Source organism: Tachyglossus aculeatus, chromosome 16 (genome assembly GCF_015852505.1).
Source record: "Tachyglossus aculeatus isolate mTacAcu1 chromosome 16, mTacAcu1.pri, whole genome shotgun sequence".
Lineage (NCBI taxonomy): Eukaryota > Metazoa > Chordata > Mammalia > Monotremata > Tachyglossidae > Tachyglossus > Tachyglossus aculeatus.
In genome coordinates, this window is record NC_052081.1 from 47,188,929 (window position 1) to 47,249,876 (window position 60,948).

The 60,948-nt window shown below is 46.7% G+C and overlaps 2 protein-coding genes across 3 annotated transcripts; both read left to right on the forward strand.

Annotated features, from left to right (window-relative positions):
- Nucleotides 1-22,312: 22,312 nt before the first annotated feature.
- SYF2 (SYF2 pre-mRNA splicing factor) lies at nt 22,313-36,854 on the forward strand. 2 transcript variants are annotated; one of them, XR_005454393.1, is made up of 8 exons: nt 22,313-22,363; nt 28,052-28,162; nt 29,417-29,542; nt 30,474-30,591; nt 31,810-31,900; nt 34,787-34,885; nt 36,389-36,726; nt 36,758-36,854. XR_005454393.1 is itself a non-coding variant. In XM_038758073.1 (7 exons), exons 1-7 carry the CDS (start codon nt 22,337-22,339, stop codon nt 36,552-36,554), a joined length of 738 nt encoding a protein of 245 aa, XP_038614001.1. In that variant the 5' UTR covers nt 22,313-22,336; the 3' UTR covers nt 36,555-36,747. The 2 variants fall into 2 exon arrangements, 1 of the variants encoding a protein (XP_038614001.1); XM_038758073.1 differs by lacking the exon at nt 36,758-36,854 and having other exon boundaries at nt 36,389-36,747.
- Nucleotides 36,855-42,959: 6,105 nt separating this feature from the next.
- TMEM50A (transmembrane protein 50A) lies at nt 42,960-60,711 on the forward strand. Its single transcript, XM_038758117.1, has 7 exons — nt 42,960-42,998; nt 46,044-46,157; nt 50,674-50,786; nt 52,134-52,201; nt 56,478-56,570; nt 59,325-59,385; nt 60,229-60,711. Exons 2-7 carry the CDS (start codon nt 46,065-46,067, stop codon nt 60,272-60,274), a joined length of 474 nt encoding a protein of 157 aa, XP_038614045.1. The 5' UTR covers nt 42,960-42,998; nt 46,044-46,064; the 3' UTR covers nt 60,275-60,711.
- The last annotated feature ends 237 nt before the right edge of the window (nt 60,712-60,948 follow it).

Genomic DNA, 60,948 nt, shown 5'->3' on the forward strand with positions numbered 1-60,948 from the left:
AAATGGGGATCGAGACTGTGAGCTCCCTGTGGGACAGGGACTGTGTCCAACCCCATTTGCTTGTATCTACCCCAGCGCTTAGTACAGTGCCTGGCACATAGTAAGCGCTTCACAAATACCACGATAAAGCACTGAGCACCACATAGTCCCTGCTCTTCCTCCTCCCTCCCCAGTCTTGTCATGACTGTTTCCCAACTGGATAAAATGGAAACGATTAAAAGGGGGGAAAACCCTTCGATTGCCAGAACGGTTTTCTCAATTTCCGTCTGTCCACCCGGAAGCATCGAGACACCCAGGGGCGTCCAGCGGAGTGTCAAAGCCGGGATCGGAACTCAGATCCTTCTGACTCTCAGCCCCGTGCTCCATCCACTACACAGTGATGCTTCTCATCAGGTGGTAGCCACAGGCTGTTGTACGTATGGAGTGCAGGCCGTGGTCATTCATTCGCTCGATTGTATTTATGGAGTGCTTACTGTGTGCAGAGCACTGTACTAAACACTGGAGTGCTTAGGACACAGATCCAAGGATATAGACGAGGCAGAAGGGAGAGGGAGCAGGGTTTCATTCTACCATGAAGCCCAGAACGACGTTGCTCTCTGGGCTCCAAGAACCGAGGGAGGCCAACGTGACACAATTTACAATGGCCAAGAAAGATGGTAGCCGTGTTGACAGTAGTGAGCGCCCAACAAGAGCTCTGACCCAGGCAAAGAAAGGGCAAACGAGACAAGCCAGAGAAATATCAGGGTGCCCTTAATAGAATTAATAATAATGATGGTATTTATCATCATCATCATCATCAATCGTATTTATTGAGCGCTTACTATGTGCAGAGCACTGTACTAAGTGCTTGGGAAGTACAAATTGGCAACACATAGAGACAGTCCCTACCCAACAGTGGGCTCACAGTCTAAAAGGGGGAGACAGAGAACAAAACCAAACATACCAACAAAATAAAATAAATAGGATAGATATGTACAAGTAAAATAAATAAATAAATAGAGTAATAAATATGTACAACCATATATACATATATACAGGTGCTGTGGGGAAGGGAAGGAGGTAAGATGGGGGGATGGAGAGGGGGACGAGGGGGAGAGGAAGGAAGGGGCTCAGTGTGGGAAGGCCCCCTGGAGGAGGTGAGCTCTCAGCAGGGCCTTGAAGGGAGGAAGGGAGCTAGCTTGGCGGAGGGGCAGAGGGAGGGCATTCCAGGCCCGGGAATGCTTACTATGTGCTTACTATGTGCCAGGCACCATTCTAAGCCCCGGGGTAGACACAAGTTAATCCTGTTGGACACTGTCCCCATCCCACACGGGGCTCCCAGTCTTAATCCCCATTTTACAGATGAGGTAACAGAGGCCCAGAGAAGTGAAGCGACTTTCCGAAGGTCACACAGCAGACATGTGGCGGAGCCGGAATTAGAACCCATGACCTCTGACTCCCAAGCCCGTGCTCTAGCCGCTTAGCCCACGCTGCTTCTCTAAAGGCCTTAAAGTCCTGAGACCTAAGAAGCCTTTGACACAGCAGAGGGGAAATAAGAAGCAGAAGCCCAGCCCTAGGGATGACCCAATTTGACTCTGCCTTGTCCGTTCCACCCCCCGCCTCAAATCCCGCTCCTGCCCCAATCTGATCCGTATTAGGGAGTTGGCTTTGCCGTTTCTCGGGCCCGAGCACAGTTTGTATAACACTGAAACCCGAGGACTATTTGATATTTTTGATCACTCGGCGTGCGTCAGGGTCTGGCAAGCAAAGAAAGAGAAGTTAAAAGAGAACAGAGATAGGTTCCGTTTGCCAGGGCCGGGCTCCCCGCCATCTCGGCACTTCCACAGACTCTCATCAGTTGCGCTGCATTTCCCTTCACTGGCAATTCATTATCTGGAGAGTTGAGGAAGAGCCGGCGAGGTCGGTAATAAAACCCGGTAGGTGACTGGATCGTTCTTACGCAAATGTGGTGTCGAGTGGAAGGAAAATCGAGGCCTCCATTTGGGGGGAATCAGAACGGCCCGGCTCCGATGCTATCGGCGGCCTCACCTGTGCATCCTCAGGTCACTGGATGATCGGATTTGCTGTACTTCCCAAGCACTTAGTACAGTGCTCTGCACATAGTAAGCTCTCAATAAATACGATTGATGATGATGATGATGGTGACGGGAAGTCCTCACCGTCCGCTTTAAAGCACTCCAACACCTAGCTGCCTCTTATCTCACCTTACCGCTGCTCTCCTGCTACAGCCCAGCCCGCACTCTTCGCTCCTCCAATGCCACCCTACTCAGCGTTCCTCCATCTCGTCTATCTTGCCGCCGATCTCTCACTCATGTCCCACTCCTGGCCAGGAATGTCCTCCCTCTTCCTATCTGAGAGATCTCACTCTCCCCACCTTCAAAGCTGTATTAAAAGCACATCTCCTCCCAGAGCGCAAAGGAGCACGCACAGGTGTAGAGATCCTCAGCACGGGTGTAGAGATGGATATTTAATTGTACGTACAATTACTTGCTCCGATTCCACTGTTGGTCAAGATAGAAGTAGCAGGGCCTAGTTCATTCATTCAATCGTATTTATTGAGCGCTTACTGTGTGCAGAGCACTGTACTAAGCGCTTGAGGAGAGGAGTAACATGTCCAGAGCGTTTCTGCACAAAGACGATCCGGGCAGCGGCGTGAAGTATGGATTCAAGTTGGGAGGGAAAGGAGGATGGGAGATTGGAGAGGCGGCCTAGTGAGTGATGCATGGGCCTGGAGCCCGATGACCTGGGTTCTAAACCCTGCTCCCCCACTTGCCTGCTGTGTGACCTTGGGCTAGTCATTTATCTTCTCTGTCCCTCAGTTCCTTCATCTGCAAAGAAAGAAATTAAATACCTGTTCTCTCTCCTCCTTAGACTCCAGTCTACAGTTAGACTTCAGTCAGTTCAGTTCAGTTCAGACTTCAGTTAGACTACAGTCTCTCCTACTTAGACTGTAGACTCTCTCCTACTTAGACTTCCCCGACTAAGTCCTCATTTCCTCTTCTCCCACTCCCTTCTGCATCACCTTTGCACTTGGATTTGTACCCTTTACCCACCCCTCCCTTATCTCCACAGCACATATATCCTTATCCGTAATTTATTTACATCCATTAATGTCTGTCCCCCACCTCTAGACTGTAAGGTCACTGTGGGCAGGGAACGTGTCTATCAGCTCTGGGATATTGTCCTCTCCCAAGCGCTTCGTACAGTGTTCTGCACCCAGTAAGTGCTCAATACATATGATTCACTGATTGACTGATTGCTAGGAAGGCCTCGCCACATCCACTTTACAAGATGGAGCACTAAACTGAAGTGATCTATCCAAGACTTCAAGTGTGATGATCACTGGGATTCAGCACTGTTGTGGAATGCCCCAGACTAGGCAATCAGTGGTATTTACTGTGTGCAGAGCACTGTACTAAGCGCTTGGGAGGCTAGAGGAAACGACAAGGCCTCGTGGATAGAGGGCCTGGGAGTCAGGGGACCTGAGTTCAAATCCCACCTTGACCGCTTACCTGCTGAGTGACCTTCAGCAAGTCACTTCACTTCTCTGGGACTCAGTTTCCTCAACTATAAAATGGGGATTAAATCCTTCTCCTACTTAGACTGTGAACCCCAAGTGGGACAGGGACTGTGTCCAATCAGATTATCTTGCATCTATCCCAGCACCTAGTACAGTGCTCGGCGGACAGTAAGCGCTTAACAAATATTATTATGATTGTTATTGGGAAAAGGACGAGGAGGACCCAAACCACTCTCTCCCAGCCTGCCGTCCTCCCGTGATGTTGCTAATTCTAGCCAGAGCTGGTCTCTCCTGGCAGGAATTCTTGGAAGCCATTACAGATTAGGACAGAGGCATTGTGTGAAAGACAGTGATTTTTATCTTGACAAGTAGCTCGTACACAATGGCTGGTTTCCCACCACTACCGGAGCGCTAGCCGGAAATGAGAAAAGAGAAAAAAGAGGGAAAAAGAAAGAAAGAAAGATCAACCTGATCTCCCCCTAAGACCGGATCACCCCTTGGAAATTACCACCCATTATCCTTTGTCTGCTTGAACAATGTGTGTGACAATAACCGGGAAAAGGAGAGGCGGTTTTCCTGCCTAAGCACCCGAGTAAGGCCCAGCTGCTACCCTCTCTAGGAGTGCGGAAGGGACGGCTCTTGAAATTTGGGGGACAGAGAGGTCAGAGGACAAGCCAGGGGAGAGAGGATGCAAAAAGAGGGGAGATTGTAAGCCTATGGAGGAGGAGGAGACTGGGGAACCTATCTCTCCTGAAATGTTTCCTTCTCCCTGCTGATCTGCACAGCCAGGATTCGTGACCCAGAAACCTTGGGTTTCTCAGAACCTCCGTGTGTGTCACAATTATAATTATTCATGATTTGCCCCAAATGAAGGCGCCTGCTCCATCCACGAAGCACCCCAGCTTTCGAGAATCAGAACCTATCCCCCTCTAGTTCGAAAGCTCGTTGTGGGCAGAGAACCTGTCTGCCAACTCTGTTGTGCTGTACTCCAAGCCCCTAGTAATAATAATAATAATAATAATAATAATAATAATAATTTTGGTATTTGTTAAGCGCTTACTATGTGCAAAGCACTGTTCTAAGCGCTGGGGAGGATACAAGGTGATCAGGTTGTCCCATGTGGGGCTCACAATCATAATCCCCATTTTACAGATGAGGTAACTGAGGCACAGAGAAGTGAAGTGACCTGCCCAAAGTCACACAGCTGACAAGTGGTGGAGGTGGGATACAGTGCCACACACGGAGTTAGCGCTCAATAAATACCACCGGTGACGATCCTAAGGTCTATCATCCTTAACGGCGGGAAATTCCTCTCAGACCCTAACTTAAACCTCTCTTGAGCAATTTTTATGCTGGCTCGTGACATGGGCCCTATCTCTAATCCCATCCATGGGAGAAGGTAATTGTATACCCCTTTTTAGATAGAATCCAACTAGTAGTGGTTTGTTTTGTCTTTCAGATGGGGCAGATCCAACAAAGCAGAGTTTGGGTAGTTGTTGCCGGGGGCGGTGGCTGGACCGGAGGAATAGAGGCCTGGGAGCATGATGGGAAGGGGGAAAGGGAAAGAAAGGACCGAATTTCTCACCATTTGGACTTTGAAGAAACCACACAGATGATGGGCAAAATTAAGCCTTCTAGAGTCCACTGTTGGATAGGGACTGTCTCTACATGTTGCCAACTTGGACTTCCCAAGCGCTTAGTACAGGGCTCTGCACACAGTAAGCGCTCAATAAATACGATTGATTGATTGATTAAGGGAAGCAACGTGGCCTAATGGAGAGAGCTCTGACCTGGGAGCCAGAGGACCTGCGTTCTAATCCTGACTCTGCCGCTTGAATGCTTCGTGACCCTGGGCAAGTCTTTGTCTCTGTTACCTCACTATAAAATGGGGACTAAGACCGTAAGCCCCACGTGGGGGACAGGTTCTGTGTCCGATCCGATTTCCTCAGATCTACCCCTGCTCTCAGTACAGTGCTCGGCACATAGTAAGCGCTTAACAAATATCATAAAAAAGGAAGCATCCGTCTTTTTTTAATCACTCGATCTGGCCCCTTCTTGACCTGCCCGGGCACTGCTGACGCTTTGAAGTTTCCACAGCTGATCTGTATTTCAGAATCAGAACACCACCAGCTCATCGCCTCCCTATAATGGGGACTCTAAACCTTCACCCAACACCTAGAGCGTTAGCAGACAAATGGGCAGATCCGCGGACGCTTCCAAGCTCCGACGTATGGATTCATTCATTCAATCGTATTTATTGAGCGCTTACTGTGTGCAGAGCACTGTACTATGGATGGATTCGCGAGGAGAGGATCCCACAGCCCAAAGGACCCCCGACGGTTACGGTAAAGAAACCCTGCCAATCATCAAAAGGCCGTGCTTCACAGCCTTTGGCAATGCCAACACGCGCTCACATTAATGGCTGCGGCGATAAAGGAGTCACTGTTCAAGAGGCCCTGACAGAGGCTTCGCCGCAAAGTCAAGAAGCTTTAAATCGGTCTCAGGAGATTAAATGGGGAGTCGCATCGTTTCATCTTTGGTTTTCTTTTTGGTTGGTTTTTGTTTTTTTTTTCCTTTTTGGCCTCCTCTTCCCCATTTTTTTTTCTTTTTACCTTGGCAGAAAAGATCAAACCCTCAGCCCCAAACCACACACACGCTGAATTCTAACTTGGGGGTTCCGAGGAGTGACAGCCACTATATTTCCCAACCTCCTTCATTGTCTTTGGAACAATAGCCTGCTGTGTTCCAGAGCACACATGCTCATCTTGGATGAGAGAAAAAAAAAAGGAAGAAAAGAAAAGAAAAATAATGGAACGAGGAGGTAAACGGCAGCAGGCGTGAAGCTGTCCGGGGGGCAGGGCAGGGACCAGGAACTTAAGACTTCTAGTTCTTGCTGTCAACTTATTGTGTGGCCTAGCGCTCACCATGAATTGGGCCTCAGTTTCCCACACCCACAGATTTTTCACCCACTCAGTAAAAATCGCCAAGCCCTCATCTCCAGATCTCTCTCACTGGGGTGCTGAGATTTACGGTGGGTTGGCTCCCCCAAGCCCTCAGATTTTTTTATTTCTGCCCCCTGATCTTATTCCTTTTATTTCCCGCTTGGGTCTGAGGTGATGCGGCTGAGAAATTAACCCAAGGGGGACATGAGCCAAAGAGAGAGTAGGTATTTTTGGTGATTTTAGAGGCCTAGGAGCCCTGAATTCAATAAACCTGGCTTAGACTCGGGGTTCCGGAGTTTACCCAGATTCGAAGCAGTGTGGTCTACTGGAAAGACCCTGGGGCCTTGGAAGGCAGAGGACCTGGGTTCTAATCCTTCCCCATTGGGGAACCTGGGGCAGGTGTGTGCACTTCTCTGCGCCTCAGTTTCCTCAACTGTAAAATGAGGATTCAATACCTGTTCTCACTCCTACTTACAGTGTGAGCCCCATGTAGGACAAGGACCATATCCATCCTGATTAACTTGTATCTACCCCGGGCTCAGAACATTGCTTGACACATAGCATCGTTGTATTGTACTCTCCCAAGAGCTTAGTACAGTGATCCACACACAGCAAGCACTCAATAAATACGCTTGAATGAAGGAGTGAATAGTAAATGCTTAACACCATTATTATCATCATCGTTGTGATTATTATCATCATTATCATCATTATTATTATTATCATCATCATCATTACCCAGCTAAGGAAGCACGGAGGATAACTGCACCCTCGCCAAAACTCTGGCCTGGTCACGTTGGGGTAGAGGCCTCATGGAAAAGTTTTCAGCTTCCCTCCACGTCTTCCCAATCTGGAGTGAGCTAGAGCCAGGCTGCCAGGCAGTAAAAAGCAATAATTCTATCAAAGGCCTCTGGTGACACTGTAAACCGCTAGAACACAGCCGGCGTGGTTTGTCACCAGAATCCCAGTGGAATTGACTCAGAAGGCATTGTTGCACATTTTTATAATGGGAGACCAAAGGGTCCGTATTCAAAATGTTTTCTTTTCTTTGTCTCCGCTTCAGGGTCTCAAGCCTCATGTTGCTATTATTGTGAGATCAGAGCGATATTGATTCTGCCTCTTGACTCCTTGTTGTTGAAGCAAGAGGAAGATGGGCTGGGATCCATTGCCTGTGTTTCCATGGGAATTTTTAGACATCCCTCCACCCCCAGAAGGAGGAGGGATGCTAGCAGCTGGAATAGCTAACCTTCTCACTGTACCTCCATCCCTCCTATCTCGCCACCAACCTCACGCCCACATCCTGCTTCTGGCGTGGAACACCCTCCCTCCTCATATCTGACAGACAATTACTCTCTCCCCCTTCAGAGCCTTATTGAAGGCCCATCTCCTCCAAGAGGCCTTCCCTGACTAAGCCCCCCTTTCCTCTTTTCCCACTCCCTTCTGCATCGCCCTGACTTGCTCCCTCTCTTTCAACCCCAAACCCAGCCCCACAGCACTGATGTACATATCTGTAATCTATTTATTTTAATGTCTGTCTCCCCTTATAGACCTTAAGCTCAGTGTGGGCAAGGAATGTGTCCATTTTCTGTTCTTTTAGCCTCTCCCAACCGCTTAGTATGGTGCTCAGCTCACAGTCAGGGCTCAATAAATATGACCAGATGGAAGTAAGAGAACTTGAATACGGGTCTTCCCTCCTGTGGACCTCCAGAACCAGGAAGGCAAGTGTGTGCAAATGCAAGTGTGTGGGTACCCCTCCCTCCTGGAGCCATTCTAGGCACCCCAAAAGCCAAGAGGAAGGGGACAGAGAAAATCCACGGGCCGCCACTTTGGGACAGGAGGGCCCGGATTCCTGGAGTCTGGCAGCTTCACCTCCAGGGCGAGGCCAAAAAAAAGCCTTCGTTGTACGGGGAGGGTGAGTAGTTCTGAGGATTGGCGAGAAAGAAAAATGGGCAGAAGTCTTGGGGAAATGGAGCTCAGAGATGGCAAGATCTCAGGCAGTTGATGCGAGATCTTGCGAGTTGATGCGAGTTGATGATTGATCCAGGAGCAGCATTGATGCCGGGGCAGCATCTAGGAGTCTGATCCCAAAACCCAAATTGAGAAGGAGTGCAGCCTAATGGATAGAGCCCAGGCCTAGAGTTCTGATCCCGGCTCCGCCACTCATCTGCTGTGTGACCTTGGGCAGGTCACCTCACTTCCCTGTGCCTCAGTTCCCTCATCTGTAAAATGGGGATTAAGACTGTGAGCACCCTGTGGGGCATGGACTGTATCCATCCTGATTAGCTTCTACCTGTCCAGCGCTTAGTATGATTACTTGGCACATAGTAAGTGCTTAACAAATACCCTAAGAAAAAGTAAATAAACATATCCGATTGCTGATTCTCTACAGGCTTTTTCCTCAACACGTCAAATTTTTTTCCCTTTGGGGCAATGAGCCCGCTCTTTCCTGCCCCAGCATACAAGGAATCCAGTCAGGCCTTACGAACAGTCCTCACCAGATAGCCTTGTGATGTGTCAAGAGTAATAAGCGAATCAGAAACAGGCCGGTTAGATTGTCCTCAAAATACGTGCGGCTTTAAAAAATCAGGGGGAAAAAAGCATTTAGCGAAAGGAATTTCGGGTTCGGCCAAACTCGAGACTTTTGGCAAATCACTCGAGACTCACCACCAAAGCCGGAGAACTTCTAGGCTGGGCCGGCCCTGATGGTTATGGATTATTTGCACCTTGTTTCTTTCAGACACAATTTGCTCACGATCGTGGGCTAAATGCTTCTGATTCACCCCGATGGTGACCCCGATTGTCTTCCAGATTCCTCCAGCTGTTCCCCGCCACCTTCCGCTCGACTTGACCGAGGATGTGGCAGGGAAGCTAGGTTAGCCTGGAAGCGGCAGGATTTGAACGGGATCAGGCTCCAAGGGTGGGATCCCCGACCCTCTTCCCGTTTGCTCCCGAAGAACCGATTTCCTCCACATCCATTTCCCCCTCCGCGATTCCAAGGCCGACGAGCAGGAGCCAGGAAGGGATGGAGAGAGGGGATCCGCTGGAGAGATACCACTCCTGGCAGTTCCCGACTGGCTAGACTGTAAGCTTGTTGTGGGCCAGGAATGTGTCTGTTTATTGTTATATTGTAATAAAAATAATAATTGCGGTATTTGTTAAGTGCTTGCTATGTGCCAGGTGTTGTATTAAGGACTGGGATGTTGTAATAACAGTGATGGCATTTATTAAGTGCTTACTATGTGCAAAACACTGTTCTAAGCGCTGGGAAGGTTACAAGGTGATCAGGTTGTCCCACAAGGGGCTCACAGTCTTAATCCCTATTTTACAGTTGAGGTAACTGAGGCCCAGAAAAGTGACTTGCCCAAAGTCACACAGCTGACAATTGGCAGAGCCGGGATTTGAACCCATGACCTCTGACTCCAAAGCCCGGGCTCTTTCCACTGAGTCGGGCTGCTGTTGTACTCTCCCAAGCCTTTAGTGCAGTGCTTTGCACACAGTAAGTGCTCAAAAAACGACTGAATTGGGTGGATACACGCAAACTGGGTTGGGCACAGTCCCTGTCCCACGTGGGGCTCACTGTCTCCATCCTCATTTTACAGATGAGGGAACTGAGGCCCAGAGAAGAGAAGTGAGTTGCCCGAGCTCACACAACACACAAGGGGCGGAGCAGGATTAGAACCCATGACTTTCTGCCTCTCAGGCCCCAAGTGCTCAGTGCAGCTGTGTGACTTTGGGCAAGTCACTTAACTTCTGTGGGCCTCAGTTTCCTCATCTGTAAAATGAGGATTAAGACTGTGAGCCCCCTGTGGGACAACCTGATCACTTTGTATCCTCCCCAGTGCTTAGAACAGTGCTTTGCACATAGTAAGCGCTTAATAAATGCCATCATTATTATTATTATTATTACAGTGCTCTGCATGCAGTACGCACTCAATAAATATGATTGAAAGAATGAATGAATGTTCTGGATTGGAGCCAGGGAGAAAGGCGGGCAACGCTTGGCCTGTGAGCTCATTGTGGGCAGGGATTGTCACTTTTTATTGTTATATTATACTTTCCCTAGCGCTTAATATAGTGCTCTGCACACGGTAGGTGCTTAATAAATACAACTGAACTGAAATTGAGAGCTTCGCCTGGGTTCAGCTGCCGCAATTTGTCTTTTGCCTGGCTTCCGCTCTCGGGGGCGGACAGAGTCTGGGCAGTGTGGAGCTCTGCCTCAAGGGCCAGTGACTTTAGCTGCTTTCCTCCTTCCCCTGCCCCCCACTAAAAATAATCATTATTATTTTAATAATTATGGTGTTCATTAAGCACTTACTATGTGCCAGACACTGTGGAGAAGCAGCGTGGCTCAGTGGAAAGAGTCAGAGGTCGTGGGTTCAAATCCCGGCTCCGCCAATTGTCAGCTGTGTGACTTTGGGCAAGTCACTTAACTTCTCTGCGCCTCAAGTGACCTCAATGCCATTATAATAATAATAGTTTAATTTGTAACCTCCCCAGTGCTTAGAACCGTGCTTGGCACATAGTAAGCGCTTGAGAAATGCCATCAGTATTATTAGAGGTCCTGATCCCCTGATCCCTCTCCCCCTCGTCCCCCTCTCCATCCCCCCATCTTACCTCCTTCCCTTCCCCACAGCACCTGTATATATGTATATATGTTTGTACAGATTTATTACTCTATTTATTTTACTTGTACATATCTATTCTATTTATTTTATTTTGTTAGTATGTCTGGTTTGGTTCTCTGTCTCCCCCCTTTTAGACTGTGAGCCCACTGTTGGGTAGGGACTGTCTCTATATGTTGCCGATTTGTACCTCCCAAGCGCTTAGAGCAGTGCTCTGCACATAGTAAGCGCTCAATAAATACGATTGATGATGATGATGATGATGATTTGATCCTCATGGGACTGCGGGTGCTTCTCCTCGGGCTTAAGACCCCCTTCCCACCCACCCATCCCCATCCATTCCTCTCACACTCGCACACATACATACACACAGCCCACAGTTTGGCTGGTTCGGTTGTTGTTGTTTTTTTAATTTCCCCCTCCCAAGTCCAACCCCGCAAGAAGGGCCCTTTTCGAGAACTGACGAACCTCTCTCCCACCCAAAGGCTCTGGGCCCAATTAGGGCCGCCTTCTGTTCTTTGTGCTGGGCCTAAAGCGGGCCAAAAAGGAACAAGTTCGCATTCAGCCACCTTGGCTGGGTTCGGTGTGGAGCAGGTACATTAGATTACCTGCCATTGACCCGCCTTCCCCAAACCCGCCGACTCTGTGGTCTGGGGGGGTTCCAGGGTTCTGACGCAGGGGCATCTGACTTCTAGGAGCTGGTCTGCGTCTGTCCCTTCTTATTTGGGTCCCTGGGGGGAAATACAATTTCTTGGGGGTGGTGTTTGTTGCTACTCCCCGGGCTTTGGAGTCAGAGGTCGTGGGTTCGAATCCCGGCTCCGCCACATGTCTGCTGTGTGACCTTGGGCAAGTTACTTCACTTCTCTGAGCCTCAGTTCCCTCATCTGTAAAGTGGGAATTAAGACTGGGAGCCCCATGTGGGACAACTTGATCACCTTGTATCCCCCCGGCGCTTAGAACAGTGCTCTGCATATAGTAAGCGCTTAACAAATGCCATCATCATCATCATCATCAATCGTATTTATTGAGCGCTTACTATGTGCAGAGCACTGTACCAAGCACTTGGGAAGTACAAATTGGAAACATCTAGAGACAGTCCCTACCCAACAGTGGGCTCACAGTCTAAAAGGGGGGAGACAGAGAACAAAACCAAACATACTAACAAAATAAAGTATATAGAATAGATATGTACGAATAAAATAAATAAATAAATAGAGTAAAAAATATGTACAAACATAGATACATATATAGAGGTGCTGTGGGGAAGGGAAGGAGGTAAGATGGGGGGATGGAGGGGGGGCGAGGGGGGGAGGAAGGAAGGGGCTCAGTCTGGGAAGGCCTCCTGGAGGAGGTGAGCTCTCAGCAGGGCCTTGAAGGGAGGAAGAGAGCTAGCTAACCATCATTATTATTATTATTACTATTATTATTATTATTATTATTATTATTATTATTATTACTCCATCCTTGGCTCTTATTCTAGGCCACCCACCCCCCCATACACCCTGGGATGCACCACTGGCCATGAAAACCCTGAAGATCTACTGCCACCTGATGGGCCAAATGAAAACTACCACGCGTCCTTGCCTCAGTTCCCCTGGCTGATTTACCCTCTCAAATAATAATAATAATAATAATAATAATAATAATAATAATAATAATAATAATAATAATAGCATTTATTAAGCGCTTACTCTGTGCTTATTATGTGCAAAGCACTGTTCTAAGCGCTGGGGAGGTTGCGAGGCGATCAGGTTGTCCCACGGGGGTGGGCTCACAGTCAATCCCCATTTTACAGATGAGGTAACTGAGGCCGAGAGAAGTTAAGTGACTTTTTCATTCATTCATTCATTCATTCGATCGTGTTTATTGAGCGCTTACTGTGCGCAGAGCACTGGACTAAGCGCTTGGGAAGTCCAAGTTGGCAACATCTAGAGAGGGTCCCTACCCAGCAGTGGGCTCACAGTCTAGAAGGGGGGGACAGAGAACAAAACAAAACATATTAACAAAAGAAAATAATTAGAATAAATATGTACAAATAAAATAAATAAATAAATAGAGTAATAAATATGTACAAACATATCCCGCTGTTGGGTAGGGACTGTCTCTATGTGTTGCCGACTTGTACTTCCCAAGCGCTTAGTGCAGTGCTCTGCACACAGTAAGCGCTCAATAAATACGATTGATTGATTGATATATACAGTATATATGGCCCAAAGTCACACAGCAGAGCCAGGATTTGAACCCATGACCACTGACTCCAAAGCCCAGGTTCTTTCCACTGAGTCACACTGCTTCTCTATGGTCAGTTATTCCCTCAATCGTATTTATTGAGCGCTTATTGTGTGCAGAGCACTGTACTAAGCACTTGAGAGAGTACAAAGGACTGTCTCTGTCTGTCTGTCTCTAGACTGTGAGCCCGCTGTTGGGTAGGGACCGTCTCTATATGTTGCCAACTTGTACTTCCCAAGCGCTTAGTACAGTGCTCTGCTCACAGTAATTGCTCAATAAATACGATTGAATGAATGAATGAATCCACTAGGCCAGGCTGCTTCTCAAATCAGGGGAGAAAAGTTTGCAAACTGCAAACTCTTGGATTGAAATTTAATAGAGCCCTCAGCCGGGGAGTTCCAGTGAGTACAAACAACTTTAACTCTTAAAGATGAATACTACTAAGCTGCAACAATATTGACATGCTATTATTTTCCATCTTTATTCATCCCCCGGTGAAGCGAGAACGACTCTGCACACAGTAAGCACTCAATAAATACGACTGAATGAATGAATGAATGAATAATGGCATTTGTAAAGCACTTACTATGTGTCAAGCACTGTTCTAAGTGCTGGAGTAGATACAAGGTGATCAGGTTGTGGGGGCACACAGTCTCAACCCATATTTTACAGGTGAGGCAACTGAGGCACAGAGAAGTGAAGTGACTTGCCCAAGTCTACACAAGCTGGCAAGTGCTTAGAACAGTGCTTTGCACATAGTAAGCTCTTAATAAATGCCATTAAAAAAAGTGGAGGAGGCAGAATTAGAACCCACGACCTCTGACTCCCAAGCCCGGGCTCTTGCCACTAGGCCATGTGCTGTGGGGATTTGTACTTCCCAAGCACTTAGTACAGTGCTCTGCACACAGTAAGCGCTCAATAAATACATATGAATGAATGGCCCTGCCCACTATGAGCTTACAGTCTAGAGAGGGGGGATCAGTTGTATTTATTGATAATAATAACAATAATCGTGGTATTTCTTAAGTGCTTACTGTACTAAGCGCCGGGGGAGTTACAAGATAATGGGGTTGGGCACAACCGCTATCCCATATAGGGTTCATGGTCTTAATCCCCATTTTACATTTTACTGGGAAGGAGCATGGTGGAGTGGATAGACCACATGCCTGGGAGTCTGAAGGTCATGGGTTCTAATCCCGACTCCGCCACTTGTCTACTGTGTGACCTTGGGGAAGTCACTTCACTTTTCTGGGCCTCAGTTCCCTCATAATAATAATAATGGCATTTATTAAGCACTTACTATGTGCAAAGCACTGTTCTAAGCGCTGGGGAGGTAACAAGGTGATCAGGCTGTCCCACGGAGGGGGGGGGGGGGCTCACAGTCTTAATCCCCATTTTACAGATGAGGTAACTGAGGCACAGAGAAGTGAAGTGACTTGCCCAAAGTCACACAGCTGACAACCAGGATTTGAACCCCTGATTTCTGACTCCAAAGCCCGTGCTCTTTCCACTGAGCCACAGTGCTTCTCCCTCCTCAGTAAAATGGGGGTTGAGACTGCAAACCCCACGTGGGACAGTCTTTTAGACTGTGAGCCCACTGTTGGGTAGGGACTGTCTCTATATGTTGCCAACTTGTACTTCCTAAGCGCTTAGTATAGTGCTCTGCACACAGTAAGCGCTCAATAAATACGATTGATTGATATGTTGCCAATTTGTACTTCCCAAGCGCTTAGTACAGTGCTCTGCACATAGTAAGCGCTCAATAAATACGATTGATGATGATGATGATGGATTGACTGTGTCCTGCCCAATCTGCCTGTATCCATCCCTGCTTTTGGTACAGTAATTAATTAATTTACAGTTGAAGAAACTGCAGTACAGAGAAGTGAAGTGTCCAAAGTCTCACAGTGTTATCGACAAGTAGGGGGAAAAATCAGTTAACAGGTGTAAATCGCAGGGTTGGAGAACTCAAGGTGATCATCATCATCATCATCATCAATCGTATTTATTGAGCGCTTACTATGTGCAGAGCACTGTACTAAGCGCTTGGGAAGTACAAATTGGCAACATATAGAGACAGTCCCTACCCAACAGTGGGCTCACAGTCTAAAAGGGGGAGACAGAGAACAAAACCAAACATACTAACAAAATAAAATAAATAGAATAGATATGTACAAATAAAATAAATAGAGTAAAAAAATATGTACAAACATATATAGATATATACAGGTGCTGTGGGGAAGGGAAGGAGGTAAGATGGGGGGGATGGAGAGGGGGACGAGGGGGAGAGGAAGGAAGGGGCTCAGTCTGGGAAGGCCTCCTGACGCAGGTAGGAAAAATGACTCGGAGACCTGAGTTCAGATAGAGCAGTAGAGGTAAGAAAAATGACTGCTCGCCCTCCCTTTCACCTCCCGAGAGGTAGAGGGAAGAACAGCCCCGATTCCAGCCTCTTCTTCCCATTTATTTGGTTCCCCATCGGCACTACACAAAGGATTCCCCGCGCTTGAAACTTTGGCACCCTGTTGTGAGGAGATGTTAGCAGGAGACATCGCCCACACAGGCTGGGGTCGTCTCAGACAGGGTGTAGCCGCTTTGATCAGTGTCTACCCTCCCTGATTACAGGATCTTCGATTACAGGCTTATTCCTCACACATCCTGTCGTTAAGCCCTGCATACAATGGAGTCGGTTATGCTAAGCCTTTCGGGAAAATGCAGTCAATGCCGCTTCTGCTGGAGTATGCGGCTGGGGTGGACAACAACAGAGACAAGTGGTGAAGGTGGAATTAAAACCCAGGTCCTCTGACTCGTATTCATTCAATCGTATTTACTGTGTGCACAGCACTGTACTAAGCGCTTGGGAAGTACAAGTTGGAGGTAGCCCTTGTCTCTTTCCGTTAGGCCACACTGCAGAATTAAAACCCAGGTCCTCTGACTCGTAGGTAGGCCCTGTCTCTTTCCACCAGACCACACTGCAGAATTAAAACCCAGGTCTTCTGACTCGTAGGTAGGCCTTGTCTCTTTCCACCAGGCCATGCTGCAGAATTAAAACCCAGGTCCTCTGACTCGTAGGTAGGCCCTGTCTCTTTCCACTAGACCACACTGCAGAATTAAAACCCAGGTCCTCTGACTCTTAGGTAGGCCCTGTCTCTTTCCACCAGACCACACTGCAGAATTAAAACCCAGGTCCTCTGACACGTAGGTAGGCCTTGTCTCTTTCCACTAGGCCACACTGCAGAATTAAAACCCAGGTCTTCTGACTCGTAGGTAGGCCTTCTCTCTTTCCACTAGGCCACACTGCAGAATTAAAACCCAGGTCCTCTGACTCGTAGGTAGGCCTTGTCTCTTTCCACCAGGCCACACTGCAGAATTAAAACCCAGGTCCTCTGACTCGTAGTGTCTCTTTCCACTAGGCCACGCTGCAGAATTAAAACCCAGGTCCTTTGACTCGTAGGTAGGCCTTGTCTCTTTCCACCAGGCCACACTGCAGAATTAAAACCCAGGTCCTCTGACTCGTAGGTAGGCCCTGTCTCTTTCCACCAGACCACACTGCAGAATTAAAACCCAGGTCCTCCGACGCGTAGGTAGGCCTTGTCTCTTTCCACCAGGCCACGCTGCAGAATTAAAACCCAGGTCCTCTGACTTGTAGGTAGGCCTTGTCTCTTTCCACTAGGCCACACTGCTTCTCTATTGCATGCTTACTGTGTGCAGAGCACTGTACTAAGCGCTTGGGAGAGGATAATAGAATAGAGTTGGCAGACATGTTCCCTGCCCACAGCGAGTTTACAGTACAGAAGGGGAGACAGACGTGACTAAAAATAAATAAAATTACGGTTACGGGCACAAGTGCCGTGGGGCTGAGGGAGGGGTAAATGAAGGGAACAAATTCAAATGCAAGGGGGGAACGCAGAAGGGAATGGGAGAAGAGAAAATGAAGGCTCAGTCAGGGAAGGCCTCTTGGAGGAGATGGGCCTTCAAAAAGGCTTTGAAGATGGGGAGAATAAATCCCTTTACTCTTGACTCTACCACCGGTTATTGACTACGGGATACACTTTAACTAGACGCTTCGGTCCCAGTAAAAGCAGGGGGGCATTATCCTGCAGCCTCTGAATGTCAGTTCCATGGATTTAAGAAAGCAATTTGGATCCATTATACCATCGAACTGTTTATAAGAAATTGGATCATAAAGGCTGAAGCATTTATAGAAAAAATGTGAACTTTCATTTACATGCACAGCCCCATGCCATTAACACATCATAAATATGCAACTTGCTCTTTCTTTTATAGACATTTGCTAGCGTGCACTTCCTCTAGAATATGCTCTCTTTTTATCAGCTGTAGAAATATAAGAGCTGTGGATGAGAAGCAGCGTGCACTTGTCTGCTGTGCAACCTTGGGCAAGTCACCTCACTTCTCTGGCCCTCTGTTCCCTCATCTGTATAATGGGGATTAAGAGTGTGAGCCCCATGAGAGACATGGACTATCTCCAACCTGATGAGCTCATATCTACCCAGCACTTAGTACAGTGCCTGGCACATAATAAGCGCTTGACAAATACCATAAAAAAAGTAAAGAAACACATAGAAACTCGTATTTTTTCCCCCGCAGTAAGCATATACAATAGAAGCTATGCCAAGTATTCCAACGATATCTTGGATTCATCCACTTCCTTTCTTCTAAAGGTGAGGCTGAGTTTTCCATTTAGCCTCCGAGTATTCCTGTGATAGCGTTATCTTTCCCACTTACAATTTGACATTAAGGGGAACTCATCTCCAGCCCTTGGGGCCCTTGTTTGGCTCTGCTAAGGAATGATCTTCATCAACAAAGACCAGATAACATTTGCCTTTAAATCCCAGGCGATGCTCACTGGGATATGGAAAGAAAGTGTAACTGCTAATCTGGTTTGAAGAGGGAAGGGGCTAACTCAATTCCTCCCAGTGATAATAATAATAATTGTGGTATTTGTTTAGTGCTTAATTTGTACCAGGCACTGTCCTAAATGCTGGGATGGATATAAGCAAATCCAGTTGGACAGAGTCCCTGTCCCACACGGGGGCTCCCAGTCTTAATCCCCATTTTTCAGATGAAGTAACTGAGGCCCAGAGAAGTGAAGTGACTTGCCCACCTTGGGCAAGCAGACAGCAGACAGGTGGCGGAGCCAGAATTAGAACTCATGACCTCCTTTCTAACTCCCAGGGCTAAACTCTCTCCGCTACACCATGCTGTTGCAAAGTGCCATTCCTGCGCGCATTTGGCTTGCTCTAAAAGACTCAAACCAGATTTTTCCATCACCAAATTTTCTTTAATACGTCTGTCCTGGAAGAAATAAACAGAGCATCAAACTGACTCTGTCACACGGCTTCCCTCTCCCACTGCTGAACCTCAAGTCCTTGATCTCCAGCGGTGGGCAAGACCAAAGGCTTATGGGACACGTTGGATTATCCTGTCTACGCAAAAACAAAATTTAGCCGGAAGCTAAAATCCTAGTATGAAGCAGGCTTATTTTTAAAACGGTTTGGATCTTAAAAATCATCAATCGGTAAATATTTGTTCTAATGGATTACCCTGGTCCTGTTTAGGTTTTTCCTTATCGACCCTAATCCATTGTTTCCTTTGCCTAGGTGAGGGTCATTTTCTCAGAAAGTGAATCCTGACTAACTCTCCAAATGTAGCAGAATCCCATAGAGGGGGCAGAATTAATCCCACATAAGTGATGAGTACTAACTATTCCCCCTGGGACAGGCCTATCATCTTGCAGTACATCATTTAGCTGCTAATACCTGGTAGAGTACTGTCAAGGGGAAGCTTGGCTGATGGATTCTCTAACGGGCTTAAAAGCTACACAACTTCAAATCTCCTCAGAATATCAGGATGACAGTTATAAAGACGGATGCCTTCCTAGCACAGCTAAAAACAGCAAACATTTTTATGGTGCAAAGTGCTTTCGAATCCTTTCTCTTAAGTCCTTTTTCATTATCCTGCTTACATCACATCAGGCCCGAGAAAGATGCTATCCTGGATTTTTCATCTGGCGTGTTTTACGCCTAAGCAGACGGAAAGGAAGGTCAAGAAGCTTTGCTGAACAAGAGCATAAAAAGTCGTACAGTGCTGCTAGACCAAAGGTCCAGATGAGCTTAGTATGCTCTAGACTATAAGCTCTCTTTTTCTATGGTATTTGTTAAGCGCTTACGATGTGCCAGGCACTGTACTAAACGCTGGGGCAGTTACACGCTAATCAGGTTGACCACAGTCTGTGTCCCACATGCGGTTTACGATCTTAACCCCCATTTTACAGAGGAGGTAACTGAGGCAAGATAAATTAAGTGACTTGCCCCTGATCCTTCTGACTCCTGGGCCTGTGCTCTTAATAATAATGATGACATTTTATTAAGTGCTTACTATGTGCAAAGCACTGTTCTAAGCGCTGGGGTGGATACAAGGTGATCAGGTTGTCCCACGGGGGCTTCACAGTCTTCATCCCCATTTTCCAGATGAGGTAACTGAGGCTCAGAGAAGTGAAGTGACTTGCCCAGGGTCACACAGCAAACATGTGGCGGAGCCGGGATTTGAACCCACGACCTCTGACTCCAAAGCCCGTGCTCTTTCCACTGAGCCACGCTGCTTCCCCATGCTTCCCCAAGCAGCCATGCTGCTTCTTGGTCTGGGCAGGGGAGGTGTCTACTAATTCTGTTGCTTAGTACAGTGCTCTGCACATAGTAAGCGCTCAATAAATACCATTGCTTGAATGATCGAATGTCTGTGACAGGAATGTAGAAGATCTCTAGGAGGAACGGTATGGTGGTTGATTCCCTTGATATCTAACAACCTGATTAGCGATGTTCCTTTTAGCATCCTTAATAATAATTTCATAATTATATTAAGTGCTTACTCCGTGTCAAGTACTGTTCTAAACTCTGGGGTAGATACAAGTTAATCAGGTTGGACACAGTCCCTGTCCCACATGGGGCTCACAGCATAAGTAATTAATCTCTCCCTCCAGTAATTAGTCAGTCTCGATTCAATCAATGTTACTGATGGCCGGAGGGATGGATAAGGTCTATCTCATCCACGAATCCACCTAAGCCTCCTTAAACCTACTAATATCTCTAATTCTTTCCTTTCCTTTCCTGTCGAGAAGCAGCGTGGCTCAGGGGAAAGAGCCCGGGCTTTGGAGTCAGAGGTCATGGGTTCAAATTCCAGCTCTGCCAATTGTCAGCTGTGTGACTTTGGGCAAGTCACTTCACGTCTCTGGGCCTCAGTTCCCTCATCTGGAAAATGGGGATTAAGAGTGTGAGCCCCCCGTGGGACAACCTGATCACCTTGTTACCTCCCCAGTGCTTAGAACAGTGCTTTGCACATAGTAAGTGCTTAATAAATGCCACTATAATTATTATTATTATTTAACAATCCGACTGGACATATTACTCATAAACTGTACTTTCGCCCAGCGGCTAGAGTACCGGTCTGGGAATCAGAAGGCCTGGATTCGAATTCCAGTTCTGCCTGCTAATGTGGGCAGAGATAGCACATTCATTTCACAATTATTGCAGCCATGCCCACTTCACGCCCAGTGGAAATGTGACAGGCAAGGACGAGAGCTTGTACAAATAGCGCTATACTCAATTCCTTCATGGATGGTTTCAGGATTAAGGTTCATCCATCATTCCCAGTAAGTGACTCCATCAATATCAGTGAATCAATCAATCAGTGTAATATTTATTGAACACCTGGGCCTGGTCATCTTTCTTCAAAGGAAGGGAATAGCGGTGTAGCTGAGTGAATAGAGCATGGGCTTGAGAGTCAGAAGGACCTGGGTTCTGACCGTGGCTCTGCCACTTGTTGCTGTGCCACCTTTGGCAAGTCACTAAACTTCTCTGTGCTTCAGTTACCTCATCTCTAAAATGGGGATTAAGGTTATGAGCCTCATGTTGGGGACAGAAACTTTGTCTAACCTTCTTAGTCTGTGTGGTCAGGGAATGTTTCTATCAACTCTGTTATAGTGTACTGTCCCAATCAATCAATCGTATTTATTGAGTGCTTACTGTGTGCAGAGCACTGTACTAAGCGCTTGGGAAGTACAAGTTGGCAACATATAGAGACGGTCCCTACCCAACAGTGGGCTCACAGTCTAGAAGTGGGAGACAGAGAACAAAACAGAACATATTAACAAAATAAAATAAATAGAATAGATATGTACAAGTAAAATAGAGTAATAAATATGTACAAACATATACACAGGTGCTGTGGGGAAGGAAATGATTGACAAACTCATTCATTCACTCAAGCGTATTTATTAAGGGCTTACTGTGTGCACAGCACTTTCATTGAGGAGACATAACTGACTGAAAAGCTGTTGGAGTTTACTACGGATTTATTTATTAAGGGCTTACTGTGTGCACAGCACTTTCATTGAGGAGACATAACTGATTGAGAAGCTGTTGGCGTTTACTACGGATTTGAGTGTGTGTGCTTCCGTTTGGGATTTCATTCACTCAATCGTATTTATTGAGGGCTTACTGTGTGCAGAGCACTGGACTAAGCGCTTGGGAAGTATTCTCATCCCCCTCATCTTACCTCCTTCCCTTCCCCACAGCAGCTGTACATATGTACATATGTTTGTATATATTTATTACTCTATTTATTTATTTATTTTACTTGTACATATCTATTCTATTTATTTTATTTTGTTAGTATGTTTGGTTTTGTTCTCCGTCTCCCCCTTTTAGACTGTGAGCCCACTGTTGGGGAGGGACTGTCTCTATATGTTGCCAACTTGGACTTCCCAAGCGCTTAGTACAGTGCTCTGCACACAGGAAGCGCTCAATAAATAGGATTGATCGATTGATGGATTCCCTCAGGCCTCGCCCTCTCCCTTCCCGCCCAAACCGTGGCCCTTCCCGCCCCCTTCCGGCCGTTCTGCGCCTGCGCGAAGCCGCCGCCTGGGGGACAGGAAGTGCGTCACTGAGGGCGGGTCACGTGACCGGGCGGCTCGCGGCGGAAACCGGAAGTGGGGGTGAGGCGCCGCGATGGCGACGGAGGCCAAGCGGCCTGAGGTAATAATAACGGTGGGGGGGTTTGCTAAGCGCTTACTATGTGCCAAGCACTGTTCTAAGCGCTGGGGAGGACACAAGGTGATGAGGTTGTCCCACGGGGGGCTCACAGTCTCCATCCCCATTTTACAGATGAGGGAACTGAGGCCCAGAGAATAATAATAATAATGATGGCATTTGTTAAGCGCTTACTATGTGCCAAGCACTGTTCTAAGCGCTGGGGAGGTTGCAAGGTGATCAGGTTGTCCCACGGGGGGGCTCACAGTCTCCATCCCCATTTTACAGATGAGGTAACTGAGGCCCAGAGAATAATAATAATAACGATGGCATTTGTTAAGCGCTTACTATGTGCAAAGCACTGTTCTAAGCGCTGGGGAGGATACAAGGTGATCAGGTTGTCCCACGGGGGGCTCACAGTCTCCATCCCCATTTTACAGATGAGGGAACTGAGGCCCAGAGAATAATAATAATAATGATGGCATTTGTTAAGCGCTTACTATGTGCCAAGCACTGTTCTAAGCGCTGGGGAGGTTACAAGGTGATCAGGTTGTCCCACGGGGGGGCTCACAGTCTCCATCCCCATTTTACAGATGAGGTAACTGAGGCCCAGAGAATAATAATAATAATGATGGCATTTGTTAAGCGCTTACTATGTGCCAAGCACTGTTCTAAGCACTGGGGAGGTTACAAGGTGATCAGGTTGTCCCACGGGGGGGCTCACAGTCTCCATCCCCATTTTACAGATGAGGTAACTGAGGCCCAGAGAATAATAATAATAATGATGATGGTATTTGTTAAGCGCTTACTATGTGCAAGGCACTGTTCTAAGCGCTGGGGAGGATACAAGGTGATCGGGTTGTCCCACAGGGGGCTCACAGTCTCAATCCCCATTTTACAGATGAGGTAACTGAGGCCCAGAGAATAATAATAATAATGATGGCATTTGTTAAGCGCTTACTATGTGCCAAGCACTGTTCTAAGCGCTGGGGAGGTTACAAGGTGATCAGGTTGTCCCACGGGGGGGCTCACAGTCTCCATCCCCATTTTACAGATGAGGTAACTGAGGCCCAGAGAATAATAATAATAATAATGATGGTATTTGTTAAGCGCTACTATGTGCAAGGCACTGTTCTAAGCGCTGGGGAGGATACAAGGTGATCGGGTTGTCCCACAGGGGGCTCACAGTCTCAATCCCCATTTTACAGATGAGGTAACTGAGGCCCAGAGAATAATAATAATAATGATGGCATTTGTTAAGCGCTTACTATGTGCCAAGCACTGTTCTAAGCGCTGGGGAGGTTACAAGGTGATCAGGTTGTCCCACGGGGGGGCTCACAGTCTCCATCCCCATTTTACAGATGAGGTAACTGAGGCCCAGAGAATAATAATAATAATGATGGCATTTGTTAAGCGCTTACTATGTGCCAAGCACTGTTCTAAGCACTGGGGAGGTTACAAGGTGATCAGGTTGTCCCACGGGGGGGCTCACAGTCTCCATCCCCATTTTACAGATGAGGTAACTGAGGCCCAGAGAATAATAATAATAATAATGATGGTATTTGTTAAGCGCTACTATGTGCAAGGCACTGTTCTAAGCGCTGGGGAGGATACAAGGTGATCGGGTTGTCCCACAGGGGGCTCACAGTCTCAATCCCCATTTTACAGATGAGGTAACTGAGGCCCAGAGAATAATAATAATAATGATGGCATTTGTTAAGCGCTTACTATGTGCAAAGCACTGTTCTAAGCGCTGGGGAGGTTACAAGGTGATCAGGTTGTCCCACGGGGGGCTCACAGTCTCCATCCCCATTTTACAGATGAGGTAACTGAGGCCCAGAGAATAATAATAATAATAATGTTGGTATTTGTTAAGCGCTTACTATGTGCAAAGCACTGTTCTAAGCGCTGGGGAGGATACAAGGTGATCGGGTTGTCCCACGTGGGGCTCACAGGCTTCACCCCCATTTTACAGGTGAGGGAACTGAGGCCCAGAGAAGTGAAGTGACTTGCCTAAAGTCACACAGCTGACAATTGGCAGAGCCGGGATTTGAACCCATGACCTCTGACTCCAAAGCCTGGGTTGTTTCCACTGAGCCACGCAGTAATAATAAGGATGGCATTTGTTAAGCGCTTACTACTACTAATAATAATGATAGCATTTATTAAGTGCTTACTATGTGCAAAGCACTGTTTTAAGCGCTGGAGAGGTTACAAGGTGATCAGGTTGCCCCACGGGGGCTCACAGGCTTCACCCCCATTTTGCAGATGAGGGAACTGAGGCCCAGAGAAGTGAAGTGACTTTCCCAAGGTCACACAGCTGACAAGTGGCGGAGCCGGGATTTGAACCCATGACCTCCGACTCCAAAGCCTGGGCTGTTTCCACTGAGCCACGCAGTAGTAATAAGGATGGCATTTATTAAGCGCTTACTAATAATAATAATGATGGTAGCATTTATTAAGCGCTTACTATGTGCAAAGCACTGTTTTAAGCGCTGGAGAGGTTACAAGGTAATCAGGTTGCCCCACGGGGGGCTCACAGGCTTCACCCCCATTTTGCAGATGAGGGAACTGAGGCCCAGAGAAGTGAAGTGACTTTCCCAAGATCACACAGCTGACAAGTGGTGGAGCCGGGATTTGAACCCATGACCTCTAACTCCAAAGCCTGGGCTGTTTACACTGAGCCACGCAGTAATAATAAGGATGGCATTTGTTAAGCGCTTACTACTACTACTAATAATGGTAGCATTTATTAAGCGCTTACTTGTGCAAAGTACTGTTGTAAGCGCTGGGGAGGCTACAAGGTGATCAGGTTGTCCCATGGGGGGCTCACAGTCTTCATCCCCATTTTACAGATGAGGTAACTGAGGCTTTTAGACTGTGTGCCCACTGTTGGGTAAGGACTGTCTGTACATGTTGCCAACTTGTACTTCCCAAGCGCTTAGTACAGTGCATTGCACACAGCAAGCGCTCAATAAATATGACTGATTGATTGAGGCCCAGAGAAATGAAGTGACTTGCCCAAAGTCACACAGCTGACAAGCGGCGGAGCTGGGATTTGAACCCATAACCTCTGACTCCAAAGCCCGGGCTCTTTCCACTGAGCCACACAGTAATAATAAGGATGGCATTTGTTAAGCGCCTACTATGTACCAAGCACTGTTCTAAGCGCTGTGGGGGGATACAAGGTAGTCAGGTTGCCTCACGTGGGGCTTGCAGAGTGCTTCACATATTCAGTTATTCAATCATATTTATTAATAATAATAATGTGGCATTTGTTAAGCACTTACTATGTGCAAAGCACTGTTCTAAGTGCTGGGGAGGTCACAGGGTGATCAGGTTGTCCCACAGGGGGCTCACAGTCTTCACTCCCATTTTACAGATGAGGCAGCTGAGGCCCAGAGAAGTGAAGTGACTTGCCCAAAGTCACACAGCTGACAAGTGGCGGAGCTGGGGTTTGAACCCGTGACCTCTGACTCCCAAGCCCACGCTCTTTCCACTGAGCCACGCTGCTTCTCAATAAATCAATAAATATGATTGAATAATCATAAATATGATTAAAAATCATAATAAATCGATAAATATGATATGACCTCTGACTCCAAAGCCTGGGTTCTTTCCACTGAGCCACACAGTAATAATAATGATGGCATTTGTTAAGCGCCTACTATGTGCCAAGCACTGTTCTAAGCGCTGTGGGGGGATACGAGGTAGGTTGCCTCATGTGGGGCTTGCAGAGTGCTTCACGTATTCACTTATTCAATCATATTTATTAATAATAATAATGTGGCATTTGTTAAGCACTTACTACGTGCAAAGCACTGTTCTAAGTGCTGGGGAGGTCACAGGGTGATCAGGTTGTCCCACGTGGGGCTCACAGTCTTCACCCCCATTTTACAGATGAGGGAACTGAGGCCCAGAGAAGCGAAGTGACTTGCCCAAAGTCACACAGCTGACAAGTGGCGGAGCTGGGATTTGAACCCAGGACCTCTGACTCCAAAGCCCGTGCTCATTCCACTGAGCCAGTGCTCAATAAATACCATAGATTGATGTCTCCTACTACCAAATCAGGTCGCCTCATTTCCACTGCTGTTTACCCACCCTCACCCCCAGCTACGGCATTCATTCAGTCAGGTCAATCAATCGTATTTATTGAGCGCTTACTGTGTGCAGAGCGCTGTACTAAGCGCCTGGGAGAATACAATACAACAATAAACAGACACAATCCCCACACAATGAGCTTAGAGTCTAGAAAGCTTCGTCTCCCCATCCTTCCCCGCCAACCTGCCCTGTCTCACCTGTGGCCCCAGGTGACTTTGGGCAAGTCATTTAACTTCTCTGTGCCTCAGTTACCTCATCAGTAAAATAGGGATTAAGACTATGAGCCCCCTGTGGGACAACCTGATCACCTTATAACCTTCCCAGTGCTTAGAACAGTGCTTTGCACATAGTAAGAGCTTAATAAATGCCATCATTATTATTATACCCCCCTCCATCGACCAATCAATCGTATTTATTGAGCACTTAGTGCAGAGCACTGTACTGAATGCTTGAGAGAATACAATATAATAGAGTGGGTACGTTCCCAGCCCATAAGGAGCTACAGTCTAGAAGGAGGGGCGTACATTAATATAAATAATTAAGCCCTCTTTTCCCCGGCTCCCTCTCCCTTCTGCGTCATCTTTGCCCTCGGATCTGGGCTCTGGGCTTTTGATATTCGTCCCACCCTCAACCCCACAGCATTTAAGTACCTATGGGGATTAATATTGCCAACTTGTACTTCTCAAGCGCTTCGTACAGTGCTCTGCACATAGTAAGCGCTCAATAAATCCGATTGATTGATTAAGACTGTGAGCCCCTCCGTGAGAGAACCTGATCACCTTGTAAACTCTCCAGCGCTTAGAACAGTGCTTTGCACACAGTAAGCACTTAATAATTGCTATTATTATTATCTATAAAGCAGCATGGTGTAGTGGATAGAGAACAGGCTTGCGAGTCTGAAGGTCATGGGTTCTAATTCTGACTGCCACTTGTCTGCTGGGTGAACTTGGGCAGTTCACCTCTCTGGGTCTCAGTTACCTCGTCTGTACAATGGGGATTGAGACGGTGAGCCCCGCGTAGGACAGAGGCTATGTCCAACGCAATTTGCTTATATCCACCCCAGCCACACTTAGTAAGTGCTTAACAAAAACCAGAATTGTTATAAATTAGTCATTCTCAATTATGTATATATGTTTGTACATATTTATTACTCTATTTATTTTACTTGTACATATCTATTCTATTTATTTTATTTTGTTAGTATGTTTGGTTTTGTTCTCTGTCTCCCCCCTTTAGACTGTGAGCCCACTGTTGGGTAGGGACTATATATGTTGCCCATTTGTACTTCCCAAGCGCTTAGTACAGTGCTCTGCACATAGTAAGCGCTCAATAAATACGATTGATGATGACTGATGATGTATATTAACGTCTGGCTCCTCCTCTAGATTGTCGACTCTGGACATGTTCCCGTGGACCGGGAACATGTCTGCCAACCCTGTTGTACTATGCTCTCCCAAGCGCTTCGTACAGGGCAGTACAGCAGAGTTGGTGGACACACACTCTGCCCACGACGAGCTTACAGTCTAGAGGGATGAGGAGAGGGGGGCGTCTGGCCAACAGCGCTGAGCATCTCCTCTCCCGGCCCCGCTGCAGGTCTCCTCGGACAGCTCCGAGGAGGAGAGGCCTCTCACCGAGGCCGAGGAACTGGCCGCCCAGAAGCGAGAAACCAGGCTGAGGAAGTTCAGAGAGCTGCATATGAAGAGGGTAAATCAGCCCCCTTTCCCTCTTCTCTCCTTTGACTGTCGTTCTGAAAATGTTCCCCCATACAGATGTTCCCCAAAATGTTCCCCTTTTAGACTGTGAGCCCGTTTTGGGTAGGGACCGTCTCTATATGTTGCCAACTTGTACTCCCCAAGCACTTAGTTCAGTGCTCTGCACACAGTAAGCCCTCAATAAATACGACTGAATGAATGAATACAGAATTTTTTTTAATGGTATGAAGTGTATTAATTCCCGGTAAAGCATATCAGTTTTGTAAATGGGATTAAGGTATTACTATATCTTAGGCACTGGGGTAGATACAAGATAATCGGGTTAGACACAGGCCCTGTCCCACGCACAGTCTTAATCCCCATTTTACAGATGAAGGAACCAAGGCACAGAGAATAGTTTTGGTATTTAAGTACTTACTAAGTGCTGAGCATTACTAGGCATTGAGATAGAGTCAAGATGATCAGATCCCACATGGGGCTCCCAGTCTTAAGTAGGAGGGAGAACAGACATTCAGTCCCCATGTTTCAGATGAAGGAAGTGAGGCCCAGAAAATAACAATAATTATGGTATTTGTAAAGCGCTTAGTAGCTGCCAAGCACTGTTGTAAGAACTGGGGTAGATACAGGTAATCAGGTTTTACACAGTCCCTGTCCCACATGGGGCTCACTGTCCTAATTCACATTTTATGGATGAGGAAACTGAGGCACAGAGAAGTGAAGTGGCTTGCCCAAGGTCACACAGCCGACAAGTGGCGGAGCTGGGATTAGAACCCGGGTCCTCTGACTCCCCTGGCTGTACCTACTGCGCCACGCTACTTCTCTGGGTACTTAATAATAAGAGTGGTACTTGTTCATGCTGGGGTAGAAACGGTATAAACAGATAAGACACAGTCCCTAACCCCCATGTGGCTCACAGTCTAAGGGAGGGGAAAACAGGTGCCTGATCTCCTTTTTGACAGATGGGGAAACTGAGGCACAGAGAAGGGAAGTGACCTGCTTGAGGTCACGCAGCAGATGAGGGGCACAGCTCCTTGAGCTTTAATATCCGGGCATCGTCACTCAGTTCGTGTCCTTTACCATCTCTTTTCCCAACTTCACAAAGGCGTTGTTCCTTCTACCCATCTGGATTTTGGGAAAAGATGCAACAAGAGCCCAAAACCGTCTCAGTCGCAGGGAAACAGCCCTACCCTGGACGATGGCAGGTCCTGGGGGAAAGCAACCCACTCCTTTTTGGTCATTTTTGCAGAATGAAGCCCGCAAACTCAATCACCAGGAAGTCGTGGAGGAAGATAAAAGACTGAAGTTACCGGCAAACTGGGAGGCTAAGAAGGCCCGACTGGAATGGGAATTGCAAGTAGAAGAAAAGAAGAAGGTAAATGCGAATAATAATAATAATAATAACTGTGGTATTTGTGCCTTTTCGCCAGGCACTGAATGGAAGAACGGACACATATTTAAGAGAATGCCGAGAACTGGATCTGTGTGGAGGTTTCCTTTTAGATCAATCCTTGCAATAGTTTGTGGGGGTTTTTTTGATGGTGTTTGTTAAGCACTTACTATGTGTTGGGCACTGTATGAATGAATGATTATAATAATAATAATAATGGCATTTGTTAAGCGCTTACTATGTGCATAGCACTGTTCTAAGGGCTGGGGAGGATACAAGGTGATCAGGTTGTCCCACATGGAGCTCACGGTGTTATTCCCCATTTTACAGATGAGGGAACTGAGGCCCAGAGAAGTGAAGTGACTTGCCCAAAGTCACGCAGCTGACAGTTGGCGGAGCCGGGATTTGAACCCGTGACCTCGGCCTCCCAAGCCTGTGCTCTTTCCATTGAGCCACGCTGCTTCTCACTGTAGTAAGCGCTGAGGTAGATACAAGGACTGAAACATACAGTCCCACATGGGACTCCCGTACCATACCAGTCTTAACCCCCATTGTACAGGTGAGGTAACTGAGGCAGAGAGAAATTGAGTGACCCACCCAAGGCCACGCAGCAGAGCAGTGGCGGAGCCAGGATTAGAACCCAGGTCCCCTGATTCCCAGGCCCGTGCTCTTTCCACTAGGCCACACCGCTTCTTTTAGACGGTGAGCCCACTGTTGGGTAGGGACTGTCTCTATATGTTGCCAACTTGTACTTCCCAAGCGCCTAGTACAGTGCTCTGCACACAATAAGCGCTCAATAAATACGATTGATTGATTGATTGATTCTCTTAAGAGCTTCTTTCGCTCTTGCTAGGAAACGAAGAATTTTACTGGAATAAATAAACCAATGCCAGTTCTTGCATTTAACGTTTGTTAGGAGTGTGCAGCTAAAGGAGAAGATTACGAGCGGGTGAAGTTGTTGGAAATCAGTGCAGAAGATGCAGAAAGATGGGAGAGGAAAAAGAAGCGAAAGAACCCAGACCTTGGCTTTTCCGGTGAGCACCAATTCGTTCGTTTACCGTCCGGTAATTGAGTCCCTGCTCGCAAAGCACTGTCCTGAGTTTTTCCGGGCTTTGCTATATATTGAACGTTTCATCCATCAGTAGTCTTCTGTTGAATCCCTCTCCATCCTCCCATCCCTCTCCATCCTCCCATCTTACCTCCTTCCCTTCCCCACAGCACCTGTATCTATGGTTGTACATATTTATTACTCTATTTATTTATTTTACTTGTACATTTCTATCCTATTTATTTTATTTTGTTGGTATGTTTGGTTCTGTTCTCTGTCTCCCCCTTTTAGACTGTGAGCCCACTGTTGGGTAGGGACTGTATATGTTGCCAATTTGTACTTCCCAAGCGCTTAGTACAGTGCTCTGCACATAGTAAGCGCTCAATAAATACGATTGATTGATTGATTGATTGACTGAATACTGTGTGCAGAGCCCTTGGGAGAATACAGCAGGATGCTCCCTGTCCTCAAGAAGCATGTGTCCAGCAGGAGAGGCTGACGTAAAATAATTATAATAAAAGTATTGGTTAAGCGCTTTCCCCGTGCAGGGCTCTGTACTAAGCAGCGTGGCTCAGTGGAAAGAGCCCGGGCTTTGGAGTCAGAGGTCATGGGTTCGAATCCCGGCTCCACCACAAGTCTGCTGTGTGACCTTGGGCAACTCACTTAGCTTCTCTGAGCCTCAGTTACCTCATCTGTAAAAATGGGGACTGTGAGCCCCACGTGGGACAACTTGATCACATTGTATCCCCCCCACCAGCGCTTAGAACAGTGCTTTGCTCATAGTAAGCGCTTAACATATGCCATCATTATTATTATTAGTAAGCGCTGAGATGAATACAAAGAAATCGGGTTGGACACAGTCCCTGACCCGTGTGGGGCTCACAGTCTTAATCCCCGTTTTACAGGTGAGGTAGGTGAGGCACAGAGAATCGACTGGCCCAGGGTCACACAGCAGACGAGTATGGAGAGCTGGAATTAGAACCCAGGACTTCCCAGGCCCGTGCTCTATCCATTAGGCCACACTGTTTCTCTACTAGAGGAACACACCAAAGAACGCCCATATTATTGGGGTGGGGGGGGGGGGCGGAGCGGGTATTTGTTGAGTACCAACTGGAGCACTGCACTGTAATGCACCAAGTGATGTAAATGAGACAGCAGTACCTAATAATCCTCTTGACACGTGTGCCTCCATTTTGTCTTCAAGATTATGCATCTGCCCAGTTACGCCAATACCATAGGCTGACCAAGCAGATCAAACCAGACATGGAAGCCTATGAAAAACTGAGGGAAGAACAGTAAGTAGGGGAGCAAATATTCCGGGAATTATGGGAAGCAGCTAGGCGCTGGGAAAAAAGGCACTGTCGGGAATTAGACGCGGTCCCTATCCCTCGGGGGCTCCTAAACTAGAGAGCTGAATGGCCCCCGCCAACCTCCCGCCAGGATGAGTTGAGTTTGGGTGTCTAAAACTGGAGTGTCTAAAACTCTCCCCCTTCTCCCCATCCCCCCCCCACCTTACCTCCTTCCCCTCCCCACAGCACCTGTATATATGTTTGTACGGATTTATTACTCTATTTTATTTGTACATGTTTATTCCATTTATTTTATTTTGTTAATATGTTTTGTTTTGTTCTCTGTCTCCCCGTTCTAGACCGTGAGCCCACGGTTGGGTAGGGACCGTCTCTATATGTGTCCAACTTGTACTTCCCAAGTGCTATCAGAAAAGACCGCCAATCTATCAATCAATCAATGGTGTTTACCAAGCATTTACTGTGTGCAGAGCACTGGACTAAGCAACTGGGAGAGGAAAATATCACAATATAACAGACACATCCACTATCCACAACGAGCTTACAGTCTAGACTGTGAGCCCACTGTTGGGTAGGGACCGTCTCTATATGTGTCCAACTTGCACTTCCCAAGCGCTTAGTACAGTGCTCTGCACACAGTAAGCACGCAATAAATACGATTGAATGAATGAATGAAATGAGTGAGGGGAGCCTGGAGAGTAGTCTGGCCTAATAATCATAATAATTATAGTATTTGTCAAGTGCTCATTATGTGCCAAGCACTAGGGTGGATACAAGCAAATCGGGTTGGACGTAGTCCCTGTCCTGCATTGGGCTCACAGTCTTAATTCTCATTTTCCAGATGAGGTAACTGAGTCCCAGAGAAGTCCCCTGTCTCCCCCTTTTAGACTGTGAGCCCACTATTGGGTAGGGACTGTCTCTATATGTTGCCAACTTGTACTTCCCAAGCGCTTAGTACAGTGCTCTGCACACAGTAAGCGCTCAATAAATACGATTGATTGATTGAAATGACTTGCCCAGGGCCCCACCGCAGAGAAGTGGTGGAGACCGTCTCTATATGTTGCCGACTTGTAATAAGAATAATAATAATAATGATGGCATTTGTTGAGCGCTTACTATGTGCAGGGCACTGTTCTAAGCGCTGGGGAGGTTACAAGGTGATCGGGTTGTCCCACGGGGGGCTCACAGTCTTTATCCCCGTTTTACAGATGAGGTCACTGAGGTGCAGGGAAGTTAAGTGACTTGCCCGAAGTCACACAGCTGACAACTGGCGGAGCTGGGATTTGAACCCATAACCTCTGACTCCAGAGCCCATGCTCTTTTCCACTGAGCAACTTGTACTTCCCAAGCGCTTAGTCCAGTGCTCTGCACACAGTGAGCACTCAATAAATACGATTGAATGCATGAATGCCCACAGTAATCCCTCTAGACTGGGAGCCCGTTGTTGGGTAGGGACCATCTCTATATGTTGCCGACTTGTACTTCCCAAGTGCTTAGTACAGTGCTCTGCACACAGTAAGCGCTCAATAAATACAATTGAATGAATGAACGAATAATGATCACTCGTCATATTGAGTGTTTACTGTGTGCAGAGCACTCTAATAATAATAATAATAATAATGGCATTATTAAGTGCTTACTATGTGCAAAGCACTGTTCTAAGCACTAAGCGCTTGGGAGAAGTCAATATGACAATAAACAGCCACAGTCCTTGCCCACAACAAGCTCACAACAGTCCAGGGGGCTCAGACTGATTTAGCAATAATAATAATAACGGTATTTGTTAAGCGCTTACTATGTGCCAAGCACTGTTCTGAGCGCTGGGGTAGAGACAAGGTAATCAGGTTGTCCCACGTGGACCTCACAGTCTTAATGGGAAGCATTAATGGGAAGCAGCGTGGCTCAGTGGAAAGAGCACGGGCTTTGGAGTCAGCGGTCATGGGTTCGAATCCCGACTCCGCCACATGTCTGCTGTGTGATCTTGGGCAAGTCACTTAACTTCTCTGGGCCTCAGTTGCCTCATCTGTAAAATGGGGATTAAGACTGTGAGCCCCACGTGGGACTCCCTGATTACCCTGTATCCTCCCCAGCGCTTAGAACAGTGCTTTGCACATAGTAAGCGCTTAACAAATGCTATTATTATTATTTATTATTATTAATGCCCATTTTACAGTTGAGGTAGCTGAGGCACAGAGAAGTTAAGTGACTAGCCCAAAGTCACACAGCTGGTATGTGACGAAGGCGGGATTAGAACCCACGACCTCTGACTCCCGAGCCCGGGCTCTTTCCACTGAGCCACGCTGCATCTCGGAGCAAAAACTGCATCACTGCAAATCACATCCATCCCTCTAGACCAGAAGCTCTTTGTGGGCCGGGATCGTGTCTACCAACTCTGTTGTACTGACTTCTCCTGAGCGCTGTGGACAGTGCTTTGCGCACAATAAGCGCTCAGTAAATACCATTGATTGATGCCCCCCATTGAGTGTTCTGGAATCAGTCGTATTTATTGAGCGCTTACTGTGTGCAGAGCACTGTACTAAGCGCTTGGGAAGTACAAGGTGGCAACATATAGAGACGGTCCCTACCCAACAGTGGGCTCACAGTCTAGAAGGAATCAATCAATCAATCAATCAATCGTATTTATTGAGCGCTTACTATGTGCAGAGCACTGTACTAAGCGCTTGGGAAGTACAAATTGGCATCACATAGAGACAGTCCCTACCCAACAGTGGGCTCACAGTCTAGAAGGGGGAGACAGAGAACAGAACCAAACATACCAACAAAATAAAATAAGTAGGATAGAAATGTACAAGTAAAATAAATAAATAAATAAATGTGGCTGGTTTTTGCTAACTGCCTTGTTCTCTCATCCAGCGGCGAAGATTTCTATCCAACATCCAACAGTCTCCTTCATGGAACCCACGTGCCGTCTAAGGAGGGAATTGATAGAATGGTTTCAGACCTGGAAAAACAGTAAGTAGTTGACCCTGGAGGCAGGAATTTTAGCAGTTTCCCCCATGCCATCTCGGAAGCAGAGGTAAAATTTCGGCCTAAAGTTATTGAGGCTCTTTCAGGGTGGCAAAGAAGGGGAATCGCTGGAATAATGTTGCTTTAATTGAACAAACCAAATGGAACCTAAAGCAGGTTTCCAGTTTTGAATGGTTGTGCAAATTTTCAGTTATTCAAGACATTCAGTAAGCGCTCAGTAAATACAATTGATTGATTGATTGATTCATTCACTCCTTGTCGTATTTGTTGAGTGTTTACTGTGTGCAGAGCACTGTCCTAAGGGCTTGGGAGGTACAATTCAACAACAGAGACGATCCCCACTGAACAACTGGCTCACAGTCTAGAAGCGGGGAAAGGCAGGCAAATGCTCAGTTCATTCAATCATATTTATTGAGCGCTTACTGTGTGCAGAGCACTGTACTAAGCGCTTGGGAAGTACAAGTTGGCAACTTATAGAGACGGTCCCTACCCAACAGTGGGCAGTTTTATTCAGTTAGGCAAAATAGTCTTACTTCAAGTCTTTCAGATAACCAGGTTATTTTTTTAGGAGCGAAAAGTCTTTAAGGAAACTGTACAATAGGTAATAATAACGATCATGATGGTATTAAGTGCTTACTATGTGCCAGGCACTGCACTGAGCGCTGAGGTGGTACAAGCAAATCGGGTTGGACACAGTCCTTGTCTCATGTGGGGCTCACAGTCTTAATCCCCATTTTACAGGTGAGGTAACTGAGGCACAGAGAAGTGGCTTGCCCAAGGCCACACAACAGACAAGTGGTGGAGCCAGGATTAGAATCCATGACCCTATGACTCCCAAGCCCGGGCTGTAGCCACTAAGCTATGAATCGATTTTGAAGCCATCATTGAGAAGCAGCGTGGCTCAGTGACAAGAGCACGGGCTTTGGAGTCAGAGGTCATGGGTTCGAATCCCGACTCCGCCACATGTCTGCTGCGTGACCTCGGGCAAGTCACTTAAGTTCTCAGAGCCTCAGTTCCCGTATCTGTAAAATGGGGTTGAAGACTGTGAGCCTCACGTGGGACACCTTGATCACCTTGTATCCCCCCCAGTGCTTAGAACAGTGCCTTGCACGTAGTAAGCGCTTAACAAATACCATCATCATCATCATCATTATTGTGTTTGTAAATTTGAAGTTAGGTGCTGGGGAAAAGTTCAGCCGATTTGAAGGGAGGAAAATTTCCTGAATTGTTTCCAAATGTCTTCAGATCTGTAACAGTTCTAATTCAGAGCCAACACATGAAGTAGGAAGAAGCTTGCTTATATGTTCTCACGTATCTGTGCTCCTCAAATCCATAGCAAAGCTTGTGCACCTGTCCTTTCGTGATGGGCAGTTGTCCTCAATAGGACCAGTGGAGCTGTGTGAACTTTATTTTATTTCATCAGCTCCCAGTTATTGGAAATACCCAGGTTTTAAAAAACAAAACAAACGTGACTTGTTTCTCTTGCAGAATCGAAAAGCGTGAGAAGTATAGCCGGAGGCGTCCGTACAATGACGATTCCGATATTGATTACATTAACGAAAGAAATGCCAAATTCAATAAGAAAGCAGAAAGGTTCTACGGAAAATACACAGCTGAAATCAAACAGAATTTGGAAAGAGGAACGGCTGTTTAGAGTCTGCCACGGCAACGGTACGGAGAGTCTGGCCGGAGCTGAACGGAGAAGACGGGATCCCATTCCGCTGGTCAGAAACTGAACAGGGAAAGCAAAATTACATCCTGCTGGTCAGAGGACTTTATTTGTTCCCCGGCAAACGTACATTTGTTTTGGAAGAAATAAAGCTTAATAAAACTTAATAAATTTTCAATATTTTCAATTGTCAATAAAACTTAGCAGTGACAGGGGAATATGTACATAGTCCTAGATTTTAATGTGCGCTTAAAATAACTATCCCAATAAAAAAATGGGTTTGAATCTTTACGACTGTTCTTTTAAAACACAGCTAATTTTCTACTTACGCCAAGGCCATATTAAAGTGCCATTGAGAGGCTCCTCATTCTTATTTGAGTCAATAACTGATGTGGTTGCTTGTACACACTACTAAGCGCTTGGGAGGGTATACTATTAACAATGTAACAACCATATAACAAGCACATGACAACACCGATGTGCTTTGTGGGCAGGGAATATGCCTACCAACTGTTACTGTCCTCTTCCAGGCGCTTAGTACAGTGCTCTGACACAGTAAGAGCTCAGTAAATATGATTGAGTGTCTTGTAAGTGCCAGTTAAAGAGTAACTTTTGCTTCCATTACCCTCCAGTCCATACATATTTCAGAGCCAACAGATGCTGGGAAGAATTTTTCCCTGGCTTTTCATCTCCTCTTCTGTTAATCTTACTGAATGGTAGATAATGAGGAAAAGAATTACTTCTTATTTTAAGTCAGACTTAACTGTAAGAATTCACTGCTACAGAAAACTAAGCAGGTATTAGATCTACCAGTTGGGAGAATCAGGGCTGTGAAACTTTGATTTTCAGTGCCCAAGGAACACACTGTTGAAGGATTTTGAATTCCATTGTTTACTCACACCTTGGTGGTTTGCTTTTGTTCCTTATCTAGGCACTGTAGTTGACACAGTTCAGACAATCCCATTATCTGAAATGTGTGATTGCTTTCACCTCCTTCCTTAATTCTTCACAAGGAATTGCTAATGAGGTGTGAAAGTAGTCTAGGAATTTAAATACCTTCCATGACACTTTTTTTTACTTCTATATGGCTTTTTTTACTTTTACAGCCTAGTGGTAAATTGGCCGTGTGCCCAAATTTTAGCATGTAGATGTCTACCATCCCAACAAGTTTCAGTGTGTGAAAGGATTCAAGCTATACTTTCATTTTTCTCCACTGACTCATAGGTGTAGCCCATGGGCCAGTTACCAATAGATTTTTCTTCCTCAGTGCTTGAAGACCCCATTCATGATTTCTGTACAACAAAAATAAAGCAGATAAACTCTACTATGGGCCAGAGGACAGAATTTGAGAGCCTAATTTGTGGCAAATAAATGCCATTGTTTCACATGGTTTCACTATGAATGCAAAGCCAAAAAAATTCATTTTTTAACCCTTAGCACATTAGTACGGTTTTGAAAAGAGTTCACTAAATATTGAGATAGCTCATCTTTTCCCCCAACAAAGACCCTCCTTTTCCATTTTTCAATTGTTTATTTCAGTCTGACATTTTAAGGAATCAGCCTCACCTAGTGGAAAATCTCTTGCTCCGTCCCTTCTCCCCTCCTTAACTTCCATCTTCAACTGCTCACTCTCCACTAGTTCCTTCCCCTCTGCCATCAAACATGCCCATGTCTCTCCCATCCTAAAAAAACCCTCTCGAGTCATCTACACGCACTGCCTTGAATTCCTCAACACCAACTCCCTCCTCGACCCCCTCCAGTCTGGCTTCCGTCCCCTACATTCCACGGAAACTAACCTCTCAAAGGTCACCAATGGCCTCCTGCTTGCCAAATCCAACGGCTCATACTCTGTCCTAATCCTCCTCGACCTCTCAGCTGCCTTCGACACTGTGGACCACCCCCTTCTCCTCAACACGCTATCCGACCTTGGCTTCACAGACTCTGTCCTCTCCTGGTTCCCCTCTTATCTCTCCAGTCATTCATTCTCAGTCTCTTTTGCGGGCTCCTCCTCCCCCTCCCATCCCCTTACTGTGGGGGTTCCCCAAGGTTCAGTTCTCGGTCCCCTTCTGTTCTCCATCTACACTCACTCCCTTGGTGACCTCATTCACTCCCACGGCTTCAACTATCACCTCTATGCTGATGACACCCAAATCTACATCTCTGCCCCTGGTCTCTCCCCCTCCCTCCAGGCTCGCATCTCCTCCTGCCTTCAGGACATCTCCATCTGGATGTCTGCCCGCCACCTCAAACTCAACATGTCTCAACAACTGAACTCCTTGTCTTCCCTCCCAAACCCTGCCCTCTCCCTGACTTTCCCATCACTGTGGACGGCACTACCATCCTTCCTGTCTCACAAGCCCTCAACCTTGGTGTTATCCTCGACTCCGCTCTCTCGTTCACCCCTCACATCCAAGCCGTCACCAAAACCTGCCGGTCTCAGCTCCGCAACATCGCCAAGATCCGCCCTTTCCTCTCCATCCAAACCGCTACCCTGCTCGTTCAAGCTCTCATCCTATCCCATCTGTACTACTGCATCAGCCTCCTCTCTGATCCTCGTGTCTCTCCCCACTTCAATCCATACTTCACACCGCTGCCCGGATTGCCTTTGTCCAGAAAAGCTCTAGGCATATCACTCCCCTCCTCAAAATTCTCCAGTGGCTACCAATCAATCTGCGCATCAGGCAGAAACTCCTCACCCTGGGCTTCAAGGCTGTCTATCCCCTCATCCCCTCCTACCTCACCTCCCTTCTCTCCTTCTCCAGCCCACCCCGCACCCTCCGCTCCTCTGCTGCTAATCTCCTCACCGGGCCTTGTTCTCGCCTGTCCCTCCGTCAACCCCCGGCCCACATCATCCCCTGGCCTGGAATGCCCTCCCTCTGCCCATCCGCCAAGCTAGCTCTCTTCCTCCCTTCAAGGCCCTACTGAGAGCTCACCTCCTCCAGGAGGCCTTCCCACACTGAGCCCCCTCCTTCCTCTCCATCCCCCCCCCGCCTTACCTCCTTCCCTTCCCCACAGCACCTGTATATATGTAGATATGTACATATTTATTACTCTATTTACTGATTTTACTTGTACATATCTATTCTATTTATTTTATTTTGTTAATATGTTTGGCTTTGTTCTCTGTCTCCCCGTTCTAGATTGTGAGCCCACTGTTGGGTAGGGACCGTCTCTATATGTTGCCAACTTGTACTTCCCAAGTGCTTAGTACAGTGCTCTGCACACAGTAAGCGCTCAATAAATATGATTGATTGCCTCAGTTCCCTCATCTGTCAAATGGGGATGAAGACCGTGAGCCCCCCATGGGACAACCTGATCACCTTGTATCTCCCCCAGAGCTTAGAACAGTGATTTGCACAGAGTAAGCACTTAACAAATGCCATCATTATTATTATTATCAGCTGTGTGACTTTGGGCAAGTCACTTCACTTCTCTGGGCCTCAGTTCCCTCACCTGTCAAATGGGGATGAAGACCGTGAGCCCCCCGTGGGACAACCTGATCACCTTGTATCTCCCCCAGAGCTTAGAACAGTGCTTTGCACAGAGTAAGCGCTTAACAAATGCCATCATTATTATTATTATCAGCTGTGTGACTTTGGGCAAGTCACTTCACTTCTCTGGGCCTCAGTTCCCTCATCTGTCAAATGGGGATGAAGACTGTGAGCCCCCCGTGGGACAACCTGATCACCTTGTATCCACCTCAGTGCTTAGAACAGTGCTTTGCACAGAGTAAGCGCTTAATAAATGCCATTACTATTATTATCAGCTGTGTGGCTTTGGGCAAGTCACTTCACTTCCCTGGGCCTCAGTTCCCTCATCTGTCAAATGGGGATGAAGACTGTGAGCCCCCCGTGGGACCACCTGATCACCTTGTATCTCCCCCAGAGCTTAGAACAGTGCTTTGCACAGAGTAAGCGCTTAATAAATGCCATTACTATTATTATCAGCTGTGTGACTTTGGGCAAGTCACTTCCCTGGGCCTCAGTGCCCTCATCTGTCAAATGGGGATGAAGACTGTGAGCCCCCCATGGGACAACCTGATCACCTTGTATCCACCTCAGCGCTTAGAACAGTGCTTTGCACAGAGTAAGCGCTTAATAAATGTCATCATTATTATTATTATCAGCTGCGTGGCTTTGGGCAAGTCACTTCCCTGGGCCTCAGTGCCCTCATCTGTCAAATGGGGATGAAGCCCCCCGTGGGTCCACCTGATCACCTTGTATCTTCCCCAGCGCTTGGCACATAGTAAGCGCTTCACAAATGCCATCCTGATTATTATTCTCATTACTATTCCCGCCCCCTCACTCATTAAGAGAGTGAGCGCTTAGTACAGTGCTCTGCATACAGTAAGCGCTCAATAAATACGATTGATTGATTGATTGATTGATTGATTGATTAAGAGACAGGCCCCGGGAAGGCGTGCCCTTTCCCGAAGGGCGGGGCGCGCTCCCCTCTGCGCATGTGCGGCGAGCGCGCTCCCCTCTGCGCATGTGCGGTGAGCGCGCTCCTCCCTGCGCATGCGCGGCGAGCGCGCTCCGCGGCCCTGCCCCTACCAGGGAGCGTTGCGCATGCGTGGTGAGCGGAGGGCCTCGCGCCTCTCCATCCGGGTACCTCACGCCTCGCGGCCTTCTTCTTCTCAGGGCGGCGCGGGCCGAAGGTCAGTAGCGGGGGTCGCCCAGGAGCCCCCCACCTTCGACCTATTTGTCCCTATCTACTCTATTTATTTAATTTTGTTAATATGTTTGGTTTTTGTTCTCTGTCTCCCCCTTTTAGACTGTGAGCCCACTGTTGGGTAGGGACTGTCTCTATATATTGCCAACTTGTACTTCCCAAGCGCTTAGTACAGTGCTCTGCACATAGTAAGCGCTCAAGAAATACGACTGATGATGACCTGAGGGGGGAAATTATTTATCATATTTCTCTTATTATTATTTCCATTATGATTTCTGCTTCCAGAGAAGCAGGGTGGCCCAGTGGAAAGAGCCCGGGCTTTGGGGTCAGAGGTCATGGGTTCAAGCCCCGCCTCCGACCATTGTCAGCTGGGTGACTTTGGACAAGTCACTTTCATTCATTCATTCAGTCGTATATAATAATAATAATGGCATTTATTAAGCGCTTACTAAGTGCAAAGCACTGTTCTAAGCGCTGGGGAGGTTACAAGGTGATCAGGTTGTCCCAAGGGGGGCTCACAGTTTCAGTCCCCATTTTACAGATGAGGGAACTGAGGCCCAGAGAAGTTAAGTGACTTGTATATAGTGAGCGCTTACTGTGTGCAGAGCACTGGACTAATCAATCAATCAATCAATCGTATTTATTGAGCGCTTACTATGTGCAGAGCACTGTACTAAGCGCTTGGGAAGTACAAATTAGCATCACATAGAGACAGTCCCTACCCAACAGTGGGCTCACAGTCTAAAAGGGAAGCGCTTGGGAAGCGCTTGGGAAGTACAAGTTGGCAACATATAGGGACGGTCCCTACCCACTTCACTTCTCTGGGCCTCAGTTCCCTCATCTGTAAAATGGGGATTAATAATGATGGCATTTATTAAGCGCTTACTATGTGCAAAGCACTGTTCTAAGCGCCGGGGAGGTTACAGGGTGTTCACGTTGCCCCGCGGGGGGCTCACGGGCTTCATCCCCATTTTACAGATGAGGGAACTGAGGCCCAGAGAAGTGAAGTGACTTGCCCAAAGTCACACTGCTGACAATGGCAGAGCCGGGATTTGAACCCGTGACGTCTGACTCCAAAGACTGTGAGCCCCCTGTGGGACAACCTGATCACCTTGTAACCTCCCCAGCGCTCAGAACAGTGCTTTACACATAGTAAGCACTTAATAAATGCCATCATTATCATTATTATTATTATTCATGTCTCTCCCTCATCCCTTCTACACTACAAACCTGTTGGAGGCAGGGAATGTGTCTGTTCATTGCTCTGTTGTTCCCTCCCAAGCGTTTAGTATTCATTCAGTCGTATTTAATGAGCGCTTACTGTGTGCAGAGCACTGTACTAAGCGCTTGTACAATGCTCTGCACCCAGGAAGTGCTCAGTAGTAATAACAATATGGTATTATAATAATGCCTGTCTAGCATTTGGAACAGTGCTTCGCTCATAGTTAAGTACTTAACAAATGCCGTTTTTGTTATTATTATAACAGCATATTATATATATATGCCAATATATAATAATAATAATAATAATAATATGATGGCATTTGTTAAGCGCTTAGTATGTGCCAAGCACTGTTCTAAGCGCTGGGGGGAATACAAGGTGATCAGGTTGTCCCATGGAGGGCTCACAGTCTTCATCCTCATTTTACAGATGAGGTAACTGAGGCACAGAGAAGTGAAGTGACTTGCCCAAAGACACCCAGCACACAAGTGGTGGAGTGGGATTAGAACCCGCGACCTCTGACTCCCACGCCTATAGTAAGTACTTGTACAATGCTCTGCACCCAGGAAGTGGTCAGTAATAATGATAATAATGGTGCTCAGTATAATAATAATTATAATAACATTATTAATGGTATTTTAATGATGCCTGTCTACTTGTTATAATAGTAATAATGATGGCATTTGTTAAGCACTTACTATGTGCCAAGCACTGTTCTAAGCACTGGGGGGATACAAGGTAATCAGGTTGTCCCACATGGGGCTCACAGTCTTCATCCCCGTTTTACAGATGGGGTAACTGAGGCCCAGAGAAGTGAAGTGACCTGCCCAAAATCACACAGCAGACAAGTGGCGGAGCCGGGATTAGAACCCATGACCTCTGATTCCCAAGCCCGTGCTCTTTCCACGCTGCCTCTAGACTGTGAGTCCGTTGTTGGATAGGGATTGTCTATCTGTTACCGAATTGTACTTTCCAAGCACTTAGTACAGTGCTCTGCACACAGTAAGCGCTCAATAAATACAATTGAATCAATGAATGAAGTATTTAAGCATTTACTATGTGCCAGGCACTGTTCTAAGCACTGTCTGATTATGGTATTTGTTAAGCACTTACCATGAGCCAGGCACTATATTAAGCGCCTGGGGTGACAAGCAAATCGAGCAGTACCGGTCCCACGTGGGGCGCACAGTCTCAATCCCCATTTTTCAGTTGAGGAAACTGAGGCATGGATGAGGGCCAGGGATGAAGAGACCATAGACGGGAAGCTCGTTGGAAGCAGGAACGTGTGTAGCAACTGTGTTGTATTGCACTATCCCAAGCGCTTAGTTCAGTGCTCTGCATACAGTAAGCGCTCAATAAATATCACTGATTGATTGAGGGGGATACCGGCATTTCCCTTCTAGACAGGAAGCTCGTGGTGAGCAGGGATGTGTCCACCAATTTGTTGGGTTTTTTTTTAAGAGCTTACTGTGCGCCAAGCACTGTTCTAAGCACTAAGGTATATACAAGTTAATCAGGTTGTCCCACATGGGGCTCACAGTCTTAGTCCCCATTTTACAGATGAGGGAACTGAGGCACAGAGAAGTTAAGTGACTTGCCCAAAGTCACACAGCTATGGCAGAGGTGCATCGCACTCTCCCGAGTGCTTAGTACAGTGCTTTGCATACCAGAAGCGCTCATTAATTATCGAGTGATTGAGGGGGATCCTGGCATTTCCCCTGTAGGTGGGAAGGTCGTTGTGGGTCTACCAGCTGTTGTATTGCAGTCTCCCAAGCGCTTAGTACAGTGCTGTGCGCACGGTGAGCACTTGTACTTCCCAAGCGCTTAGTACAGTGCTCTGCACACAGTAAGTGCTCAATAAATACAATTGATTGATTGATTACTCTATTTTTACTTCTATTTATTTTATTTTGTTATTATGTTTTGTTGTCTGTCTCCCCCTTCTAGACTGTGAGCCCACTGTTGGGTAGGGACCGTCTCTATATGTTGCCAACTTGTACTTCCCAAGCGCTTAGTACAGTGCTCTGCACACAGTAAGCGCTCAATAAATGCGATTGATTCAGTAAATACCATTGATTGATTGCATGGAGAGAAGAAATGCCATGGTCCTTGTACTCACTTCTGTCTCAGAACCAAACCTTCTTCCTCTCAGGTCCGCCCGCCTCCGGTGCGGTTGCTAGCCCAACCACTCAAATCGAAAGTCCGGGTAATTCGGCATAAACAAGATTTTTTTACTTGAATTCTCCAGATCTCAATTATAGTAATTTTGGATTCTGGATTTCTTTGGCCGTGAACACTTGGCCTTTTACATGGAGCTCTAGATGGGAGGAATAAGGAAAAAAACCTGGATTTCCTGGATTTCTTTGGCAGTGAACACTTGGCCTTTTACATGTAGTTCTAGATGGGAGGAATAAGGAAAAAAGACTGGATTTACAGCGAGTTTAGAAAAGTACAATAGGGTTAAGAAAGAAAGGGTTTTGGGAGACAGGATGCCTAGGTGGAGCAAGGGGAAGGAAACTCAGATTTATGTGGGTGGCGATGAGAATAGGATTAGATATTGTGCAGTGTATTATCAAGACTCCTGGAACTCAGAAGTGAGAAAAACCACACTTAGCATATCAGTAAAACGATCCTTTTTTATAAATATTTTTCTGAACAGAAATGCAGGGATGAAATTGGGTCAGTGCCCTGACATGGATCGGCACACCTCTGGATCCTACTGCTTAATGTTGATGAAGTTGAAATTGGGCAGCGATTTTATATTCAGGCTCTCAGTGTTCGTCTCAAAGCTCATCTGGCTTTGAGGTAATTTAATCAGGTATTTAATCAGAATATATCAGGAAGCACTTACAATGAGATAAGTAACTACATTAAACATTGGCTGCCTATTCAGTTTTGGGTCGTGATCCATTTTCTTTTTCCGAATTATTGCTTCCATGGGGTTGGTTAATTTGCACCTCGGTCAAAAAGGTTCTTTTACATGAAAAGTGGACAAATATAAATGAATCTGTGCTTTGTTTCCCTGAAAGCTGAAATTGCTAAAAGAGATCAAAGGCATAAATCATGTGCTCTTAGCCTTTGGGGGAAAATGAAACTAGAAATGGCCACAGGTTTTTTTTTTCTTATTCGTGGAGTGCTTACACATCACTTATCTCATTTTGTCTCCACAACGTCCCAGTAAAGTTGGGAGAGTCAGTCATTATTGCCCCCATTTTATCAATCAACGATATTTAATGAGAGTTTACTATGTGCAGAGCACTTTACTAAGTGCTTGGGTGAGTACAGTACTACATAAGGCAGAGATGACAGACGAGTTCCCTGCCCACAAGGAGCCTACATTCTAGAGGAAGACACAGACGTTAAAATAAGTTTTAATTAAAATAAATTTTACCGATGAGGAAGTGGAGACCCAGAGAGGTGGAGTAACTTGCCCAAGGCATTCCGGTAAACCAATGACAGAACTGAAACTAGAACCCAGAACCCTCAACCCCAACCCATTTTTAGTGATTTTGTCTTTAACTCTCGGTTCAGAATGTGACTCCCATAAAAGCAAATGCATTTTAAAAACTCTTTGCATCTAGTTTTTTTCAGAAACCTGAAAAATGTCTGGCTTCCTCGAGAGCCTGCGTTGCTCAGAATGCATTGATTGGGGAGAAAAACGCAACACCATCGCTTCTGTGGCCGCTGGAGTTCTGGTAGGTGTCCTTTTCAGATTTCGGGGCAGGCGTTTGTATCGAAATGAAGCGGTTAGCCATGGGTTTATGTAATGAGACTTCTGCTTTGAAATTGTGGTGCCATAATTGTGGTATTTGTTAAGTGCTTATTATGTGTCAAGGACTGTTCTAAGCACTGGGGTAGATACAGGATCATCAGGTCCCACATGGGGCTCACAATCTAAGTAGGAGGGAGAACCGGTATTGAATCCCCATTTAGCAAATGAGGGAACTGAGGCCCAGAGAAGTGAAGTGACTTATCCAGGGTCTCGCATCAGGCAAGTGCCAGAGCTGGGATTTAGGTCCTCAGCCTCCCGGGCCATGACAACGTACTGTGAGGACCTCGAGGGAAGAGATTGCGTCTTTTTCTTCTGCTGTATGTTCCCAAGCATCCTGTACAATGCCCTGCCCTCAGCAGCGCTCAACAAGTGGTATGGATGACGATAATGATAACGACAACAAGTGGTAGCAAAAGCAACAGTCTTTTGTTTGTCAGTGCCCTTTTGAGGGTTAAGAGCTTTTTATCTGTTCAGGCTTTGAAATAAATTTTGAACACGCAATCTCTAATTCATAAAAAAGAGTTGCATTGTTCCATCGTGGGTTTACGTGCAGCATGTTGCCGGGTGTAGCCTTTTGAGTAAGTTTTCAGAGACTGTTCAAAGAGCAGTCTGTCAAAACCTGTCAAGAAACAACGGTCACCTTTTTGCATAGCCCAGAGTTAGCGCCTCGGTTTCATTAAACAATCTTATTTCTCGAAAGTAATTCACGGGGTGGAACCCTAAGCAAATCGGCAAAGACCTCAAGACCTCATCTTTTTGCTCCGTGACTTTTAAGTGCCAATGACTCTGATGTTGTTGGGTAAATAATGAAAATTGAAAATGTTCATTTGAATCTTGCCATCTGTTCAAGTACTTTTGATAAATGTAGTCTGTTTCCCAAAGAATAATTAAAAACTCCTGCACCGTTAATGTTTTGCACTCCAAATATATCAGCTTTAAATTTGTCACTGAAACTAGAATTACTGCCTTCTGACAAAAGGGAAACTAATTTGGGCCCCTGAAAAATGTTTGTCACTCATCAGCATGTGCTGTAAATGTACTTAAAATCTGAAAACATAGTAGAAACAATCTGAAAAGAAATAATATTTTTATAATTTATTCAGTGTGTCTCTACGGTGTTTTTTTATTTTTTTTGAGTCAGATTTTATTTTTCTTTCTCATCTCCCTGTGGTGATTGCACCCAAAATGCAGTAAATCTTAGATTTCGGTTTGTGCAGGCCGAGCAGAAAAGGTTTTATTTTAAAAATCACCCAAGTGTTATATTGTTAAAGGGCACGATTATAGAATATTTTATTTTGTTTCATCTTCCTACTCCCTGGTCTCCCTTCCCCCCAGCCCCTCCACAGAAAAACCCCAAACCGTTAAGTTCTATAGGGAGATAAGCCATGAGACTGGAAAAGGAGAGATAAGATTCCAGGGAAGCACTAAATAGTTGTTAGTAATGATAAGGGAGTATTGCAAGCACCTTCTTACTTGTCTTTCTAAGGTTGGGAATGTGCTTTACTGCTGGGGTATTTATTGAGTACCTTCAATGGGCTTTTCACTTTCCCTTTTGTCCTTTGTTCCTCCAAAAGGAAAAAAAGCCTTGTAGAGGTGAATGAATTTGAGAAATAATGATAATGTGCTACAATTTGGCTGGGGCAGTGGTAAGGAGAAGTGTTTACTTTTGTAATTTCCTGTTTGAAAAAGAAGAGAAACCTCATGAGCCCCATGTGGGACAGGGACTGTGTCTAACCCGATTTGCTTATATCTGCCCCAGCGCTTAGAACACTGCTGGGTGCATAGTAAGTGCTTAACAAGTACCACAATAATTATTATTATTATGAGATGTTAATTGTGTGATTTGCCTGGGTTGAAAAATGAAAAAGGTTTACATTATTCAGCTCAATTGCTCTCGCGGCCAGATGACTAGACCAGTAATTTTTCAGTGTATGTTTACACTCAGAAACCACCAAGGACTTTGTAGAAGAAAACAAATCGGGAATTTTCAAAAAGTTAAACATGCCACTCAGAGATTCTGTAATATTTATTCTATAAGGACCTAGTCTTGCCATGGTAAAAGTGAGCCAAAGTAGAAACAGCATGGCTTAGTGGAAAGAGCACAGGCCTGGGCGTCAGAGGGCCAGGGTTCTAATCCCAGCCCTGCCATTTGCCTGCTGTGTGAGCTTGGGCAAGTCACTTCACTTTTCTGGGCCTCAGTTTCCTCATCTGTATAATGGGGATTAAGACCGTGAGCCCCAGATAAGACAGGGACTGTGTCCAGCCTGATTATCTTATATCTACCCTAGCACATACATGTGCCTGGCACAGGGTAAGTGCTTAACAAATACAATTCTTATTGTTGTTGTTCTTGTTACTATTATTATTATTGTCAATAATAATAAGTAATTTAGAGTGCTTTTTAATTAGATTGTATTCTCAGCCAATTAAGTTACCCAAACTCAGTTTCACCCACTGCCACAGCTCAGACTCTTGGGCAACAGGCCTGTTCTGGAACAAACACCGATCCCAAAATAAATGCCGAAAGACGTTTGCCCGTGGCACTTTTTAATGAAGTTTTGGCGGGTTTGGGGGTTTTCTTATTCTGGCTTGAGGTTTTTAAAATAGTCTTCCCTGAGGGTTCGTTGGCAAATTGTCCCTTTCCATCCCCTCTTAACAGGTTCCATGTTACTCTTCTGTCTTTCTGGCTGCTTTTCTCACATCTGTTGCCCCTGAAGAGGGTCTGGCAGAAGTTTCCTTTGTGACCAAAGCCAGCGTGGTGTGATAAAATGCAGTGGGATGGTCCAGACTCTCCTCAAAGGCCGTACCTCCTCTAGCAGCTCCTGGCCAGGCCACTGGAATGCCGAGGCACTTCTGGCCCTTTCTCTCACCATCTGATGGTCTCTTTCATCATCAATCGTATTTACTGAGCGCTTACTATGTGCAGAGCACTGTACTAAGCACTTGGGAAGTACAAATTGGCAACATATAGAGACAGTCCCTACCCAACAGTGGGCTCACAGTCTAAAAGGTTGAAAGAGACGGCTGGGAGATGGCAGAGGTGTGGCACCCAGCAGGGCGCCGGCCTCATTGAGGGCGAAATACTTCTTCAGGAAGATGGGAGGGGGAACATGCCCAGAGTGCCTTATTTTGACATCCCTGATTGTAATAATAATTATAATGGCATTTGTTAAGAGCTTACTATGTGCAAAGCACTGTTCTAAGCGCTAGGGAGGATACAAGGTGATCAGGTTGTCCCACGTGGGGCTCACAGTCTTAATCCCCATTTTACAGATGAGGGAACTGAAGCTCAGAGAAGTTAAGTGACTTGCCCAAAGTCACCCAGCTGACAATTGGCGGAGCTGGGATTTGAACCCACGACCTCTGACTCCCAAACCCGTGCTCTTTCCACTGAGCCAAGCTGCTTCTCTATTGCTGGCAGATTTTGTTCACCAGCAGGCTGATGGATGGATGGCAGAGGGCAGTTAAGCAGGAGTTGATGCGGTTTTGCCCTTTCCGGCCCATGTTGTGTCCATCTTTGACCGACCGAGCCCTCGAGGCCCTTTTAGTGACCCCTCAGGAGGCCGGGGAGGGGGTACAGGCTCCCTCTGGCCTCTCCCTTTCTCTCTCTCTTGTCTTTTGTTAATGGCATTTGTTCAGCATGCACAGTGTGCGAGGCACAGTGCTAAGCGCTGAGGCAAATACAAGCTTATCAGGTGGGACACATTTCCTGTCCCAGACGGGGCTCACATTCTTAATCCCGATTTTACAGATGAGGCAACTGAAGCCCAGGGAAGTGAAGCGACTTGCCTGAGGTCCCACAGCAGACAAGTGGTGGGGACGGGATTAGAACCCAGATCCTTCAGACTCCCAGGCCCGGTCTCTAGCCACCAGGCCAATCTGCTTCCTGGCAGCCACCGTCTCTTTCGGGCCGGAAGGGAAAACAGCTACCCACGGCTTCACTGCGAGCAGAATCGCAAGGAATGTGGGCTCGGGGTGGCCCATTCTCCTCCCCACCCAACCCCACCAGAGCCATTGGCTTAGTGGAAAGAGCCCGGGCTTTGGAGTCAGAGGTCATGGGTTCAAATACCGAACCTGCCAACTGTCAGCCGTGTGACTTTGGGCAAGTCATTTAACTTTCTGTGCCTGTTACCTCATCTGTAAAATGGAGATTAAAACTGTGAGCCCCCCGTGGGACAACCTGATTACCTTGTAACATCCCCAGCGCTTAGAACAGTGCTTTGTGCATTGTAAGCGCTTAACAAATACCATTATTATTATTATTATTATGGGTAGTGGGTGGAAATTGGCGCCACACGATTCACCTTCAAAGCGCTTAGTACAGTGCTCTGCACACAGTAAGCGCTCAATAAATACGATTGATGATGATCACCCACCGGGACAGAAGGTCACCTAGGATGTCTCCACGTGACACTGATATGTTGCTGCTCTGTCTGCAGTTCTTCACAGGCTGGTGGATCATCATCGATGCCGCCATTATTTATCCCACCATGGAGGAATTCAACCACTCGTACCATGCCTGTGGAGTCATAGCCACCATAGCTTTCCTCATGTAAGCATTTCTTATTAACAGCTCCTTAATAATAATAACAATGGTATTGATGTTTTGATGCCTGTCTTCCCCCTTCCAGACTGTGAGCCCGCAATGGGCAGGGATTGTCTCTATTTGTTGCCGAATTGTACTTTCCAAGTGCTTAGTACAGTGCTCTGCACACAGTAAGCGCTCAATAGATATGATTGAATGAATGAATATTTCTTTTTTAAACTGTGAGCCCACTGTTGGGTAGGGACTGTCTCTATATGTTGCCAACTTGTACTTCCCAAGCGCTTAGTACAGTGCTCTGCACACAGTAAGCGCTCAATAAATACGATTGATTGATTGATCAAGCACTTACTAGGTGCCAGGCCCTGTACTAAGCACTGAGGAGGATAGACGCAAATCAGGTTGGACACAGTGTCTGTCCCACGTGGGGCTCACGGTCTCAATCCCCATTTTACAGATGAGGCCCCAGAGAAGTAAAGCGACTTTCCCAAGGTCACACAGCAGACAAGGGGAGGAGCCAGGATTAGAACCCATGTCCTTCCCACTCCCAGGCCCGTGCTCTAGCCATTAGGCCACACTTCTATATAAGAGGTGTGGGGAGAGCAGCCTCACCCAGACAGAGGTTGGCCTGTAAGAATAATGCCAATACCAAAATCCCTCTCCCTTCTTCCGTAAAGACAAGCCCCCCGAGTTCTGATCTCGATCCTTGGCCCTCGGTGAACCCCATCATTTTCAAAATGCATGTCGGAAATTAAAGTGTCCTCTGTTCCAAACTTGTTCCCGATGAGAAGACGTTCCTTCCCGTGACGGTTAAAGCCACTCAGGCGGGGTTTATCCCATCACCGGGGGCCGGGGAGAATTAATCAATCAATCAATCAATCAATCAATCGTATTTATTGAGCGCTTACTATGTGCAGAGCACTGTACTAAGCGCTTGGGAAGTACAAATTGGCATTAAGCAAAGCAAGGTAAGATGTGAACCAGATCGAGCATCCAGTATGTGGGAAACTGGGACGCTGCATTCTCACAGTGTCAGGCGCCCACGCTTGGCTACTTCTCTGTTGAGTGGCCTTGGGCAAGTCACTTCACTTCTCAGGGCCTCAGTTTCCTCATCTATAAAATGGACCGAGTCTGTAAGCCCCATGCAGGGCAGCGATGTGTCCAACCTGATTTGCTGGTATCCACCCAAGCACTTAGTGCAGTGTTTGGTACACACTAAGCGCTTAACAAATACCACAATTATTATTATTACGTGCTTAACAAATACCACAGTTATTATCGTTATTAACTGAGTGATGGCATGCGGTCGGAGAAATCCATAACCCACCACATGTGATGTCTGCTTGGTTCCCACAGGATTAACGCAGTATCCAATGGCCAGGTCCGAGGGGATAGCTACAGCGAAGGATGCCTGGGCCAAACCGGTAATCACCCCCCCCAAATCTTCAGTCGGGTTCCCCTGTCTGTAAATGAGGATTCATTCATTCAGTCGTATTTATTGAGCGCTTACTGTGTGCAGAGCACCATACTAAGCACTTAAAAGCATCGAATTCCTCAATGCCAACTCTCTCCTCAACCCCCTCCAATCTGGCTTCCGTCCCCTACATTCCACCGAAACTGCCCTCTCAAAGGTCACCAATGACCTCCTGCTTGCCAAATCCAACGGCTCCTACTCTGTCCTAATCCTCCTCGACCTCTCAGCTGCCTTCGACACTGTGGACCACCCCCTTCTCCTCAGCACGCTATCCAACCTTGGCTTCACAGACTCCGTCCTCTCCTGGTTCTCCTCTTATCTCTCCGGCCGTTCATTCTCAGTGTCTTTTGCGGGCTCCTCCTCCCCCTCCCATCCCCTTACTGTAGGGGTTCCTCAAGGGTCAGTTCTTGGTCCCCTTCTGTTCTCGATCTACACTCACTTCCTTGGGGAACTCATTCTCTCCCACGGCTTCAACTGTCATCTCTACGCTGATGACACCCAAATCTACATCTCTGCCCCTGCTCTCTCTCCCTCCCTTCAGGCTCGTGTCTCCTCCTGCCTTCAAGACATCTCCATCTGGATGTCTGCCCGCCATCTAAAACTCAATATGTCCAAGACTGAACTCCTTATCTTCCCTCCCAAACCCTGCCCTCTCCCTGACTTTCCCATCACTGTAGATGGCACTACCATCCTTTCCGTCTCACAAGCCTGCAACCTTGGTGTCATCCTCGACTCCGATCTCTCGTTCACCCCTCACATCCAATCCGTCACCAAAACCAGCTGGTTTCATCTCCGCAACATTGCCAAGATCCGCCCTTTCCTCTCCATCCAAACCGCTACCCTGCTGGTTGAATCTCTCATCCTGTCCCAACTGGATTACTGCATCAGCCTCCTCTCTGATCTCCCATCCTCCTGTCTCTCCCCACTTCAATCTATACTTCACACTGCTGCCCGGATCATTTTTGTGCAGCATCTTACTCCCCTCCTCAGAAATCTCCAGTGGCTACCAGTCAACCTACGCATCAGGCAAAAACTCCTCACTCGCGGCTTCAAGGCTCTCCATCACCTCGCCCCCTCCTACCTCACCTCCCTTCTTTCCTTCTCCAGCCCAGCCCGCACCCTCCGCTCCTCTGCCACTCACCTCCTCACTGTGCCTCGTTCTCTCCCGTCCCGCCGTCGACCCCCAGCCCATGTCCACCCCCTGGCCTGGAATGCCCTCCCTCTGCCCATCCGCCAAGCTCGCTCTCTTCCTCCCTTCAAAGCCCTGCTGAGAGCTCATCTCCTCCAGAAGGCCTTCCCAGACTGAGCCCCCTCCTTCCTCTCCCCCTCCCCCCGCCCTACCTCCTTCTCCTCCCCACAGCAGATTTATTACTCTATTTTACTTGTACATATTTACTATTCTATTTATTTTATTTTGTTAATGTGTTTTGCTGTCTGTCTCCCCCATCTAGACTGTGAGCCCAATGTTGGGTAGGGACCGTCTCTATATGTTGCCGACTTGTACTTCCCAAGCGCTTAGTACAGTGCTGTGCACACAGTAAGCGCTCAATAAATACAATTGAATGAATGAATGAGTAAACGGAGGACAACTCCGTGGTCCTGAGGAAACCATCCACGATGTAGACCCAGCCTTTTTCCCCATTTCGTCCACTTCACTGCCACTAGCATTCTGGGCCACACATTTCCTAAAGCTCGGGGGATGCACCCCGGAAAATGAGGAACCTCCAGATGGTGGAAAGCAGGAAACTTGGGGGGAAATTTGGGTTGCTCTTAGTTGGAGGTAACTCAGACGTTTGGAAAGAGCTTATAAGACTCTGCACGTCAAGTGCCCTGGAAATCTGGGGAAAGATTTTTGCCCTGTTTTATTTCTTTACAGTTGCTTCTACTGTTCATTTGTCCCTAAAAGCCCCTAAGTGTACAGTGACCATTTATTCGTGCATTCAGTCGTATTAATTGAGTGCTTACCATGTGCACAGCACTGTACTAAGTGCTTGGGAGAGTACAGTCTAACAATATAGCAGACACATTCCCTGCCCACAGCGTGCTTATGTTCTAGAAGGGGAGACAGACATCAATAGAAAGAAAGACATGAGAGATATGGACATAAGTGCTGTGGGGTCGGGGGTTGGGGGTTGAATAAAGGGAGCCAGTCAGGGCGATGCAGAAGGGAGTGGGAGAAGAGGAAAGGAGGGCTTAGTTAAGGGAGGCCTCTTGGAGGTGAACGTTTAACCAACATCGATCAATCAATCGTATTTATTGAGCCCTTACCGTGTGCAGCTTACTTGCCAGTGATCATATAGTGATTAAAAGCTGCTGGCTTTGTCCAAGTGTCATGTCATGATTTTTTGAACGGCTCTGATAACCGCAGGCGGCAGGTTGAATAAGCGGAGCTTTGCAGTAAATGTGTCGAAACGGTTTATGCCTCAGTTCGATGCTAAATTTCCTGATGAATGGCTCCATTTGAACCTTAGTGTTGTACATGTCGGGCCCAAAGCCAGAGACGAAGCATACATTAATAATATCAGATCCTCTGGGGCCTCATTAGGCAGTGTTTTTTATTACACTATTGTGCAAATTAAGTCGGGAAACTTATTCGCCTCAGAATTCATTTTAGGTAGCCGGACGACTCTGTTCTGCTACATAATGAAGCGGAGCGATCGTTCATAAATATTATATAGACGTGATTTGAAAGTTGCTGCCTTCATCTGTTAGCCTAATTGGAATGGAATGTTTTTAGAGCCCACCAGGAATCTGCCTTTCCTAAAAGTAGAAGAGGACCGGTTTTGAGATTCCTCTATCATCACATACGGATTTGTTTATCAAACCAGTGGTATTTATTGAACGCTTACTTTGGGCAGAGCACTGTTCTTAGCACTTGGGAAAGTAGGAGCTGGCAGTCTAGAGGGGGAGGCAAACGATATAAATTGTGGATGTGGACGTAAGTGCTGTGGAGCTCATTCATTGTCGTATTTATTGAGCGCTTACTGTGTGCAGAGCACTGTACTAAGTGCTTGGAAGAGTACAATATAACAATAAAAAGACACATTCCCTGCCCCAAATGAGCTTACCTTCTGGAGGCTGAGGGTGGGGTGAATAACGGGTGTAATTCCAAGTGAGGGGGGGATGCGTCTCTGTTGAGTTTGGAAAATTGTAACTTGTGGGGAGTTTATCAGGAAGGGAGGGAGGGAGACAGAAAATATCCCATCCACAAGGATTTGAGTAAATTCTTGGAGGAGAAATCCACTAAGGTCCAATTAGGGGCAAGTGTTAGGTCAAGAATGTTTGATTTTTCAGGTGACAGGCTCATAGTCCACAGAGGTCAAAAGTTGATAATAACAAATGTGGTATTAAGCACTTACTGTGTGTCAGGCACTGTAGTAAACGCTGGGGTAGATACAAGCTAATGGGGTCGGACACAGTCCCTGCCCAACATGGGGCTCATAGTCTCAATCCCCATTTTACAGATGAGATAACTGAGGGCCAGAGAAGTGAAGTGACTTGCCCAAGGTCACACAGCAGACAAGTGGCAGAGTCAGGATTAGAACCCAGGTCCTCCCGGGCCCATTCTCTATCCACTAGCCCATACTGTTTCCACCCCCACATTTAAGGACTGAAAGGCACGTGCTAGCCTTCCAGTTGGCCTCGGCCACTGGCAGAAACAGAAAATTGGGCTCAGTGGTTAATAATGATGGCATTTGTTAAGCACTTATTATGTGCAAAGCACTGTTCTAAGTGCTGGGGAGGATACAAGGTGATCAGGTTGTCCCACATGGAGCTCACCGTTTTAATCCCCATTTTGCAGATGAGGGAACTGAGGCACAGAGACATGAAGTGACTTGCCCAAAGTCACACAGCTGACAATTGGCGGAGCCGGGATTTGAGCCCAGGACCTCTGACTCCCAAGCCCGTGCTCTTTCCATTGAGCCACGCTGCTCCTGATTCCCTTATGTAGGAGAATTGTACATTTTGCCGCTTATCCCACTAGCACTATGTCCAAATTGATCGTTTCTAAATAAGGGAAAGGTGAGTTTGAGGGATTTGAAGTATGTCTCGGAATTCATAGGCAAACAGGGCTGACTGACGTAGAAAATATCATCCGCATGTATTTAGATACTTTGGTATATTCCTAGATGATGTCCATTTCTGTCTCCGGTGCATGTTGGTTAAAAAAATTCGGTTGCCATTTGTGATCAGAAGCAAGAAATATACTACTTTTTTTTTTTAAGGTGCTCGCATCTGGCTCTTCGTTGGTTTTATGCTCGCCTTTGGCTCCCTCATAGCATCCATGTGGATTCTCTTTGGCGGCTATGTCGTTAAAGGTAAACAAAAGCCCACTTCTGGAGATGGTTGGAAGCAGTGTGGCCTAATGAATAGAACCCGGGCCTAGGAGTCAAAAGGCCCTGGGTTCTAATCCCGACTCCGCCACTTGATTGCCGTGTGGCCTCGGATATGTCTCTTCACTTCTTTGTGCTTCAGATCCCTCTTCTGTACAATTCAGTACCTGTTCTCCCTCATGGGACCTGACGAACTTGACTCTGTACGCTAAGAACAGTGGCTGGCACACAGTAAGCGCTTAACAGCGACCACAGTTATTATGGAGTTTTTGGATAAATGGGAAAGTTCTCAGTGGGATCGCCTAGGACGACAGCACGTCCATCATTTGAAGGGCTTTTCCACCTGGCAACTTTAAGATCCCTCTCAGTGGTCATTATTATGCCTTAACTTGGAAATGGAGTTCACCTCGAAGTCAGCTGTTTTAGTCATTTCTAACCCGACAAGCTGAAAATCCCTCTGTTGTGAGGCTGGAACGCGTCATCGCGTTTGAGTCGTGCTTTTATAATTAATTGTAGTGTTTGTTACCGAGCAGCAAGCTGGGTAAAAAGCGCTGAGATAGATGCAAGATAACCAGGTCGGCTATAGCGTCTGACCCATGTGGAATTCATGATCGAAGGCAGAGGGTGAGCAGGTTTTTAACTCCCATTTTACAGATGAGGAAACCGAGGCAGGGAGAAACAGAGTGACTTGTCCGAGGTCACGCAGCAGGCAAGTGGCAGAGCCAGGATTAGAATCCAGGTTCCATTAGTCACAGGCCTGTGTTCTTTCCAATAGGCCACGCTGTTTTCTTGTCATCTCGTGAGAATGTTAATAGATGGTGACTGGAAGATTCAGATGGGTGGGGATTGATCCATGTAATAATGTTGGTATGTGTTAAGCGCTTACAATGTGCGAAGCACTGTTCTAAGCGCTTGGGGGGTTACAAGGTGATCAGGTTGTCCCACGGGGGGCTGACAGTCTTCATCCTCATTGTACAGATGAGATCACTGAGGCCCAGAGAAGTGAAGTGACTCGCCCAAAGTCACACAGCTGACAAGTGGTGGAGCCGGGATTTGAACCCATGATCTCTGACTCCAAAGCTTGTGCTCCTTCCTCTGAGCCACGCTGCTTCTCAATATAATTGGTCATTTTACATAAATATGTGTGTAAACTTTACATATAAATATATATATATATATTTTTTATGATATTTGTCAAGGGTTCACTATGTGCCAGATCCTGTACTAAGCACTGGGAGAGATACAAGCTAATCAGGTTGGACAGAGTCCGTGTCCCACGTGGGGCTCACCGTCTTAATTCCCACTTTACAGATGAGGTTAACCAAGACACAGAGAAGTGAAGTGACTTGCCCGAGGTCACACAGCGGGCAAGTAGCAGAGCTGGGATAGAACCCAGGTCTTTCTGACTCGGAAACCAGGATGAGGAACTCTAGAGGAGAGCTCGGCGGTAGAAAGGATGGGCCTGGAGAGTCAGGAATTCCGGACGGAACTCTAGCAGTTCCTGTTGGCCAGGGGTTGGGATCTTGGACAAATCACCGAACTCCTCTGTGCCTCCGTTTCCCCATCTATAAATCAATTTACTGGTTTACTGCAGGCAGAGTACAGTGCCTGGCACATTGTAAGTGCTTAAGAATTATAGTTTAATGTAATTGTTAAGGGCTTGGTAGACGCATTGCCTGCCCATGTGGAGTTTACAGTCTAGAGAGGGAGATTGACACTAGCACCAGTAAATTACGGATGATTGTAATGGTGGAGTTTAGTGCTTGCTCTCTGCCGATCACTGAACTAAACTGTCGGGGAGATAAAAAGATAATCGGGTCCCACGTCGGGGAGATAAAAAGATAATCGGGTCCCACGTGGGGTTCCCAGTATGAGTAGGAGGGAGAAGAGGAATTGAACCCCCATTTTGCCAGTGAGGGAACTGAGGCACAGAGAAGTGAAGTGATTTGTTTAGAAATCATCATCATCATCAATCGTATTTATTGAGCGCTTACTATGTGCAGAGCACTGTACTAAGCGCTTGGGAAGTACAAATTGGCAACATATAGAGACAGTCCCTACCCAACAGTGGGCTCACAGTCTAAAAGGGGGAGACAGAGAACAAAACCAAACATACTAACAGAATAAAATAAATAGAATAGATATGTACAAATAAAATAAATAAATAAATAGAGTAAAAAAAATATGTACAAACATATATACATCTATACAGGTGCTGTGGGGAAGGGAAGGAGGAAAGATGGGGGGGATGGAGAGGGGGACGAGGGGGAGAGGAAGGAAGGGGCTCAGCCTGGGAAGGCCTCCTGGAGGAGGTGAGCTCTCAGCAGGGCCTTGAAATGTACGTAGAAGTGCTGTGGGGCTGAGGGTGGGGTGACTAGCGATGTAAACTGTGTATTGCAAAACTTGCCTCTCCCTACCTTTCCTGGATGTTGTACAGATAATGAGGGCAACTGATTAGTCAGTCGTATTTGTTGAGCACTTACTGTGTGCGGAACACTGTACTAAGCAGTTGGGAGAGTACACTATAACAGTAGAACAGACCCATCCCCTGCCCACAACGAGCTTCCGGTGTAGAAGGGGAGACAGACGTTAATATAAGTAAATTACAGATAATTTAGTAAATTCAAGGTATTTTTTAATCTCATGGTAGAACAGATAACCTGGGGTTCTTTGAGTGTTAAAACCTAAATAATGTGAAGGTGCCTTTCCAGACATCTAAAAGAAATTCTTTTCCCACAGAAAAGGCAGCAGTGTACCCTGGGATTGCAGTGTTCTTCCAGAATGCATTTATCTTTTTTGGGTAAGCCCATTTTCCATTAATCATCCTTCTATTTGGCTTGTTTTTAGCGAGTCATTAGTTTTCGCAATTCTCCCCGGTATTTGAAATGGTGAACACGTTTGTCATCGTCCAAAACTCTTCAGGGTTAAAGATGTGTACCTGTCAGATGCTATTTTGCGCTATTCTCTTTGGCCTCGATGTAATCTTGGACTTACCCTTAGCCAATTTTGCTCCAAGGAAAGCAGCGTGACGTAGTGTGGATAGACCCTGGTAGTCAGGAAGACCTGGGTTCTAATCCCAGCTCTGCCACGAGGCCATGTGCGAGTCTTTTCACTTTCCTGTGCCTCAGTTTCCTCATCTGCAAAGTGGGGAGGGAGACTTGTGAGCTCCAAGCGGAACAGGGACTTTGTCCGATCCGATTAGTTTGCGCCCTTAGGACAGTGCTTGGCACATAATAAGCGCTTAACAAGCACCATTTTTTTAAAAAAAATTCCAAAGTGGAATATTTGTAGTGAGTCAACGGTAGACCGCTGTGAAAAGTGGGAGAGTAAGGTTCGGAAATGACTTTGGAGCGCTTTGAAATCGAGGCGGCCGAAAGCATCCAAAGGGACCCGCTCCCAGGTACGTGGGAGGGGCCCACACGTATCACCACGCGGCCAGAAGCGATCAAAAATGAGCCAGCAGACGTGAGGCAGAGCGGGGATTAGAACCCAGATCCTTCTGACTAGGCCTGTACTCTATCACTGAGCCACGCTGCTTCTTTTCTCCCACTTCTTGGCTCATCTTTAGAAACGGTAGAACAGCGTCTGTTCCTCATCCTTCTGAACTCAAAGACTAACATGGTGTTTTTCATTTTATCCACAGAGGATTGGTCTTTAAGTTCGGTCGCTCTGAGGACTCGTGGCAGTGAAAACTTCCGGGGAACTTCCACAGCTTAACTTTTTGGGTTCTTTTTAACTGCTCACTCCCAGTATTTTGCAATACCATTTTACGAAGTGCCGCTTTCCCGTAGAATCTTGGAAGAGAATCGAGAGCTCTGGAATGGTCGGTCTTCAGACTGGGAGAGCATCCCGTCGCTCGTCTTGTTTAAAGAAACGTTTGGCCCCGTCAGTCGAAGTGTACGTATTCAGTTGCGATTGGAGCGTAGATCATGTAAGTCATTTGTATCGCGTCACGACCTAATGTGGATTTCAACAACGAATAGTCTAGAGACGGCCCACCTTCTGCATCACATCCAAGGCCAAAACCGTGGCCGAAAGCGCTTTTAAAGATTTACCATATTTATTTAAACGCGATGTCTTCTTTGCTTGTATTAAACGCGTGGCATTTAATCGCCTCAACAAACTAGCCGTTGTCCGGAGCTCCGTTTCTCACCTTTCCGCCCCCGGGGGTTTATCTGAGGTGATCTGAAAAGTTGGTCCGGGGTTTTCCGACTGGGAAGCGGTAAGTAAACTGGAAAAGTGGTCCGAGGAACCGCCTCGGTACTGGTTAAGTGCTCACTATGGGCCAGGTGCTGTACTAAACGCTCGGATGGATACAAGCAAATCAGGTTGTATCCGTCCCACGTGGGAATTGCAGGCTCCG

Coding starts and splice junctions, on each gene's coding strand:
- TMEM50A (XM_038758117.1), top strand. CDS start 46,065: ATGTCTGGCTTCCTCGAGAGCCTGCGTTGCTCAGAATGCATTGATTGG. Junction 46,158..50,673: donor CTGTGGCCGCTGGAGTTCTG/GTAGGTGTCCTT, acceptor CTCTGTCTGCAG/TTCTTCACAGGCTGGTGGAT. Junction 59,386..60,228: donor AATGCATTTATCTTTTTTGG/GTAAGCCCATTT, acceptor TTTTATCCACAG/AGGATTGGTCTTTAAGTTCG.
- SYF2 (XM_038758073.1), top strand. CDS start 22,337: ATGGCGACGGAGGCCAAGCGGCCTGAG. Junction 31,901..34,786: donor GAAAAACTGAGGGAAGAACA/GTAAGTAGGGGA, acceptor TCTCTCATCCAG/CGGCGAAGATTTCTATCCAA. Junction 34,886..36,388: donor GTTTCAGACCTGGAAAAACA/GTAAGTAGTTGA, acceptor TTTCTCTTGCAG/AATCGAAAAGCGTGAGAAGT.